This window comes from Hakea prostrata, chromosome 7, assembly GCF_041222555.1.
Source record: "Hakea prostrata isolate BN-2017 chromosome 7, UWA_Hpros_2, whole genome shotgun sequence".
Taxonomy (NCBI): domain Eukaryota; kingdom Viridiplantae; phylum Streptophyta; class Magnoliopsida; order Proteales; family Proteaceae; genus Hakea; species Hakea prostrata.
In genome coordinates, this window is record NC_142606.1 from 38,004,378 (window position 1) to 38,076,466 (window position 72,089).

At 38.0% G+C, this 72,089-nt stretch overlaps 3 protein-coding genes across 9 annotated transcripts in view; 2 read left to right on the forward strand and 1 right to left on the reverse strand.

Moving 5' to 3' along the window:
* The first annotated feature begins 1,427 nt into the window (after nucleotides 1–1,427).
* FTA (farnesyltransferase A) lies at nucleotides 1,428–21,619 on the forward strand. The gene is made up of 5 exons (XM_089163425.1): nucleotides 1,428–1,730; nucleotides 14,215–14,324; nucleotides 15,230–15,350; nucleotides 19,405–19,500; nucleotides 20,215–21,619. Exons 1-5 carry the CDS (start codon nucleotides 1,500–1,502, stop codon nucleotides 20,650–20,652), a joined length of 996 nt encoding a protein of 331 aa, XP_089019551.1. The 5' UTR covers nucleotides 1,428–1,499; the 3' UTR covers nucleotides 20,653–21,619.
* Nucleotides 21,620–21,838: 219 nt separating this feature from the next.
* Nucleotides 21,839–49,299, reverse strand: LOC149011048 (membrane protein of ER body-like protein). 7 transcript variants are annotated; one of them, XR_016174630.1, is made up of 11 exons: nucleotides 47,725–48,289; nucleotides 42,792–43,466; nucleotides 40,776–40,880; nucleotides 37,313–37,435; nucleotides 37,042–37,224; nucleotides 36,181–36,393; nucleotides 33,511–33,678; nucleotides 32,630–32,809; nucleotides 25,592–25,653; nucleotides 22,321–23,104; nucleotides 21,844–22,209 (listed from the first exon to the last, which is right to left on the reverse strand). XR_016174630.1 is itself a non-coding variant. In XM_089163422.1 (10 exons), exons 1-10 carry the CDS (start codon nucleotides 49,115–49,117, stop codon nucleotides 22,634–22,636), a joined length of 2,415 nt encoding a protein of 804 aa, XP_089019548.1. In that variant the 5' UTR covers nucleotides 49,118–49,299; the 3' UTR covers nucleotides 21,839–22,633. The 7 variants fall into 7 exon arrangements, 6 of the variants coding, with proteins under 6 accessions (XP_089019548.1, XP_089019546.1, XP_089019549.1 ...); XM_089163422.1 differs by lacking the exon at nucleotides 47,725–48,289 and adding an exon at nucleotides 48,883–49,299 and having other exon boundaries at nucleotides 21,839–23,104; XM_089163420.1 differs by having other exon boundaries at nucleotides 21,842–23,104; nucleotides 36,181–36,384; nucleotides 47,725–48,290.
* Nucleotides 49,300–69,124: 19,825 nt separating this feature from the next.
* The window catches only part of LOC149011049 (cation/H(+) antiporter 15-like), a 4,651-nt gene continuing 1,686 nt past the window's right edge, over nucleotides 69,125–72,089 (forward strand). The window contains exons 1-2 of the mRNA XM_089162557.1: nucleotides 69,125–69,322; nucleotides 69,541–70,542. Of these exons, the coding sequence (XP_089018683.1) occupies nucleotides 69,125–69,322; nucleotides 69,541–70,542 (1,200 nt within the window). The remainder of the gene's footprint in view (nucleotides 69,323–69,540; nucleotides 70,543–72,089) is intronic.

Here is a 72,089-nt window from a genome sequence, read left to right on the forward strand (position 1 = left end):
AGAGCATGACCAAATAGTTAATCCATTTCAAAGCCACTTCCAACACATTTACAAACCTAGCAATCCCCACATTCAAGATTCATACTTCAAGTTATTCAAGAAATGTTATCAAAACTAATAGAACCATTCTCCTTCTACCATTCTCAAAGCTTTAAATACAAGCTGCAATATTAATGCAAATGGACTTTAGTCCCCAAGACTTGATGGATTCCTTGGACTTCTCTATCAACACTCATAGGAGGTAATCAAGTAGGATGTCTTTTGAATGGTCCAAGCCTTCTTTACCACATGTACTTTTCTATGGCCCTAAATTAAACCTTTATTCCTCTTATGCTTAAAGTTGATTATCCAACCTCAGCTGGTGATTTTAGGTCTATTAGCTTATGCAAGAGGAATTATAAAATCATATCTAAGTTATTAGTGAATAGAGTAAAGCTTATTGTCCCTCAACTCATATCTTTTCTATAAAATGGATTTGCTAAAGGTATACATATACATGATAAAATGTTGATTGCACATGAGCTTTACACATAAGATTCATTTGCACAAGAACAGAAAAAGGGTTTGATGACTATCAAGTTGGATATGAGTAAGGCATATGATAGCCTTGAACGGTCTTTTGTTGTCTGCACTTTGACTCATTATGATTTTCCGCAACAGTGGGTTGATTGGATTTTGTCATACATCTCCTCTCTACAATATTGAATTTTGTTAAATGGATTTCCTTTACCTTATTTCTCACTAGCATGAGTTTTACGTCAAGGTGATAACTTTCTTCTTAAATATTTGTGTGTTGTGTAACTTGTGTTGAGGTTCTTTTGTCCCATTTAGAAAAGGCTCTTGCAGATGGAATTATAAAAGGTATTCAACATTCTAGAGGAGGACAAAGTTATCTCATTTAGCTTTTGCAGATAACTTGATTTTATTTGGCCAAGCTACCGAATACAATTTATGAAATTAACTGTCTGGTTAATTGAACATGTAGATGAAATCTGTAGATTCATTTGTAATTTTTTTGAATACAAAAATGCTTAGCATTTTTATAGTAAGGATGCAATATCTGGATTTCACTTCACACCCATAAATCTACAGATTCATGTTTTTAGTATAAAAATATGAATCTCTAGATTTTATGAATCCAGAGATTTTCATAGCCAAACAGATATAAATTTTGCATTCATGAATCCAGAGATTTCAAATATCTAGATTCATGTAACTAAACAGGCGTAAATATTTTATTTCGTTGGACGTTAATATGGGACATACCATACTATGTGGCATATGCACCCTAATGCATTGCTAAATCCTTCCACAGCGGATAAATAAGTAATCCTTAATATTTTTATTTTTATTTTTATCTATTTTTTGTTTGTTGTTGTTGTTGGTGGTGGGGAGTGGGGGTTGTATATAAAAGCTAATGGTAGATTAAGTTTGAGATTTCCATCTCAAGAAAATCTTAATTAAGCCCCTAGGAGGAGTTGTGCCTGTGATCGTCTCCTATGGATTCAGATGAAGATGAGAGGATCTCGTTCAGCGAGAGGCCAGAATGGTCCGATATCACGCCAGTTCCTCAGGACGACGGCCCCAATCCAGTTGTCCCCATCGCTTACCATGAAGATTTCAGGGAAATCATGGATTACTTTCGAGCTGTTTATCTTGCTGACGAGAGGACCCCCCGATCTCTGGCTCTCACTCGGGAGGCCATTTCCATGAACGCTGGAAATTACACGGTAACTCACTGGATTAACTTCATAACTGATCCTGTAGAAGAGCAATTGTTTTTTCCCCTCCCCTTCAGTTCACCTGTTCTTGATTTATACTACCCTGAAGCTATTTTCCCCCCTCTTAAATCTGGTACGAAAAGTGGGCTATTGGAAGGCTGGAATTTTCATTATTTGTTTATTGCTCTAGTGAAATAAGTGGCTCATATGCAATTACGAAGTGAAAATTTTACTAATTGGAAGCTTTGCAGGTTGGATTGATTTTTGATTCTGGAGTGTTATTCCTTGCTTGGGGCTTGGGTAGGTCTAGATAGTAATAGTTGGTTAGTAGACTGGTGGGACTAGGCTAAACAGCAAGGTTACCACCCAAATTCTATGGTAGGAGCCAATGCACCGAAGTACAGCAGGTCATCCTTGATTAACAGCAGCAATGAGAGTTATGATCAGGTTAGGAACTGGGTCAACAGCAGGGAAGGTACTGGTTATTTCGGCCAGATACTATAAACACAATCTAGGTTGGTGCCCAAAATGGAGTTACTGAGTATGGCCACTTTCTGCTAGAATCAGGAAATAATTGAGAATTTCTTATGCTTAGGTCATAGCGCTATAAATTAACAGCTACAGAACCATCAAGCTTAAATCACATTTACTTTACGATTGATGGCCAGAATAAAAATTACAGAACCATCAAGCTTAACCAATAGGATCAGCCAACTGCCATCTCAGATGGTGCTAAAATTATTGTCAATGGTAGGATGATAAGATCTCTTGAACACTTCAAAAGGTCAGCCACAGATTTGACTAGCCAATCTATGGACTTGAAAGTACCACCTAGATAAGAGCATGAGTATGCGACCCTTAAGCCAAAGTTTGAGCTGAAGTCGATGGATAGATCTTGAGTTGTAACAACTTGAATGTCACTGCTATTGAACTCCAAAAGAGGCTGCTGCATGGTTGATTTTGAATCACCAGGACCATTTTTTTTTTTGAGAATCAATGAAGTGGTCTTCTGTGAATTGATAGCAGCAATAATAAAATACAGAGATGGTCCTGGTATCTTGAGCTGAATCTTGTAGGTTCAGTAAGAAACTGGGAATGAAAGAAATTGGAGAACAGCGCTTTTTGGGGTTTTTTTTTTTTGGGGGGGGGGGGGGGGTTGGTGGAGGGAGATGCACATGACCAAGGCTTCCCATCTATGGACTTGGTCAGCACCTCACTAATCCAGTCCTTAACTATTAAGGTTAAACAAACTGACCAGAGAACTTGAGTAATGAAAAAAAACTAACTCAAAACAGGACTCTAATTGAAGTAATGAAATAAATCCATGTTGCTACCTTCTACCATATTTTAGTTGCATTAATGTGGCCCATTTCAAAGAAAACTCATGGATCAGAGGCCCAATACCTACATATCCTAATTTAATGGTTATTTTCATTAAAATAAGTTCTTTAGGTGACTTATATGCCATAGCTGTCAAGGAGGCCATGGTGTTGGAGAGGGTCCAAAAGCAACCATCAAGGTCCGACAACCAATGAGCTAGGACATCAAAGCATTGCCACTGATGACTTTATTATTTCAATTAATTCTCACCTAAAAAATTCACTATGAATATGGTGGAGATGTCAACTCAAACTAACATGATCATCCCTTAAGGAGAAGTGAAATTCGATAACCATTGAGGTGCATGTTAACCTTAAGCAAAGGCTATGACATTTATTTATTAGCTTTTAAGGTATGTCATGTAATACTTAAAGTTAAACTCGAGTTATTAATAAATGAGATATAGGTTCGTTGGAATCATAAATTATATTCTCTGGTGGCCTAGAGTTACATAAAGTAAGAGAATTCGATTTACATAAGGAATGACACATAAAGTTTATCTACAAAGTGTTATTTAGCTCTAGATTGCCATGTTGCATCCATTTTACTATTTCAGTAGAGTTAAAGAGTATTTGTGACCATGGATGGTCCTGTGTTGCTTAGAAAGATGCAATTATTGCTATTATTCGATATTTAAGACTCTATATGAAGTGATTGAATTTTGGTATAATCACCAAACCAATAAAAAGTTGTGCATATAACGTTCAAAATGTTTTCTATGTGCTTTTGATTGTTTTCTTAAAAACAAAGAGAGTTTGTTTTATTTGACTTTGGTTACAATCAATGTAGTCCAAATGGGAGAATGCTGGAATATTTAAGAATATTCTACATTAAATGGACTATATTTGATTATATCTTACTCTTATTGGGTTTCCTAAATTGGTTTGATATAGGAGATCTACAACTAGTATAATTCTAATATGGGTTGGCTAGTGTGGGCAAAAAGAGATCGTTAGATTTTAATGGGATATCTATTGAGTTGCCTATATAAGGAGATGCTAGGTCCCTCCTCTAATCCTAATTAATCACTTATTATTCTTTACGCATAAGGAGAGTTTTTAGAGATAGTGGTTGTTCCATTGAGCCAATGCTAAAGAAGAGCTTAGAGAAGAAGACCCTAGCGTTGATAGAGAACTTTCATTTTAGGAGACTAAAGGATAAAAGATTCCAACATGTTCCTCATCATCTCTAGTGGATCCCAAAGAAGACATGCTCCTGTATTTGTTTTGTCATTGTTTAGGGTGTTTTGTCCGTTTATGTGATCCTGGTTAGATTTTATCTTATATATGGTATCTGAGCTAGCATAGAATTTATTAAGGACCCATATGGAGGTTGGTGTGACGAATTTTTGGGCTCTAAAATCGAACCCATGAATTTTTGGATTTTTCTTCCTTAGGTTGGTGTGACGAATTTTCGTGCAGAGTCTTGGGCTGTTAAAAAGAATCATATAGATAAACTCAGTGTAGCAGAAATGAGGATGCTAATATGGATGAGTGGCAAAACTAGGATGGATAAGATAAGAAATGATCATATTAGAGTTGGTCTGGGAGTTGCTCCCATAAGTGATAAGCTTAGAGAAAGTCGTTTGAGGTGGCACGGCCACGTTCAACAGAGACCTTTAAATGCTCCTGTGCGGAGAAGTGATATAATCCATATTGAAGGAACTAGAAGAGCTAGGGGTAGACCTAAGATAACCTTAGGAGAAGTGGTGAGAAAGGATATGTATAGCTTAGGCCTTGTATCTAGCATGGCCTCGAACAGAACTGATTGGAGGGCAAGAATCCATGTAGCTGACCCCATTTAGTTGGGACAAGGCTTATTGTTGTTATTGTTGTTGTTGTAATATGGTAGTGTGACAACTGAATAACAATTTGTAGAAAATCCTTATATGTTCTTTATGTTAGTGCAAATCTCTCACTTTATGTGACTCTAGGGCACCAAAGAATATAGTATATGGTTCAAATGGACTGGTTTGTCATTATTTGATAACTTGAGTTTAACTTTATATGTCACATGACATACCTTAAGGCTAATAAATAAATGCGCTAGCCTTTGCTTAAGGTTAACGCACACCTTAAAACTCACACAACATATAACATGTAAACACCCGTGTGTCACAAAAGAACTTTGTTGAATAAAAATTCAAACAATAGATAATCAGTGCATATGTAAATAAAAAAAAATGTTAAAAGACAAGTACTAATGAAATTTTTTGTTACACAGTAGAGCAAAATACAAGAAATAACACTAAACAACGTGATCTAAGGATGCTCCCAAGCCCATATTCATGATATATGAATCTCTCAAAAGACATTAGGTTGGAGGCCCTTAGTCAAGGGATCCATTACCATATCGTTTGTACCAATGTGCTCCACTGTGATGTCAACATCTTTAACCTTTTCCCTAATGGTCAAATACTTGACCTCCTTTAGAGTCTTTAGACCTTGTGATGCTCGCATTGGTGTTAATAAACAACACAACAAAATGGTTATTATAGTACAATTGGATAGGTCTATCCACAAAATACAACACTGCCAACTGCCTGATGAGATTCCTCAGCCAAACTGCCTGAGTAACTGCTCCATGGCACGCTACAAACTCTGCCTGCATAGTGGAAGAAGTAATCATATCTTGCTTAGTGCTTTTCATGATATTGCCCCTCTTACCATCAAGAAAATATAACTTGACGTGGTGCCAAACTGCCAATTGAGCTGCGTGGCTCCATTTTTGCGTTGGACCTGTTGCCTTTTGATTTGGGCAACGTTGACGTGAATTTGGGCTTAGAGTAGCTCTCCTCATTAGGGGAAATGTAAAGCACTAGAGGAGGCAAACTATGAGCTTTGAATGGAATGGGGAGCATGTCAGACTGCAAGGTGACCTCTTTGTTGTACAACGAGATTACTGCCCACGGATTGGGGAGAATGATGTAATCTAGGAGTGTTGGATTTAAGCTTTGACCTTTGGTTTGCTAAGGCAGTGGTTTTGGCTTCAACCATCGGCTTCAACCACAGACTAATACTTCCAATTTTTTATGATATTTTGGTGTTCAATAGGATAAAGGAAGAGCATGTGAGCCATGTGCGAATTGCTTTCTCATTGTTAGCACAACATAGGTGGTGGTGAATAGAAAGAATGCTCTTTTGTAGTACCAGAATTGGATTACTTAGGCCATATAATTTTGGGTGATATCATCCCTGCAGATCCTCAGAAAATAAGAAGCATGTTAGAGTGGTCAATGCCTAATAATCTGATAGGGCTGACTGGTTAATACATGAAGTTTGTGAAAGGCTATGGCAAGATCGTGCTCCACTCACCCAATTGTTGAAGGATGCTTTCCTTTGGAGTGAGAAGCCTTCCAAACTCTTAAGTAGGCGATGACAATAGTACCAATTCTTGCAATTGGATTTCACCAAGGACTTTTTGGTGGAGACAAATGCTTTGGGACTAGGGTTGTGGATGGTGCTTGTGTAAGATAGCCGCTGATAGCATTGGAGTCGAGCTTTATCCCCAAAAGCACAAGCCAAATCAGTCTATGAGAAGGAGTCAATGGCAATTGTTCTAGCAGTAACAAAGTGGAGAGCTTCAAGGTTGGGACAGACCAGCGTGGCCTCAATCTCTTGGAACAAAAAGTGTTGGCCACCAATCAGCAGAAATGGGTAATTAAATTACTAGGTTACGACTTTGAGATCATCTACAAACCGGGAGTTGAAAACAAAATTGCCGATGCCCTGACATGGTCGTCTGTAGGTGAATCTTAGCTAAGTGCAGTTACTACTTAACACCCACATATGGCAAGAAGGAGAACAGCTAATTGAGGAAGTTAGTAGCCATCCACAATACTGGACCATTATCCAGGAGTTACTGTTGGAACAGTTGAGCATCCCAAGTACCAGTTGCAGAATGGGGTTCTGTACTATAAGGATAGGATGGTAGCAGCAGCAGATCTGCCCTTGATCCCCAAGTTGCTGTCCGAATTCTGTCCCACTCCATACGGAGGACATTCAAGTTTTCTATGGACCTATAAGGTCATTGTAGGGGTTGTGCATTGGGTTGGTATGAAGAAGAGCCATTTGAGATTTTGTGGCAGCTTGTGATCCATGAGTCCTGTGGAACTTATCCAGCCATTGTCCATTCTGGAGTGTGTATGGAAAGACATTAGCATGTATTTCATCGGTGTGCTGCCAAAGACGAGGGGAGGAAATATCATACTGGTAGTAATTGATAGGTTGACCAAATATGCTCACTTTGTAGCACTTCGCCACCCCTACACAGCTTGTGATGTGGCTATAATATTCAGCATGGAAGTTGTCAAGTTACATGGATTGCTATGATCTATCTTCTCCTATTGTGACTGACTTTTCCTAAGTAGTTTCTGGTCTGAGTTGTTCAAGATCATAGGAACTCACCTCACGTTTAGCAGTGGCATATCAACCTCAGATTGATGGCCAAAGGAGGTGGTATATAGGTGCTTGGAGGTTTATCTGCATTGTTTTTGTGCTAGGCAACCCAGGGGCTGGCCTGACTGGCTTGCTTGGGTTGAATATTGTGCGATACTACCTATCATGCTCTACCAAGATGACTCCTTTCCAGGCAGTTTATGGGTGTCCACCATCTACACTCCATCGAGATGGGCAGCCAACTAGGGTCAATGAAGTCGATTCTTAACTACAGTAATGAGACACGTTTTAGATGATCTCAAAGCAAATTTGTTGGTAGCCCAGGACTGAATGAGAGATTGAGCAAATCAACCCTGTCAAGAAGCACTTTTGATGTGGGGGATGCAAGACCTTCTTTGTGACCTATTTGATATGAAATCTAGATGACCCTTGGAGTTAATAACGTGCAGGACATTCGTGACCTCTTTGATAAAGCCCTAGGGGCTGAAACTTTGTTAGCCAAGAGAAAGCAAAGTAAGCAAGAGTACAGGAAGGATCCACCCCTCTTGAAAGCCCCCTCTTCTACCACCACTCCAACAGTTCCCCAACGAGGAGCTAACCCATCCAAAGCCGAATTCAAAGGTAGAGGTACCTTCAACAACAACCTTGGTGAGTTCTTCTACTGTCATGAGAAAGGTCACTTTGCTAGAGATTGCCCTCAAAGAAGGGGAGTTGCTTTATTTGACTCTAGTTTGCAAGCCCCTGAAGAAGTAGTTCACCCTCGACTGGAAACAAACCCTGATGGTGAGTATGATGAAGAGCACATTGACCAAGACCTACACTTGAACGTTATGTCTAAAATTCTAGTGATAGAGAATTAGAGATTGAAGGTGAAGACTGGAGGAGCAGCAGCATCTTCTACACAAGTAAAAAGTAGGTAAATATCAGGCCTAAACAATAGTGGATGTGGCAGCACCGCAGCAGTGTCAATGTGGTGTCAGAGGACTTTGTCCGAAAAGCAGGACTCAAGAGGGAAAAACACCCCAATCCTACAAGGTGTCTCTTCTTAGAAGTGTCAGACTTGAGGTGACTTCCTAGTGCCTTGTACCAGTAAGCCTGCATCCCTACTTTGAAGAAATCTGGTGTGCTATCCCCATAAAGCTAACAGACATCATCCTTGGAAGACTGTGGTTGTACAACAACAATGTCACCATCACTAGTAGGGACTAGGGGGAACAAGTGTGTGTTTGAGTAGAGGTCAGAAGATTGCCTTTCTATCACTCAACCTTCCAGAAGAAGTTACGAAGAAGCAAGCCCCTCAGGGCAAACTAGAAGACTGCAAACCAAGAGTAGGAGCTCCTGGTGGTCCCACCTGAGGAAACAAGAGGAAAAGCCATTGAAGACTCCAGAAGCATCAAGTCAGGGCAAAAGAATTCCACCCATTCATTGGGGATGAATTATTTAAAGAAGGGGGGAGCTGATGTAACTAGAAGAGTTGAAGGACCCCCCTCAAGAGAAGCCCCAAGATCCTAAGCAAAGGAGAGGACAGCTGCCTAAAATCTTGCGTCCCTACAGGAAGGTCGAACCACATGGGGGAGGGCAATTTGGTGATTTTGCCACCCCCTTTTGAGCTCCTTTTGGTTTGATCAGATGCAGCATACTTTTAGGAGTCAAATCTACTTTTACTTTGCCGCTTGTGTCCTTGTTTAGAGTCCCAGTCCAAGTAGGAGAGTCAAGTTCGAATCTATTTCAAATTGGATTCCTTCTTAAGTTAGGAGTTTGAAAAGGAGGCAGGAAGAGCCTGAGAAGAAGGGAAAAAGCAAGAAGGAAAGAAAGAACTCCTTTCCCAAGCCTTTTCACTAAGGTTGACAGCCTCCCCACGTCTCGTACCTGTAATTAGTCTTCTTATAAACGTATTTTAAACGTGCAATTCTTATTTAACAGTATTCTTTAATTTGTTTCCTTGTGAGTCCTAGTGTGACTATGAGTTTTATTCCAAATAGAAATCCTTGTTTGCTGTGTCCTGTTAGGAAATCCTTCAGTCTGAAGGCTATAAATAAAGCTATTCACTTGTAAAGAAGGCAGTTGATGATCAATAAAATTTGTGATTGAAGGATTTTGGGAGGTGTTGGTGGATTTTCAGAGAGGAGAGCGGCACTTTGGTGTTTTCATATTGTTCTGCAAATTGCCATTACCCCCCCCCCCCCTTGCCCGCAAGTAAGCATTAAACCCCCACCCCAGCCCTACCTTCCCCTTCTTCTTTCTTCCACTCGCAGTCTTCCCCCATTCCCAAACCCTAATTTCCTCAAATCCCAACCCCAATCCCTATTGCATGTCCCCTCCCACTTCCCCTAAATCCTACAGCAGCACTCCCCTCCCCTCCTTACTCCATTCCCTCCATTCACCAGCTCCTCTATTTCATGGTTCTTCTTCTTCTTTTCTTCTCGCGGCAGCCTAGGAATTTCCAGATTTTCTAGACCCTAAGTTCCTGGATCTCCCAAACCCTTGACTCAATACCTACCCCCTTTAGGAACCAAACTCCCCTTCACCTTCCCTGCCTTCAATCCCCCATCTTAGCCCTTTCTCTTCCCCCTAAATCCTAGTAAAACCTAATTTCTTTTCTTCTCTTGAACCCTAGTGACCGTAACCTTACTTTCAAGCATACCTTTCAAACCCTTTATCCCAACTCCATTCCACTTTAGGATCATCTCCCCCTCCCTGTACCTACCTTCAATCCAACCCTAACCCTGGCCTCTCTTTGAAAACCCTAAAATTGAGAAAACCATAGTTGTCTAGACCCTAGGATTCTCAAATTAAGTTTGAACATTATCACAGCGGAACTCATATTTAATATTATCAAAATCCTGACATAAACCTTCTTGCCAAACTCTATTCTCCTTCCTCATCAACCCTAGATCCCCATAGACATCTGAAAACCCTAACAACAGAGTATAGAAGTCAAAATCCCCTAACTGCAGGGTGTAATTAGCCCTAATCAATTTCTGTTCACCCTGAAGTGCTTTAGAAAACCTAATTGCATGGTGTTTTGAGCCCTAATTTACTGCTGGATTCAACCTAAGTGATCCTCAAGATTGGCCCTCAATTTGGGTGTTACATCAGGATGACACTGAGATGAATCACCAGTGTCCTGATTTCCACCTTGAGGATGAGGTGAAACTCAAGGGGAGGGGGTGGAGTTGATACTTGATAGGCCTCTGGTTTCATGAGTCTACCCTTGTGGTGCCAGGCCTGCTGCTAGTTGGTTAGACCAGCAGTTATGATAAGATAAATAAAGGAGAATAAAGGAAATAAAGAGGTAGTTAAATATATGCAAATATGTAGAATAAGTGGGACAGGTGGAGGGCAATGAGTGGACAGGCCAATGGGGTTCTGTTATGCAATTCAGATTTGAGGATAAGCCGAGAGTGGGACGAACAAGGAGAACTACGATTGTGTGTGGTAGCAGGCTACCGCTGGGGAGCACTGGACACTCAGTAATCCAGTTTAATTGTTACTGCATTTTGCATTTTAATTCCTCACTGCCGTGTGTGAACAGGAGTTTATCATACTCTTTCATAGAGCAATGCTTGAAGCTATGTATTTCCCCTAATCTCATTAATCAAATATGTGACAAGGTTTGTATACCCTTGCAACTTTGTATGTTAGACTCAAAAACTCTAAGATGAAAAGCTTAACCAATCCCTAACTATTAAGGTTAAATAAATGGACTGGAAAACTAAATAATGGAAGAATGTGACTCAAAACAGGACTATAGCAAAACTAATGAAGTAAATTCTGTTTGCTACCTTCTGCTACCCATATTTTAGGCCCATTTAATTGGCACATTACAGAGTGAATCTATGGGAGGAAAGTGATGTAACCACGATTCTAGGGCTAGGGGATATGTGATTGTTTCCCTAGAATTAGGGTTAGCCCAGAATCCTTTCCTTTGTGAACCAGCAAAGTAATTAACAAACCCTGGGAATGGGAGATTATAACAAACCTAGGTGGGATGATTAAGTTTGGGAAAATTAGGGTTTTGAGAAAAAGATTTGAATTAACAAATTTAAATGGGTTGCAGGAATTGAGATGGTAATGAGTTTAGGGTTTAACAATGGGACGATGGGATGTTTTAGGGTCTTGGGAAGAGAGAAGTTAGGATTTGGCTAATTTGATGCATTGGTTTTGAGATGGTTGGGTTTTAACAAAATCCCTATGGGATGGTTTTGGGGTACCCAGAATTACCCTAGAGCTGAAAAGAAAGGTTGTAGTTAGGTATGGAGGGTTTTGGGATGCTATGCTTTGGTTCTTAGGTGTAGATCTGAATCTTGGATTGGTTTCTTGGAATCTTAGTAAGTTCTTGGGCTCCTTGATCTCTCTCTTTTCTTTCTCTTTTTTCTTATTTTCCATCTTCTTTCTTTTTGCTTTCTTTTCTTGTTCTTTTCTGTTCTGAAATGTTCAGAACTTGCCTCAAGAACAAGAAGGGGGGAAAGAGGAGGGAAGGATGCCTCAGGGTACAGGGAAGGGTTGGAGTGAGTCCTAGGGTTGCCACAGGGGGGGAGAGGGGTTCTTGGGTTGTCGCAGGGTGGGGGAGCCCTGGGGATGCTTGCACAAGAAAGAAGAAGGGTGGGGGAGGATTTCAAGTGAGGAAGGAGGGGATGGGGGCTGACTTACTGGTTTAGTGCTTTGGAGCTGCTGTTTGTCGTTGAACTGCTGCGAGAACTTTGAAGAAGATGATCTCTGAACCCACTGTGGCCCTCCCAAGAAGACCATGACTCATTCAAATTCAGATTCTTATGTTCAATTCAACTTGTTTTGCAATGGAGCAGGGTGGGCTATCTATAGCCTTACAATCGGAGGGAAAGACTTATACTTTAACTAGAAAGCAAAACTTTATTCAATTGGGGAATTCTTTATGGGCTAGGATCCCCTTTAGGACTCAATTAAATAACAACCGCAAGAAAACAACTTGAAAATAAAAGCTAATTATTCAAAAGGAATCTTAATTTAAAATAGATTCCACTTGGGACTTCCACTCTAATTGGGACTCTCTTAACTTACTCAAATAAAGAAGGAAAATCAGACTTGGATTCACAAAAATACAACAAAATTACTGGACTAATTAATTAACAAAAGAAGTGGGAAAATGACCATTATGCCCCTAGTAGGGTGCAGCCAGCCGAGTAGGTGTGCCAGTTTGGTTGGGCTTTAGTGCCCAAGTGATGGGTTCGGCAAGGGGGAGGATTCTTGCTTACATCAGAAAGGCTCAACATCTACATAACCCAACCAAAGTTGGGTTCTTTCTGATAAAATGAGCCCTTTAGGTGACTTAATTGCATCATGTTTCAGCCTTTACATTAAGGAACTTAATTAAAAGGAAAGTATCTAAGATCTAAGTAGTATCTAGTTAAAACTGGAACTAGAATTTCATCCCTATTTTGTTTAGGCTCCGTTACCTGTTTTGGGCCTCTAGAATGGGCCCATTTTGATTTAAAAACTCATAAGTATTGAGTCCATGCCCCATATAACACAATGGGGACTTAAAATTGAACTGCATTTGACCAAAAAAAACATAGCCATGTTCAAATCCAAAGATTATTCTGCTTTTTCCACTCTACATCAGGAATTTGATACTATGTTGATTTCATATTCCCTCTTTGGTTGTGGAAAGATTGGAGAGGTTGAAATTTTCCGAGTAGCCATGTGAACTGAGACTTTTTGTTTGCATTGTTTCTGATCGGTTTTTCCTGCAAAAATCAATAGAAATCTTAACTTTTGCTCCTTGGATTTGATTGACTCTCATAGTTATGGTAAAATTTTATGTCAAACCTGAGTCTTAAGAAATTCTGGAAGAATGTCCTGGAAATTTAGTTGATCCTTCAAAATTTATTGACTAGAGTACGCTAGCCAAGTAGGACTATGCTTTCTTATGCACTTTGATTTGATCATGTGCAACAAAGCTGGAGTCGGACAGTCATTCACCATTCAGATTATTATAGACTTAATATGGGGAGCAGATGTTCTGTCATCCTATTCTTTTTGTTTTACCATGAGACCCCTTCTAGCGATGTCTATACAAGTGTGTGGCATAATCGATTACATGTGTGCAACAATTAGACATGAACAAAAGAGAAGTATGCAAAGGAAGTATCTAATTCACCCTCCCTCTCATATAGTTATTATGAGGGGGAGGTTTCTGCCTTGTATTCTTTTTGTTTTACCATTAGATCCTTTCCATTTATGTCCACACAAATATGCGACATTGTTTATGGACAAAATAGAAATCTGTGAGGAAAGTCTCTTAACTTACCCTTTCTATCTTAACTGGCATGTTGTAATTAAATAATGTTTACTTAACACTCAGAAGATAAAAAATACTGCCATCACTTAAGCGGCAGGATACTGAGCTTGGGGATAGGTAGAATGAATCTTCTCTTAAGCTTTCTTATTGGTGCACAGAACATGAATTTATTTGAGTGAAAAAAAAATGGAAAATTGATTATATGGTTAAATTCCAAGAAATGATTGCATATACTGTTAGTGAAGAAGTTCAATTCTGGATAGCTTCAACAAAGTTAAAAAGTACTGGTGAGATACTCTATGTGTAATGATGTACTCTTTTGAGAGTGATTTTATAGCAGATTCTTTCTGGCCCTTCAAAGTGATTGCTACAGTATTGTCATGCATTTCCTGCTTCTTAGTGCTGACTGGTACAAGCGTTTCTTTCTTTTCTCTAGGTGTGGCATTTCAGGCGCCTTATACTTGAGACACTTAATGCCGACCTTCATCAGGAACTGGATTTCATTGAAACCATTGCCAAGAGTAACTCCAAGAACTATCAAATATGGTGAGTCATTGTAACTGCATATGCCATCCATGAGACACAGTTTAAGGGAGAGAGAGAGAGAGAGAGTAACAAAGTTTTATAGGAAGCAGGTAATATTGCTGCTCTATCTATGACATCATGCATGGGCAATTTCTTCTCTTGGTGAAATCCCAAAAAAGGTATAGTGCCTAATTTTAAGCTCACTCATGAGTCATGACACATGCATCCCCATAGTCTTGGACTTCCCCTGGACTATTCATAGTATTTGCAGCGGCGTGTGTAGAAAATTTTCCCCCTCTGGATGCCGTATTCTGGGTCATTGGATTTTGTGCACATAAATGACCCATGGAGAAACAGCCAGGACCCAGTTTAATGACTACCTATCAATAATTACTTTATTGTGTGGTTCAGTTGGTTTACTTGTTTATCCTATGGACACTTTGAAACCTGATTACTAACAGACCACATGCTGGACAATGATAAAACTCTGGTTGTGTTTGAGAAACCAATTACTTTTTAACCCCCCCCCCCCAAAAAAAAAAAAAAAAAAAAAAAAAAGAAAAAGAAAAAGAAAAAGAGTAAAGAGAAAAAGAAACCAGTTACTTTGAAACTTGATTATTTATAGACTCCATGCTGGAATACACACATGCTCCTATATTCCTTGTCAATAGATATCATTCAGATATCAAGTGACTCCTGAATGTTGGGTATGGTGCAGACTCATTCTGGACAATCCAATAATTTCTTTACCCCTCTACGTTGACATCTTTTGCATCATTAAGCAACTTTTTGCCTGTAGTAAATTTTACTCTTCTGAGCTGGTTAGTTGGACAGTAGTCAGTATGCAATAAATTACAAAGTAATATCTTTAGCAAAAGAAACAGCATTTAATAGATGTGTTAATCTTTTATGATAGATTTCTGTAGGCATCATAGGCGGTGGGTTGCTGAGAAATTGGGAACAGAAGCTAGCAGCGCTGAGCTCACGTTCACCAGGAAAATTCTTTCACTTGATGCTAAAAATTATCATGCCTGGTCTCATAGGCAGGTACGTATGTTAAAATGATCCCTTTGTATATGTAATACAGCAACCTCATTAATCTAAAGTCATTATTTTTTATTTAATGACTTAATCTCATTATTTCAAGAAGCCTTCTATTTTTCGTCCCTTAATCTTCTTCTTGAGTCAAAGAACATTCTTTGTTTAGATTATTGAAACTGATCTTCTCTCATCGTTATCACTGTATTCTCTGTCCAGCCTTCTCGATTTTGCTATAAAATCTGTTAATTATCATGCCGAGGTTTCTATTTGTTGGAGACTTGGAGACATTGAAAGGGGTTGATCATTTTGGCTTATTTCAGGCCTTGAATCTTATTTTCCAAGTTTAACATTTGGGTTCTGTTGGATAGTATATAAGCCCTGTAATGGGTGACTTTGTTTTCTTTGTTGGGTTGTTTTCCAATTTACAATTTTTTTTAGTTTGTATGACCAACCTATTTGAGATTGAAGACACAGATTTGAGCATTAGGCAATGCAAGTTTGAAATGAAATGAAAAAGAACTTCCTTAGCCTTTCTACAGGGTCAGGAGAACTGCAATATTTCTTTGGGCAGACTTAGCGCTTAGATCGAAGAAGGGATACTCATCCCCAATGGGAGTTAAATACTACTTTAGAGATGCAAAACATAGGTTGGACTGGCCTTGATCAGCCTTGCCTCTTACCACTTGTGGAAGGAAGCAAGCCATGTTTTTATATACGACATTCCTTTAGTTTGGCTACATGTTCACCCTAAGCAAAACTTCCTAATTGAATGCAACAATCAACAAATTTACATTTTATAATCAAGAAATGAAATCAAATTCAGTCAACAAGTTCAATGATGATGATTGTGCAATGAATAAAATGGAATCTACATTCTGTAATCAAGAAATTCCTTGATGAATTGTTGTGTGTGCCCTCTTGGTTGAGCGCTTTACTTGGTCCTGAAATGCGTGCTGTGTACTCTTCTATGAATGGGTGGTCATAGATCAGGCTGAGCCTCCTCATTTGTGCCCAGCCCTCTCCTAAAGCAGGTTAGCAGACGGCCAATGTTTGATCGATGTCATCTGCCGAGTTTTGCGATATACAGAGCTTTCTTCTGTTAGGGCTAGGCAATAGAACTATTCCACCACACATTTTCTTTAGATGCTCTGTTGGTGGTTTTTGAGGGCTGCTGATGTGTTTTTGGAGTTTGGGGTTTCTGTGCTGAGCTAGTCATTCCCAGTCAGGTCTTCTTGTTGCTGAAAATTGAGGAGATGCGGATTGAATGGAATACTAGTGGCATTCACTGGTTTCATACTTGATTTTCTCTCAAGTGGAACTGTACTCTTAAAAAATGATCTCAGGCTGAGCATGGTGAAAAAAGAAAGAAAAGCAACAAGTCCATAGATATCAAGGCAGCAAGGCGACAAAGGCATCTGGGGGCCTTCCTAAGCAACATGGCTATTAGGCGGCTGCAAGGTGTTTACTTGGCGAACTGAGTGTTTTAGTGCACATTTTCTTAGTACGACTATTTAATGTGGCACAAATAGCATACCAAGAACTTGCATGTTCTACTATAAGCTAAACAAATATTAAAGAGTTATAAATATGCAAGATTATCATTAAAATAAATTCGTTTCATCATTATACAAATATTCAATAACAACATAATGTAATAGCATATGATTATGATCTATATAAAACATCCTCCTGCGAATTGAAGAACATTTGCAGATCTTTGGATGAGAAAACCACACTTGAATGTTGTGGACTTGAGGTCGACCAGATTAGGTTAATGTGAAGAAGTGCTCTTTCATTAGTGTAATAAGACTCAATTTATTCTAATCTTTTGTGATTAGATTTTCTTTTCATTTTGTACCCATTAATCTCTATATGATCCCATGCTTCTGGTGCATGGTATTGTTACATATACAACCAATCATATGGTTCTACGGAATAGATCTTGATGGTCCAAAAAGACCCCCCCCAAAAAAAAAAAAAAAAAAAAAAAAAAAAAAGGAAGAAGAAGAAAAGGAATCTTTGTACAAAATGTCAAAAAGCGATCACTTTGCCTAAGGAATTGATATGGTGCCCAAGTGTGAGATTTTTTGCATGTCCAAAAGGCGGCCCATTGCCTAGGATCCCAGGAGACACCTTGATGACACTTTGATAAAGTCATAGCCTGTTTTACAGAGGATCATAGACAGCAGTGTTGATGATGATGAAATTGGATGTAGCAGGTTTTTGGTGTTGTGAATTGGGGAAATCGATGGGAAATATTCCCCATCTGATTCTAGTTTTTTTAATTAAATATTAATTATAAATTAAATAAAAGAAGGGGAAAGGGATGGCAATGTGATCAGAAAAGAATAGAAGCTATTTTTTTTTTGGGTCCCAAGTCAGTGGTGTTGGTATTTTTGTTTAACATTTTGAAACTTCAGGGGGTATTTTAGTTTTTCATAACTGAAGTATCTTTTTCTGTATTTCAACAAACCTCAGGTGGTGTATATTAAAATAAGCCCCCTCCCCCTAATTCTTTAAATTGAATACGAGATTTACTTTATTAGTTCTGTTGAATCCTATTTCTTTATTTTTTTTATTGCTATTATAATGATTTAAACTGTTTTGTTTTTAGTCTAGTTTTTTTAGCACCACTATACTGCCCTCCAAAATTAGCTATTGGCTTAAGGAGTTTTAGGTCTAGTTTGGTTACTGTTTTGAATATTCTATTTAAGCATATGCAAGGGCTGGTCCTTGTTCAAACTTGATGAATAAAGTTTGGCTTTTGCCTTTGGTTCTGTTGATTCAGAATGCTGTTGTGGTAATTCCAAGGATGGGATACTGGTGGTGTTCCAGCTTCACAGATCAGATTGTGATTCCTCATTCAGAGTTTTCTAGGCGTCACTCCAGGCTCATTGGTCACCTTGCATAAGCACCCCCTCCAACACCTCGAGTCACCAAGATGCCATGAAAATTTTCTGTTCTGCTTTCAAATGAATTATAAATTCCTTCTTAATTCTGGAATCCTACTTGCAGTCAAATTCTTCAAGAATTTCTATCTGATTAGGTTTTATAGAAATGATTCAGAATACTGTTGTGGTTTCAGTTTTTGTTAAATCATTAATTCAGTTTCTGTTCAAATCAGTGCGCCATCGATTTTCATAATCATATTTTGAGTATTATCCTAATATTCTTCAAATCTTTGCTTTCTAAAATTGATATTTTGATTCTTGGTACTGGGTTTCTTCTTGCATATAAATCACTCACCATTGTTTTCCTAAAACCTGTTTTGAAACCCTAAGTCTGTTCTGTGATTTTCATCAGGATTCCATCAGTGAGCTCCTGATTGTCATTTCCTTATTTTGTATAACTGTTTTATCCTTGGAAGTATCTACTTGACCAGGATTTCAGCCAAATATGAGTTCTCTTTTTTCTATGTTTACTTTTTCTCCTAATCTTGTCCTTATTCCTTTACCTGCAATCCTGCCACAACTAATCTCCACTGGATCTTCACTGTCTTGGTGGGGTTGAACTTGCAGTTGTCTCTATAAATAGTTGGAGAACCTTCCACCATTCCAAGGGTGTTAGTCTGTATTTGGGAGCATTATCTTAAAAATATTTGATTTATTATTGGAACTGATGAATGGCTTGTCTCCAGGTTTGTCATGATACCATGGTTGCTCCAACTGGTGAATTGCCAAGTCAGTCACTTCGTATTACTTGGACCAAATTTGTTTGATTGAATTGTTCTAAACAAGCCAGTATATTGGAATTTTTTTAAACATCTACATAGAAATAGGAATAAAAATTAGAACCTACGGCACTGTTCAACTAATTTCATTAGTATGGAAATCTGAACACTTTTTTTGTACATGGCCATGTATTTTATTGTCAGCCTTGTCATTATTCTTGTTCTTGTTGTTACAGCCGTATTTTGATGTATAAAAAGGGTATTTTCATGTATATGACATTCATATGTAAAATATTTGATGGATGAGATGTGAGATGTGAAACAATTTCATGGATCTTGGCTTCTATTTTATTAAGGTGTAAATGCTAACAAAGAACATGTTGTATGCAGTGGGTTCTTCATGCCTTAGGTGGGTGGGAAGGTGAGCTTGATTATTGTCAACAGCTCCTTGAAGAAGACATTTATAACAATTCAGCATGGAATCAGGTAAGGCATCTGCTTGATAGATTGTGAGAAGTATAACAATGCAAAGTAGTATTTGTAGCTTATGCACAGTCAGATTACCTAGCGCCTGATTTGCACATTAGCTTCAGCTGTTAAAAGCATCTAATTTTCATCTGTTTGTTCTCTCACATGCTTAGTTGACAAAAGTAAAAACATTATCACAACCAGAGTAACATCATCCCATCATATCCATTTTTAGCATGAAACTTCTAGGCTCTATACCGAGAAGGGTTCACTTATTAGCAGACTGCTACATGTCAGCTGCTTTATTGTATATCTTGGTGTCTACTGGACACAGATGTTCTGTTTAATTTCCTTGGTTATTTTGGAAGCCCTGTTAAAAATAAAATCATCTCATCCCCCTTTTTGTCATTTCTGGAAAAACAACCAATCATGAATTTTCCAACTGCCAAATTTTTTATCAATTAGTTCTATTATGTGCTAATTCATTTAGATTGATGACATATTGTTTGATTATAAATTATTAGAATCATCAAAAACCAAGGAGTAGAAGATATAATTAGAATCATTAAACACCAAGGAGTAGAAGATATAATTAGAATCATTAAAAACCAAGGAGTAGAAGATATAATCCTATATGTTTTGGAAATCCTTTTGTCTACTAGTAAACAAAATCAGTTTTACACATTTGAACACAATTTGTGATGAGCATAGACTAAATACTGTTTTTAACAGAGATATTTTGTCATAACAAGATCTCCTCTCTTGGGAGGCTTGCCAGCCATGAGAGAATCTGAAGTAAGTTATACTGTTGAAGTCATTCTATCCATCCCTGATAATGAAAGTCCATGGAGATACCTTCGAGGCTTATACAAAGGTGACAACGAATCATTGGTCAATGACCCTCAAGTACCTTCTGTCTGTCTGAAGGTTCTAAGTGTTGGAGGCAATGTTTTTGCTTTGAGCCTGCTGTTGGACATACTCTGCCATGGTCTCTCGCCAAATGAAGAGTTAAAAGGTGTAGTTGAAGGTTTGACGAACTCAAATTCGGATTCAACTGATTCTAACTTGGCAATTAAAGTTTGCTCGGTGTTGGAAAGTCTAGATCCAATGAGATCAAACTATTGGGCCTGGCGTAAGGCTAATATTCCTTCCCATGCCATAGCTATCTGAAATTGTGAGAATTGAGACGCAAGCTCATGGCCTTTGAATTGTCCATCAAGATTTCTGCTATTCAGTATTAGTCACTTTGTCAACTGGGGTTTTTTGCTGACAGTTTCTTCCTTTCCAGTGAAGAATATTCAATGGAAACTTTTCTTTAGTGGATTTCATTGTATCCTGATCTGATTTCACTGCAGTTTGAGTTCTGGTTACTTTCCAGACTTATGTCATACTTTACATGGTTATCACTCGATGTAATAGTTTTTCTTCTTTTGGTGTTAAATCACTCTTACGTAATAGTGACAAGATGAAATATTGTTACCCTTTCATGTGTTTGATCTAATTCCCATATCGTAACATGTTGGATGCAATGTGTCAAAATTATAACTGGGTGTGGGCAGTTGGGTTTCGTTCTTCAGGTATTAAAGCTGTTTGATCTGAATGATGTGAGCTGATCAATACCATTTCGAAGAAAGGTTAGGTCTCCTACCCCAAAGTGGCACCTGCTATTGGATAATCAACCTCTGTAGCCATCCTCAAGTTGTAAGGCATTAACAATGAAATTGTTGCTTGTTCTCCTTCCGACCTCTATCGAAAGGTTAATTTCATTTCCTTGTTGACCATAGCTGCAGTGCTGGTTGTTATTGGCTCCGGTTGGATGTGTTTATCACTACTTGTATCACCTACATGGATGGTTTGGTCCTGAGAAACTGGTTTCATATCAAACCAATTAACACCCATAGGGACAGCTCAAAGAGGCCCAATTTACATGACTCCTTGGTTCTTAAATCATTTGGAAGGTCTTGAGATTTGGGACCTGACGATAGGAAGATGAGCCACAAGTTTGTTGGTTACATAACAGAATCTATGCAATCTTGAAGGGTTGTTCAGTTGGTAAAAGACCAATTCATCATGGTATAAGGTCAAGAGTTTGGCTAAGGGCAAAACCCCATGTTATGTTTTAATTTTATGGAAAACTACCCCTGAGATGCAATCAAGTGTGTAAGCTGGCTTGGCAAACTTCAGTTACAAAAATAATAAAATTAATAAAAAATCAAAAATCAAAACAATGCTTGAATTGGCAGTTTTGTATAACAATATCAAGCGAACTACAGCTTGGAACAGAAGTCGCATGAAGGCATGTTGGTTATTTTCTTCCAATAAAACTTAATTTCCCACTCATCACAGGGCATACTCATGAGCTCCAAAAGCAACCCTATAATATAATTGGATATTGTTGAACGTAGATGATCCGAAAAAAAAATAAAATGACGAAGGAAAAAGGGGCAGCTTATTTTGGATTCATTTCAAAACCAAATAACATTTCTGTGCTAGAAGTACCTCAGGAGTTTCATTTTTCCAAATCCATCCCCACTCACATCTGACCAGATGCAATAACTATTTCTTTCACTATAAGCCATGCATGCTGCCCTCTACATCACTCCCATAAAATCACTTGGTTTGACAATGACTGGGAGAGGTTTACATTTCATGTCACTTCCATATTCTGAAAAACTAATTGCATCACTTCCCCAGTGTAGACTGTTCTGGCTGAATCTAATCAACAATCTGTCACATATTCAGGTGATAGAATTCAGGGTTATGCCAAAAATTCACTATTAAACTGCACTTTGTGATGTTGGGCAATTAAATTGGAATACAGAGGAATTTGTAAAGTACCTACTCTCCAGAATGTTAAGAAACCTTTTCAGTATAGGAATCTCCAGCCTGGTGTCACTAACAAACCACCATCAAAATGAGTTAACATTCACCAACAATACCGAAAACAAGAGAAGTTACGGAGGAAAAATTGTAGCATAGCTATTAAGTTGGATATCCATCTGAATTAGATGGGCATGCAATGCCATAAAATGGGAGACGTCTACACGAAACCACTGGCGTTGATCACACTGATTGCCACAATCTGTCATCTCTGGTTCATTATATGATAATTCTGATGTTCCAACTCCTTGTATGCCATATACGTGTTTCATCAATAAGACGCCCTTGTCCATCCTGATCTCATTGATTTGAACTCCAGAAATGCAGTGGAAGGAGCTGAAAGGCTTTCAAACCAACCCAAATTTTCTAGGACTCTCTTGATCAGCAAACCAACTGCATAACAAAGGCCTGAAGCTGTCAACCCTATGAGCAAATAGTACAGTACAGTCTTGACATAAGAGCTTCGTGGCCTCCTAACATGTGCCTTCCCTGTAGCAAGTAGAGTAATGCACACAAGAGATGTAGCACCACATGTAATCAGCTTGTATAGCTTATCATCACTCTTACGGAAAGAAAAGCTGTATGTCACAGGTGGTAATAATCCAAATATAATGAATGATAGAACAGCAACTATTGCATGCAACCGGAAGTTCTCCCTACATCCAAGTGTTTGTTGGTATCGATCATTAGTCAAATTTTCTTGACCAGTGGCTCCATGGTAATCATTCTTCAGTTCCTTGAGCTGGAATCAAATTTAGAAATAAATGTGCAGTAAGATGGAACCATATCAAACCTTTTGTTAGAGACAACTAATACAAAAATAAGGAAAGGAACATCATGTTGATTTATGTTATTGATGATGGACATGTATACAGTTAATTTCCGTAATCAGGGCTACCAAAAGAATTTCTGTTCTTCAGCTCCTGTGCACCCCATTTCCCTGATTCAGTTAAGATAGCTCAATTGGTTAACTAGGCTGCAGAAGACCTTATTGGACATGGTTCACTGATATTTTTTGGTTCATTTATGTAATGGGCCTGATTTGTAAGGCCAACAGTTGGAAAAAGGAGAGGCGCGCACGTGCAGGGGCATATAATGTTAATACACAGGATTAGTATTTAAATTTGTTTGAGTTAAACGATGTTACATAAAAGCTAGATAGCAATTGGTTTTGAGTTTTTTGAACTTTATTGGGCCTTACAGTGACAGGGAGTCCTTCAATCCCCAAGAGATGACTTGAGTAAAGAATGAGTGTTAACCACTCATTTTGGGGTTGTTTAGCCATGCATACAGGATCGATATCCCAAATCTGATTCCTTCCCTTCTCTCTTCTGCCTCCAAAAATATTGATCTTCCTTCCTTCTCTCTTCTGCCTCCAAGAATATTGATTGCAGCTCCCCTCCCTCTTCCATCAATCTGATTTCTTCCTTGACAATGCAGAAGCAGTCTGAGAGGGCCCTGGGATCACAGTATAATGCTACATTAAGGGGAGAGAGAGAGAGAGAGAGAGAGAGAGAGAGAGAGAGAGAGAGAGAGAGAGAGAATTAGGGTTATAAATAGGGGTAAGATGTTAGGAGGAGTTGAAGATTATTTATGTGAGTGTTTGGGCAGCCATAGGCTGAAGGGCAGCAATGTGCTGTGGGTGACTGGCACCATTGTAACCAGTTTATTTCGTCATTTATCAATGAAATAATATTAGTTTTGCATTCGATTCGTGGGTTCTTAACACAATCTTTTCTGATCATTAGAAACCTTGGACTCTTTCATCCTCTTCTTTCCAGAAACTCGGGTATGAAATCCTAGCGCTGTTTTGTTAATTTTGGCTTTTCTTCTACATCAAAACATCATCAATCCTTCCTCTATACTCACCTCATCATCCAACCCTAGGTCTCACCAAATCCTGACCCTAAATTTGACCCTGCACAGTCAGATCTCATCAGTGGATCCTTTCCAATTTAGGTTCATTGATGTAACAGGCCTTATTTGTAAACCCAAAAGTTGGAAAAAGGAGAGATACCCACGTGGGGGGAGAGGGGAGGGGGAATAATGTTAATACATGGGATTAGTATTAACTTTGTTTGAGTTGGATGATGATACATAATAGCTAAATAGCAATTGATTTCGAGTTTTTTTAACTTTATCTAGTCTTACAGGATCCCCTAGAGATGATTTGAGTAAAGAATATGAGTGTTTGACTAATAGTTTTGGGAGATCGAGTCGATTGACATCCCAAATCTGATTCCTTCATTTATCTCTTCTGCCTTCCAAGAATACTGATCTACAGCTCTCTTCCCTCGCCTTCTATCAATCTGATTTCTTCCTTGACAATGCAGAAGCAATCTTTTCTGATCATTGGAAATTTTGTATTCTTCCATTTTCTTCTTTCCAGAAACTCAGGTTCGAAACCCTAGCACTGTTTTGTCAATTTTGGCTTTATTTCTCAATCAAAACGTATCAAACCTTCATCTACACTCACCCCATCATCCAACTGAGGTCTCACCAATCTTGACCCTAAATTTGACAAACTTAAATGTAATAGTTCACCTCAGTCAGATTCTCATCATTGGATCCTTTCCAAATTAGAACTACATCAAAAATATTTTTTTTATTATAAAAAGTTATTGCACTTTTCTTTCTTTTTCATCTTTTTAAAACGCCATTCCTTGATGCTTTGATCAAGGATATAAATCTTGGATCTAGTCAAGCATATTGGCTGATCCACCTCAGGACCAACCAGGACTAATCCACCCAATACTGGCCAAACCTACTGGAGTTTTGATAAATATTGACAAGGTTCTGGGCTACACCAATCAAGCTGTTTTGAATCTGCAGTATCTCAGACTTTGTGGCCAACCCCAGTGTCTAAGACTTTATTGCTGCCAGGAACCTAGACTAAGCGACCAAAATATGTTTTCTTAATACCTACGTTCCATGGTATTTATTCAGTTTCATTAAAATATATTTTAGAAGTGACACGAGAGACACAGGCAGGTTTCTTGTGGAGACACATCATTAGGTCGTAAATTCCTTCATGCAGATATATCTTATATGCTCCATCTGTTCCTTCATAACTCCTATATTGTTGCTTCTCAGGGCTATGCAGCCTGTTTAGTTCCTATTCAATGCATATTGGGTTGCCATAACATGCTGCATCTTATATATGGCTTTATTCCTATGTAATGCATTTCCGGTAACTCATAAATATTGTTGACATTGAAGATGTACTTACATTGTGAATAATGATGACAAGTCCACTCATCAGATTTGCCAATCCCAGAATTACAATATTCACTGTGAATAAAAAAAATGAGGACATTTTAGGAAAAGGTAGGATTTTAAAATTGGAGAAATAAAATTTGCAATTGGAAAAATACAGAATTGTCATTAAGGGAACAAAATACTGATCTTATGAAACATGTGGAACAGCAGTTAATATAAATATAGCTGATACAACACAAACAGAATATCCATAAACAAGAAACAGTTATTGGACAATTTGTTCTACCGGTGTTGCAGAAAATATTTGTGATGTATAGACATCTGGACTTCAGTTTCCTTAGACGGTTACATGACCTTGTGGAAACATAATATCAAGCAATTAAATGGTAAGAAGAAAAGAAAAAGCATAATGTTTCTAAAAGACCAAGAATTTTGGAACGATAAGCTTTTGCAGAGAATGCTCAATTGATAAGTTTTGCTATTCAGTTTGATATATCTTCTTACTCCATAGTTTTTAATACTTATGTTCTTCATTTAGCCAGATGTTATATTGGTGTGGTTATATAAACGAATCACATAAATTGCAACATATAACAAGAAGAAGCCTTGTCCCAACTAAATGGAGTCGGCTACATGGATTCTTTTTTTTTTTAGATGAATAAATAATATATTAAAAAAACATAAGCACATTGATGAAATAGGAATTGAAATGTTTGATTCTTCTATATATTATTCAGAACTTTACAATCAATATATACACAGCTTCTATCTATGAAATAGGAAAGAAGCTATATAGTTACCATCTACAGAATAGGAAGATATCCTATATAGCTACTATCTACAGAATAGGAAAAAATATCCTACCTAGAAGATTAGAATAAATGAGAAATCTACCTAGAATAGAAGATTACAATAAATGAGAAATCTACCTAAAATAGAAGATTACAAAAAACCAATGAGAAATCTACCTAGAATAGAATATTGCAATATAAGAAAAATACCTATAATAGAATATTACAATCTGATCTACTTAGATTAAAGATACTAATAAAATATTATGATATGATTCTAAGATTTTCCACACTCCCCCTCAAGCTGGTGAATAGGCATTCTCCATTCCCAGCTTGGATATGCATTTTTGAAAGGATGAGCTGCTCAATCCTTTAGTAAGTACATCAGCAAGTTGACTATGTGTCGATACATACGGCGTACAAATCAGTCTGCTATCCAGCTTCTCTTTGATGAAGTGTCTATCAATCTCAATGTGTTTGGTTCGGTCATGTTGAACAGGGTTATGTGCTATACTGATTGCTGATTTGTTGTCACAAGTAGAGTCTCATTGGTCCACCCCATTCAACCTTTAGGTCTTCTAAGATAATCTTCAACCAAAGTAATTCACATATTCCTTGAGCCATTGCACGAAATTCGGCTTCTGCACTTAACCGGGCCACAACATTCTGCTTCTTGCTCCTCCATGTCACAAGATTGCCACCAAGAAATGTGCAATATCCTGTGGTCGACCTTCTATCTACTGCTGACCCTGCATAATCAGCATCAGTGTATGCTTCTAGCATCATTCCTATATTCCTTCTAAATAAAAGGCCTCTCCCTGGCGTCCCTTTTAAATATTGTAGCACACGGTGAGCTGCATGCAAGTGAATTTCCTTTGGACTGTGCATGAATTGGCTGATTACACTAACTACATATGCTATGTCTGGCCTTGTGTGAGACAAGTAGATTAGTCTTCCTACTAGTCTTTGATACATCTCTCGGTCCACAACAACATCTTCTGCATTCCCAAGTTTACTGTTGGGATCTATTGGAGTGCTTGCAGGTTTACACGCGGCCATTCCTGTTTCTTTAAGGAGATCAGTGATATACTTTTTTTGAGAGATGAAAATGCCTTGTTGAGAGTGAGCAACTTCAATGCCAAGGAAGTATTTTAATCTTCCTAAAGCCTTGATCTCAAATTCCTTAGCCAAGCATTGAGTCAAATTTTGTTTCTCTTTTTCTTCATTTCCTGTCACTATTATGTCATCAACATACACAAGTAGTGCCGTGACTCCCCCAGATGATGAGTGTTTGATGAACAATGTATGGTCTCCTTGACTTTGCTTGTAACCCATACTAATCATGACTTTAGAAAATCTGCCAATCCATGCCCGCGGTGACTGTTTGAGTCCATATAAGGCCTTTTTTAACTTGCATACAATATTAGCAGCTAAATCCTTCTCATAACCGGTGGAACCTCCATGTAAATTTCTTCCTTTAGTTCACCATGCAAGAATGCATTTTTAACATCAAACTGTTGCAAGTCCCAACCATAATTTGCCACCAAGGATAGTAAGATTCTGACAGTATTCATTTTTGCAACTGGAGCAAATGTTTCAAGGTAGTCAATCCCGTAAGTTTGGGTGTAGCCCTTGGCTACCAACCTTGCTTTGTACCTTTCTAAAGATCCATTTGCTCGATACTTCAATGTATATACCCATTTGCACCCCACAAGTTTCTTCCCTTCTGGTAATCTTACAAGTTCCCATGTTCCATTGCTTTCTAATGCTTCCATCTCCACATTCATAGCTTGCTTCCACTCCTTATTGGATAAAGCCTCAGATAAGGTGTTAGGAATGGCAATGGTGTTTAAACTTACCAAAAAGGCTCTATGAGATGGGGAAAAATGTTTAAAGGACAAGAATTGGGCAAGAGGGTACATGGGTTTCGTTGTGCATTCTCTAGTGCCTTTCCTAATGGCAATAGGAAGGTCTAGTTCATTACTATCTGTGGGCACATCAGATTCGGTTTGTAGTGAAGGATTAGTCATTTGTACCTCATTTCCAGAATTTGGATTGGAGTCTTGAACTTGCACTGATTCTGGAACAAGATTCTTCTTCCTTGAGAACACCTTTCCTTTGCCAAATCTCACATGCTCAATATCATAAATAGGCTCATTCATTTCAAAGTTTGACATATGTTCATGTTGTTCACAGTTTGACACAGGCGAGTTTGACACAAGTTTAGGTTGTTCATAGTTTGACTCAGGTGACATAGTGAAGTATTTGGGAGTGAACTCTAAGTCAAGTAAGGAATTCCCATTCTTATCTTCCATTATTGAATGCTCCCCCTGAAGATGAGGTGTGGAAAAATAAGACTTATGTTCATGAAATGTGACATCAATGGAAACATAGAACCTTTTTGAAGGAGGGTGATAGCACTTATAGCCCTTTTGAGTGGAGGAATATCCTATAAATAAACATTTGAGTGCTCTAGGATCTAATTTACCCCGATGTGGTCCATGAATATGAACAAATGAGACACCTAAAAATTCGAGGAACAAGGTTATTTGTCGTTTGTAGGTTCGGGTAGAACTGGGAAAGGACATCCATTGGACTCTTGAATCCTAAGACTCTCGAAGGCAGCCGATTTATGAGATGAGTTGCTGTGAGGACTGCTTCCCCCCAAAATGACTTAGGCACATTGTATTGGAATAGGGAGGCTCTAGTTACATCAAGAAGGTGGCCATTTTTCTGTTCAGCTACTCCGTTTTGTTGTGGGGTATCAACGCATGATGACTCATGAATAATTCCCTCCCTTTGAAAGAATGAAGTTAGAATTTGATTGAAATAGTCTTTAGCATTATCAGATCTAAATCTTTTTATACTAACTCCAAATTGGGTTTTAACCATGGAATGGAAGTTGGGAAGAACACAACTAACGTCGGATTTGTTTTTGAGTAGAAAAATCCATGAGACACGAGTGCAATCATCAATGAATGACACGAACCACCTAGCCCCAGACACATTAGGAACTCTAGAAGGACCCCAAATATCATTATGAATGAGATAAAAGGGGATGGAACTTCTTTTCTTGCTTAAAGGAAGTGGTACACGCTTGTGTTTAGCAAGCTCACACACATCACAATGAAACTCATCGACATGTATGCCTTGAAACAAAGAAGGAAACAAAAGACTGATTACCCTAAAGGAAGGATGTCCAAGTCTGTGAGGGTAAAGCCATATTTCTTTCTTTATTGGTTTGAGAAGGACTACCATTAGTAGCATGTGATTGGCTTGGTGCCTCAAGGTAGTAGAGTCCATCCCTTTCTTTAGTATGTCCAATCGTCCTCCCCGAATCCTTGTCCTGAAATATACAATGACTATGGTGAAAGACTACATTATAATGTAAATCTTGCGTGAGTTTCTTCACAAAAACGAGATTTGTAGATAGTCTAGGAACATGTAGGACATTTTTCAAGGTGAGGGATGAGTTGAGCTCAATATTTTCAGTTCCAGCCACAATAGTTAACGAGCCATCAGCAATAGCTATCTTCCTACTACTTGGACAGGGAGAATATGTGATGAAAAGATTTGGTGAGTGTGTCATGTGGTCAGTTGCACCTGAATCTATGATCCAGGGGCTTGGAAGAGAATTACTGGAGACATTTAATCCAATAAAAAGTGGAAACTCACCTGAATATGCCAAAGAACATGTACTTGGTTTTTTGTTAAGGTTGCTCAAAAGAGTTTTTACACGTTTTATGTCCTCCTGATTAAGGCTAGCAACCGCTTTATTAATGGCTTCAGGTTGCTATGCAGATGTAACATACGCCTGACCATTATTTCCAAATTGCTCTCCTTTGTGCCGCCACTCTTGGCTAGGAGGTTTACCATGAAGTTTCCAGCATCTTTCCCGTGTGTGACGAGCTTTCTTGCAATAGGTACACCATAGATTGTCTCTGTTTTGCAATTCTCCATTCTGCAGATTTTTGATTGTCTAATAAAATGCAGTCCCGAAAGTAACCTCTCTTGGTTTTGACATACTCTTTGTAGGTGCTTAAAAATAGTATGTGAAACAGTAACCAAAGATGAAATAGAACGACAGATAAGGTAGAGAAAGAAAAAATCTGTTTTTCAGGTAAGGAAAAATAAACAGAACAGAGCTGAATAAAAAATGGCGATAAAGGCCAAAGGAAGAATAATCTCTGTGTGGCGGAAACACCGAGATTAAAGGCAATGAAGGCTTGAAAGCTGGACAGCAATCCCAAGATTGGTTGGCTCTGATGCCATGACGAAATAGGAATTGAAATGTTTGATTCTTTTATATATTATTCAGAACTTTACAATCAATATATACACAATTGCTATCTATGAAATAGGAAAGAAGCTATACAGCTTCCATCTATAGAAGAGGAAGATATCCTATATAGCTACTATCTACCAGAATAGGAAAAAATATCCTACCTAGAAGATTAGAATAAATGAGAAATCTACCTAGAATAGAAGATTACAATAAATGAAAAATCTACCTAGAATCGAAGATTACAATCAATGAGAAATCTACCTAGAATAGAAGATTGCAATAATAAGAAAAATACCTGTAATAGAATATTACAATCTGATCTACTTAGATTAAAGATACTAATAAAATATTATGATATTGATTCTAAGATTTTCCACACACATACATCAAGCCCGAAAATTCGCAAAGCTAAAGAGCAAGGACAAAGCAAAATGGGATAGGACCCAATGAAAATGGGCTGAACAAAGGCCAAAAGAAACTATTTTGCAGAAATTTTCTCTTCTTCTTCCTCTTGGAGGATTTGAGACCAACCAGGAAGTCATCACCAAACGGGTTGTGCCCTTTAATAGGACGATTACTCCTTCTACACTCGACACGATCAAGATCATACATAGGATGGGAGAGCGGAGAGTTAGGAGCAGGCTCAATAGGGGTTAAATCACAAATCAGAGGTTTGGTAATGTGAGTGTCGGCTGAAGACAGGGAAGAGGGGCTGGAGGAGGAAGGGAGGGAGGTGGAGAGAGGGTCAATGGATGCACTAGAGGAAGGGGAAACAGGATCAGAAGAGTCTAGGAGCATAAGGTGAATGCCTCGAGGGGAAGGTTCGGGGGGAGAGATAGGGTTAAAGCATTAGAAATAGGGCTAAACTGGCCTCCATTGAACGTGGTCGTGCTACCTCAAACGATAGTAAAATGATCAACAACTGGGAACTCAATGCATCAACTAAATTCCATGATATTCTTCAAATCAGGGTTACCAGATTCAAGGAGGGTGTACCAAGTAAAATTAAATCGCTAGAACACTGAACAACAAAGAACACTGAACAACAAAAGATAAAAAAATTTGGGGCATATATTGCAAATTCCTATTGGAGAGGTATAACTAGTCTAAAGTTCATAGGTAGCACAGAGAAAAGTTTTTAATATTTACTTTTCTATAGATTGCCAGACTGTGATAAGATTCTTATAATATCTTGAAAAATTAATACAAAGTTGCAAGAATTAACAAGATAAACTCTGGTTTCTATGGTGCCAGTCACCCCCACACCTCACAGCGGTGTCCCTCAGCCTACGGCTGCCTAAGAAAGCTCTCATAAAATATTCGATACCTCTCCACTCAATTGTCCCTCTATTTATTACCTTCAACCAACCCTAATTCTCTCTCTCTCTCTCTCCTCCATATGGCCTCATCCTAGGGCCCTAACAGACTGCAACCCATGCCAAAAAGAACAGAAAATTTGCATCTTCTTTTCGTTTCATTTTTTTACTACTAGTTGAGGAAGGAGCCACTCACCTGCTTTACCTTCTCATCCCAAGACCGATGTGGACCATTTGAAAAATAATGCAGTTACAGAGCAACTCTACTATTTCATAAAAACATAAAATTATCCAAGACATTTCTCACATAACACAGTCTCCTCACAATACCAGAAACACCTAATGTGTATTGGAAATATTATTCCTTTGGCAATTGTGTTCTGCTCAAGAATGGTGTCATCATATAGCAGGTTAGCTCTTTAAGCTGATTCCCTCACAGAAAACTGCTGCTGTACTACTATGTTGTTCTCTTTTGTAAGTTTTGATGGCAAAGAAGAAGTAGATAATGACAATAATGATAACAATCAATATAGTAACAACAGCAGCAAATACAATCAAGTAAACCCTATACACATCTCAAAACTCTTTGACTTGAAGCTTTAATGAAATCAATCAAATTTTATTTGAAGTTGAATAAATTCTTCTGAGATACTTACAGGTGGTAGCATCACTAGCAGCTGCAGAAGATACAACACCCAAGCTTGTAATTGATTCAATTAAACCACCATATATAATGCTTTTTAAGACATCCCATTCATGTGCTCTTCCAGGTTCTACTGAATCAATGGCATCATGTGTTTCCTGGCCACCGTGAATACGTACTGCAACATCATCTCCTGCATCATTATATAAGACATCAATATTTTTAACTTTTCAGGGACGCATATAAATATATATAGATCCGTAACACCATGCATACAGCAACATCATTTACTGCATCAGGATTTACTGAGGATCAATCTTTTGTTTCCTTTTGGAGTTGGGAGGTAAATCAAGACATATAAATCATACAGATTATGAACATAGCTGCCACCAAACAAAAGTTGCGTTTATTTTTAGTTTGTGAAATAGAATAATGAACGTGGCAAGAAAAATATAAGTTGTTCAACTACAAATACGAGACTAAGCATGCATACAAAATTTCTCCCCTTCGGTAGTTCCCATCGGTCAATTGACATAAGATAGTAACATACTCTCCCAGACTCTCTCCCTCAAAAGTCCTTTTTTATTTTCAAAGGGAATACCATGACAACTGTTAGAGATAATGAGAGAACATAATCCCAACAAAAAGTAAATGTACTATTCTATGCATGGGTATTATGCATGTGTATTACAGATTGAGAAAAAGGATCCATGCAGCTGATCACAATTAGCTGGGACAAGGCTGAGTTAATGTTTTTTTGGGGTTACCGTAATCAATATTACAAAAGGCTTCTTAATAGTTAGTTGAAACTTGAAACTCAATGTCGATAAAATAAATAAATAAACACATATCATCATTGGAAAATTTAACTTGCTAGGGAGTCACACTAAATACCTCTCTCAGATTGGTTTCCTGCAAATCTCACTGCTCCTTGTGCAGATGTAGTAGTAATTTGGTGCACATCTTTCTCAAATTCCACACCTGATACCTGAACTCTCTCATTCACATGAAGTTCCTCAACTGACAAAATTCTTGGAGGTAGCACTGACATATTGTTCCCATCTGTAATTACATCTCAAAATATTTAATTAAATGAATTAAGTAAAACTAGAAGTTTCAATTCACAAATCAAGGGTGCAAAGGAGTTTTATTAAGAAAATAAAATGATTTGAGAAGTAGTGAAACTATTTCCAGTTGAAAAGAAGACCTAGTTGCTAAAAGAGAAGATGAAAATGAGGAAGATAGAGTGCCATGATTGTGATAAGAGTTCCATGACTGATGATCAACATGCCTGCCTCCACATCAACACTAAAATTGATGAAGGCTAAACCCAGATCCTTAAGCAGATCAAACATTTTCACTATATCTAACACAAAACATCAACTTCAAATCCTCAAAACCAACTTATTGATCATACAGGCCTCTACTCTCTGAGAGCATACTTGAAGGGTCTTCTTTGGAGGGGGAAAAAACTGCAACTGCATATTGAAGGAAAAGAAGAAGAAAAAAAGCCTTCTTTTTGGCTTGAACTTCAAGGAAATTTTAGATCCCAACAAGCTGAAGATGGACCATCACACCCAATGTACTCATCACAACAGAAAAAGGCAAACCTAGTGCCAAAGGGTTCCACACAAGTAGAGTTTGTGGGGCAATTCCCCTATGCAGCCTTACCCCAGAAATTTTTGCTGAGCAGCTGTTTTGGTAATCTCATCACAACAATGGTAGAAAAATTCAACCAAATGAGTCAAAATTCCAGAAATGTATCAGTTTCCCAGATAGTCCTTTAGTATGCCAAAAAGAAGACAAGTGATAGACACTGTAGAAAAAAAGTTTTAGTGACATTTGTACTCTCTTTGTCAAGACAGATGATCAAGTAGCAGATATCTCCACTAAAAGTCTCCTTAATCAGTTCAACACTCTTTTGTGCAAGCTGGGGATGTACGACATTTTCTCCCCAGCTTGAGGGGACACAAGTGGTGTTTTAGGGTTATTTCTAAATCACATGTGTATTATAAGGATGGTCCAAATTTGGTTGAAACTTAAGTTTTCACCGTGTGAAAAAACCAAAATTTCGGAGAAACTTGGTATTTTTTCCAGGATATTAAGACAATAAGGTTTGACAGGATTTAGAGGATTTTTTTTTGGGGGGGGGGGGGGGGATTCTGCATATAAGCTAGTTAAAGCATAGAAGAACACACTGTCACATGCGTTTTGCTAAAAATATCGATGTTGATATATCATTCAAAATCATTGTATACATAGAGAGGCTTCCGACAAATACAGTATAAACTCTAAACATAACTTTCATTTTATAACTTCATGAAATGCAGCCCTTAAAAACAACTAAAATCACCTAAGAAATGTTGAAATCCAAGGGAAATTTTCCATCAAAATGGTGGTTTTCCGCCTTCCTTTCAATTGAAACTTTGCGAAATGCATTTGAAGTTTTGAACTTTGAAGTTATAATGAAAGTTATGGTAATAGTTTACACTGTATTTTTCAGAAACCACTCCATGTATACTATAACTTTGAATGACATATCTACATTTATTTAAAAACAAAAAGAAGCAAAATGCATGTGTTAATGTGTTCTTTATGCTTTAATTAGCTTATATGCAAAGTCTCACTCCAAAATACCCCTTAAAACCCTCTGAAACTTGTAGGAAAAAGTTTCAAGTTTTCACAAAATTTCAACCATTTGGAGTTGATTGACTTGGGTCTTGACATGTTTCGGACATTTTGTGGGTTTCGACTTGTTTCGGCCAAAATTTCGGAAATTTTGGTCGATATAGGATTTTGTTTCGAATTTTGCGAAATGTTGCAAATTTCGGTCAAATTTTTTTACTATGATTATAAGTTATATTAAGTTGTACTTTCTTTTCCCTCTTTTTTCTTCTTTTTCTTCTTCTTCTTCCTTCTTTTCTTTTCTTATCTTTTCTTCTCCTTCTTCTTCTCTTTTTTTTTATTTTTTTTTATTATTATTATTATTTTTTAACCTGTCTATGGAAGTCATCTGTAGTTCCAAAGAATACTTCTTTAAATCAAGATGTGAATGACAGAGCTAAACTCATTCAACATTTCCCTTGTTTTTCTTCTGTTCTCCCTCTGCCTTCAGCTACTATTCCTTCTTTGGTTGAATCCACTCAGTCTACTTCCAACTTCATTTGCATAGTTGAAAGATGGGCAGAGTGCGAGAAACTGATACCTTCATTAATTGCAGATCAAATTGACGGATCTGCCGGTGGTGAGCAAGTTAAAAGTTAGAAGCAAAGCAATCACATCTAGGGTGTACAGAAGAAGCAATTTGTAATAAGAACACTTCCAGAGTGGAGTCAAAGAGCGGCAGGTATGCATTGACTGTCATTTACTTGCCTAATAAAATTTCAGGCCATGTTCTTCAACAGCCAAGATATTACTTTAAGAACCTTTAAGCCTGCCACAACAACCAAAGCCAGAATAGAAGAAACACTCATCTAAACAATGAAGAACTGGAAGGAGAACACACAATCCCTTCAGTGTCTGGGACATCCAACTGAAGACTTCTTAAGGAGTTTCAGTGCATACCTCCATTGGTCCTTTTAGTCACACCAATCTCTGGGGTAGTGTCGGACTGAGGTGCTGCCGAAAGCTCTGTTCCTTGTACAACCACCAGATTGGCATTCTGCATATCTTTATGAAATTCCCCAGCTGAAACCTTATTTTTCTCATTCTCATGAGATTCTTTGTTGGTTATGAAGTTTGAAGATGGATCTGAAATATTTTTACCGTCTGCAAATGCTTCTCAAATAACACAAAAAGAAAAGTTAGGTTTAGTAGATTAGCTATCAGCATTTTATCAAGAAAAGTTGCGGACTTGAGAAGTGAAGGTTAACAGAAAAAGAAAAGAGGACCTGATACCCTTATGACAGGTGAAAAGAATGACAAACATCACTAACAATAGCTGATTAGCATTGGTCCCGATCAATGTATTGATCACAACCTCAGTATTAAAATTGATGACAGAAACAATCCAGGATCTTAAGCTGATCAAGCATCTTTATTATGGTCCAAATCTCAGTATCACATGTCACGCACATCATAATCTGAGAAAGTTATGGTAAGATTATATCCAATTCAGCATCCCAAAACCTACTTTATGATGCTGTGGTCCTCTCCTAAATAAAAATATTTTAGAGGATTTCCTCGGGGAAAGAATCCAATATAATACTGGCTGTAGGTGTGAAAAGCCATTTATTTTGGCCAGAACTCTGAAACAACATATGATACGTCTCTAGATTCCAAAGAGCAATTGATGATCCAAGATAGCCTCTGGCCGCATCACAAAACCAGAAGTAACTACTGAGAGAGAACAATCCCAAAGGTGATCTATATAAAGGCAAGCTATATTACAATTATTCTATCTACAAAACTCGGAATCTTTGCTACCTTTGCTGATCTGTTCCATTGTAACATCTTGTTTCTCTCCAAAATCAGTTTTCACTTCTTCGTTGGATACAAACGTTGACTTTTTATTCCAAAAGGTGCAAGAAATACCCTCAACCTGCTCAATTCCTGTGCCTGCACCATTCGCAAGCTTGGAACAGTCTGTGGATGCTGAAATACAATACACTTTATTTCAACATGTCATGACTAAGAACAAAACTAAATTACTTTCAGAAAAGAAAGTAGAAAGAAAAGTAACGCAAAAGAGATATACTAGGCAAGGAAACAGCTTGATTTGAAAGACACTCCATTTGTTGGCTTGGTACTGTTTTAGGCAAACCTTCTGTCACTCTTGGTGTTTCAGCAGCTTGTTCAACATGATGAGTTGTCACATCCACTGAATCAACATATGCAACAACAGAATAATCAAGGAACATAAGCATGACATCAGCCAAAAGCATGTGAATGTTAACCATGTAAGATTAAAGTATTAAACCATCAAATAGAGACACTGATACCTAATAATGCAGCACAAAAGCAATTTACATTATTTCCAGCAGATCACTCTCCAAAAGAAAATGAAAATTATGAATTAGATACTTTTATTTGGATCTTGCATCCAAATCTGATACTCAACTGCTTAAATGCAGGAAAACAGAAGTCCTAGAAAACTCATCCATAGTTGACATGAGACCAGGATCAGGTGGTAATGGTAAGTTTCTTTTCTTCTTCTTTTTTTTAGTTTAAGGATATTATAAGAAGTGTTTCAGTACGGGACCTTACATAGACTATAACTGTGAAAGCTTTTCATCCAGTTAGTTCCATGAGAAGGAAGAAGAGGTGCTCACAATGGAACCATCTGAGTATATGTTTGAAATCTCAAGAGAAATCTGTCAAAAATAATGGACATATTTTGTTACTAAGTCTTGAAATCTGCCAAAAAATTTATCCAAATATGTCAAAATAGCTGAAATCTATGTATCCCCAGGTTTGAAATCACTGCACCTGTCAATACTTCAAACTATATAATGCTTCACTACAGATGCAATTTTCTTTCATTGCTCAGATACATTTGAGGGGCAGCTAATCTCAGTAGATCTTTGTTTTCTATCTTTTATACTTTTTCTCTTTTCTTCTGTCTGAGTAACCAAGCCCAAGACAACTGCAACTCTGCTAGATTTACCCCACCTTGGCCCAAAACTCAAGCATGATATTATGTAGCCTGCATTTTCAAGTGTAAGCCCACATATGAACTTAAAAAAAGGAGCATACCCAGTGCACAAGGCAGCAGAACCTGAGCGTTTTGGGCAAGTGAATAAGGAGCAAATGTTAGATTCCAAGAAATTCTAATTTTCTATGTGACAAATGTAAGAGATACAGATTTTTTGTCATGGTAGGAGATCTCGCTCTCGAGTGAGATCTCGCTACCATGAAAAACCAAGATCTCGACCATCTCGGCGAGATCTCGGTCGAGATATGCCATTTTTTGGGCGTCAACTTGGTAGCCCATCTTGGTGGGTTTTAGGGTCCCAATTGGGCTAAAACTTGGTATTTAGCCTATTTAAAGCCTTTTGAACACACTAGTGGCCTTGGATTTGTGAGAAAACAGCCTAAGTATGATTTCTAAGTCTACCCATAGTGTGAAACCGAAATGCTATAGGATTAGAGAATGCAAGGTTATATAACATGTAATATAAAACCATTAAGGCATATAAAAGAAAATCAAGTGTATCAAATACATCAAATAACTTAAATGTCATCAAGATAACATTCATATGAGTATTACAATCTTGACTTCTAGAATAGAATGATAAAAGTATACAACCGTTAGAAGTTATATATAAGTCATTAACACATAAGTTCATAAGACAAGTAGAGGATAATTGAGCTTCCTTTGATGTCGTAGATGTGCTAAGAGTAGTTGCAAGTGAAACTTTGGCTGAAATCCGCAAAAAATGGGGCAAAAATTGAGAGTTCCAACGAGATATGGCGAGATTTGGAGGCGAGATATGGCGAGATCTCGAGCGAGATATCCCATTTCGCAGATCTCGCCCTTGATCTCGTCTCGGTTTATGAAAAAACCGAGATATCTCGCGAGATCTCCCACCATGCTTTTTACTTCCCAAAATAAATGAGGCTTTAACCCACATGTGCTTCATAAACTCATGTCACCGATATACAGCATGATTAACCATTCCAGAGATTGATAAGAAAAATTCATGATGGGAATCAAGTTCCCTGAATAAATCTACATGTAAAAAGCATTTAGTTTAGAGCAAATTGCACTAGCTCCCCAAAATGGAGGCTTTAAAGCACCGATACCCCACTTTATGTTTAAAAAGCACAGAGACCCCAAAATTGGATTTTCATTGGATATATTTGTTCAATTTGTCACTAAAAACCTTTCAGACACTATTTATTATAAGGATATTTTTGAAAATAAACAGTGATTTAACTGTTTTAAGTGATAAATTTGACAAATATATCCAATAAAAATCCAATTTTAGGGTCTCTGTGCTTTTTAAATATAAAGTGGGGAGTTAGTGCTTTAAGGCCTCCATTTTGGGGTGCCACCATGCCAGTGCATTTGATTTTTTTTATTTATAACCACATGCACTCTTTATTTTGTGACCACGAAGTAGATGAAGAAATCTAATATACAAAGGCTTAGTCCTAACAGTTTTTAGTGCTTTGACACCAGTTACTTATCTAATTTTCTCGTTGTGGGCAGTTGTTGTTTCATAATCCAATAACAGCAAGATTTCTTCTACGAAAAGACCCTAGATATGGATTGGGCTATTACTAGTTCAGAAGAACTACTGCTGATACATGAAATTCATTAGGATTGAATAGCATCTAGGGGAATCTTGTAGTCAACTAGGTTTTTTGTGATTTCCGATACTATGTATGCATATCACTTAGATCCACTAAACAGAACGCACTAGTGCTTTTCTTTATTATCTTGGCATAGAATTCAAATTATAGGGATCATGTGCTGCACAAAAAGAACATATTTGCTGGGTTTCCGCCTAACCAATTTCCTGAATATCTTGCTTGGTTTTAGTGCTAGGAATCATTATTTACTTTTTATTCTTTCACATTGTGCTGGTGCTGGATATTGGGCCAATATCCTTTACAGCTTTTCTGCATCATTTTGCTTGAAATTGGATGCCCATTTTATATTAAAATCAAACCATGACCTCGACCATCCAAAATTTCCAGTCATGACCTGTTCCCCCCACTCCTAATGCTTCACATTGTTTTAATTCTTTTCCTTCTTATCTCAATTTTCTATAGTTTCATATTTTTAATTTGTTATAATCAGCAGGAAAAGAGAAAAAAATCTAACATACAATAATCAGATGAGTTAACAGAGAAAGATAATGGTTTAGTATGCTAATTTTTATTTAGCAGACATCAGTCTTGCATGATAAGAAACTAACATTTCATATTAGTTTATAATGTGAAACCAATAATTGTCAACTTTATGTATATTTTATTCATCCAAAGAAAACACTTTATGTATATTTTGATTATTTTCATAACCCTTACTTATTAAAAAAAAAAAATGGGAAAACTGCCTTTGTAAGTTTAATATAAAAAGGAAGGTATACCTGCAAGCATGGCTACAACTCAAAACACTTAGAAGAAGTAACAGAAAAAACATGTTACTTGTTTGCAAGTCTTTTTTCCAACTTTGTTTAATGGTTTGAAAATCCCAAAGTGGATATATTCACCTTGCTCAGCAGTACCCTTCCTTCCGATTGACTCAAGAAAAGAAGTAAACCAATTTGTGGTCCTCACAGGCATCTGTTCAGGGCTTTGTGTGTTTTCACCCTTGCCTGTGAATTTGAAGAAAATGGTCAAACCTTTGCAGTCCATGTAAAGAGGATTAAACTGCTATCAGCAATAAATCTTCGAGGAGATGAACAAAGTTATTAATTACAAAGCAGAGTCAAAGAAGTCATCTATCGTTATCTAACCATACTAGCAAATATGATATTAATAGAAGGAAATAAAATTTATTCCCATGGATCTGCAATAAATTACTCAAAAATAGCCGACGACCACTAATTCCTTGCCTATTATGGTCCCATAAGGTAACACACTACTCAACACCCTTAACTGCTTCCTTCTGACTAAGAGCATATGAACATGCGACAATGTTAGTTATTTATGCCCTTCTATGATTTTTATTTATTAATAGAACTAAGATCATGCCTAATGTAGTATTCAGAGTATTCAATTAATCACATGGAGGGGGAAAGGGTAATCTAATCTACAACAAGCAAAACACCTCCAAGGGAATAAGCAGCTCTTTGTCCAGGCCAGCAGAACAAGGGGTTATGCAATGATCTTCATAGAAACTCTTGTGCTCATGGATAGATGCCCTAGTTGAGACTTCAGAGAAAGAGAGAAAAGACAGAATGACTTGGCCTATCAATGAGATAAAGGCTGCCACTTTATTTTTAATCTTGGAAATATTACAAATATGGTATCTATGATTGCACATTCACATAACTAAAACATTAAACCTGTGTCTAATAATCTAGACACTATGATGTACCTAGATATGTCAGTCATTTTGCCTAGAAAACCAAACCAGAAAACAACTGAACCAAACCAATCTTTAACACTTGAACAGCTGTTCCCTACACGGAGGGTTCAAAAACCCAAACTTAGAGGGAGAGACTACTTGAGCCTCCAAGGAGAAGAAATCATACCTAGAGAGAGAGAGAGGCTACATGCTTGTGTCATATATAAAGTGAAAGCTACTACATCCTACTCTGCTCTGACTGGTTAGAGAAAGTATACCAATGGATAATCCACCTACATCTGGAATAATTATATCTCTCATTCTGAACTTCAGATATTCAAATTCATTAACACTAAAAAGTGGATACAAGACATATGTCCCCAAAGAAGTAGATTGATTATACCCAAGCCCCCCACCCTGCAATATCCATAATGGACCTACAGGATATTGGCATAGAAACAGTTAATATTAGCCCTCTTGTCCAATCTGAACTGGACACCAAAATTATTTTCTTTCCAGGACAGTTAAAAAGTAACTACTAAGATATAAAAAATTTCAGATTATTTAGTAAAATACATTATAAAGATGCCACAAATACTGGAATTTCATCTAATCATATGAACAAACATTCTCTCTTGATATTCACCCTGTATAGGAAGTGAGTTCCATGTGGAGCATCTCTACCATTCATAGATAAATATTGGGAATTCAATGTAATGATACAATCCCGGGGGTATCAACCAACAAGTACACCAAAACACACGATAGTGTGACACCCAACTGTAAGGATAAGGACCCCTCAGGTCAGGGGACCAAAGGCAATCATAATGAAAATTATGCATACTTGCATTTGTGCCTGAAGTTTCCATTCCTGTGAACATATAGCGTACAGATATACAGACAGGATCTCAGTTTTGTCCTTAGCTGTGAACAATGTTTAGATTAAAACCAATGAATGATGACTACTTATTACAATCATGCAAATAAGTCAATCTTAAACAATTCATATATCAATTTGATGGACAAACTTCAGACAAATACAAATGCAAATATATTAGTTCCTTGAAAACTTAATATGTGTATAGAGTTCCAAAATCACAAGACTAAACGATTATTTTATCACCTTCACAATCAGACATTGGCTAAAATACAGAACTATCAGAGAATCTGGTAGAAAATAAAGAGTCCATTTATGTAGTTTAGGTTATTGGTATACCTGTTGGGATGAAAAAAGTGAAACATGACAAACATCTGAATACATCTGGTCTTATATCATGATCATGATCGTCAACTGGAGTTGTGGGACTACCATCTGGAACATATTCAGCTACCTCAGAACTTTCACCATGGGTTGCAGGTTGAGAACTGCTCCCATCCAAATTTACTGTTTCAAATTTCTCTCGCTTTACATCATAATTAATACCTTGAACTTTCCTTTTTCTTTTACGCAAAATAACCCTTCTAGTAATACAAGAATTACAATTAGGACAGTAAAAATCATGAGAATCCTGCTCCTCTATCACCCTCTCCACATCCAGTTCAGTTATTCCCTGTCGTAGTTCAGCCAATGTTGTACCAGCTGCATGTTCCTCTAATTCACTGTTAATGGATTCAAAACTTGAAGTTCCACTTGGCTTTGACTTTTCAGAAGGTAGATGATGCAAATTGTAGAGATTGACATCCTTTAGATTCCTATCTCTTCTGAGGCCTTCTGTAGTAATGAGATGCTTCTGATTGTCAGATTCTATTATATTGGGTGGTGTACACTGTGCACTGGGCTCCTGCAACTGTGGGATGTGCAAGGTCTGGGCATGCTCAGATTCTGTTATATTGAAACATGAATTTCCATTTTGTGGCTTACCACTAGCAATCATATCATTGGATTCAATACCTGTTGCAATCATCAAAGAAATTTCACTCTTTTGCAATTATGATTTAAAAAAATAAATAGATATAAAAAAAATAGATCTAAAAGTGAAAGGATAGAAATGGCCAAAGAAAAAATCACCATACTAAGTTTGTGTCCTCACAAGGCAAAAAGAACATTGGCCATAGAATTGTTAGGATCCAGGAATACTCCCAACAATACATAGAATACAACACAAATGAAGGACCAAAAGGACCATGTGGGGTAGACTAGAAAGTCCCTGGTATTCATTACTAGTCTTCATTAGATGTTCACCTTATCATCTCTTCATGGTTTGATTTGGAACACAAAATCGACAATGTTTATGATTGAACAGAGAGAATATACTGGCACGGTGGCACCATCTTTGAAAGGTCACGAGAAACGTTGTTCTGGTTACATGTTTACATGAAGGAGTGAAAAATAGTATATGCCAATATGAATCCACCCTTGGTTTGCTAAGAATTCACCTCCCACATATAACACTCAAAGTAGCAGTGGAGTCAGATTTCTGTCAACAACATTCTCAAATGACATGGTGAATGGTGTTATATCTTCACCTTTGAGGCCCCCCATGCACAACTACATACCTCCACAGATGTACCAACAAAACTATTGATAAAATACTAATTTTTTCCCCATGAAATAGAAATCCAATTAATGGTGAACCTAATTAAAAACTAGAATAAAATAAGTTCCCCACAAAAAAAATTTTAAACAACAAACCAAGACAACCAACCCAAAAATAATGATAACAATAATAATTGTGAACTACTCAGACCATCAATTTTTCTTAAAAGAAACTCAAATAATTTTAGATGCATAACGCCAACGAGTCACACAATGAAACTTCGGGGTTATTACCAATGAGAAGAGAGACTCATTATCCCAGTGAACCGATTTGCTTTATGCCAAGAAGATCCAAGAAAGAAGCTTTATACTTATTGAGGTTCATGGAAGGATACACAGATAGGAAGGAGGATCTCCAAATGGTCTTTATTGACATGGAAAAAGCCTAAGACTGAGTTTTTAGAGAGTTAATCCAACATACTATAGTGAGGAGAGGAGTGCCCAGGACATATGGGGATGTTCTTAAAAATATGCATTACAATGGGTGACCAGTATAAGGTCTATGGGAGATTAATGTAAGGGACTCCCCACTATGATTGGGTTACATCAGGAATCTGCCTTAAGCCCTTATCTAATTGCTTTTATCATGGACAACCTAACTACAGGCACTCTAGATGAGGTCCCGAGTTGTATACTCTTTCCTAATGATGTGTCTTAGGGAGTGAGAACCAAAAAAAACAAAAAAAGGAACAACACTAAGTTAGACCTTTGGTGATCAACCTTTGATGAACAACACTAAGTTAGACCTTTGGTGATCAACCTTTGAACCTAAAGGCTTAAAGACTAGTAGAAGAAGGCAGAATATATGATGTGCTTTGATAACCGCAAAGGGACTATTTAGATGGGTGGGATCAATTATAAATAAAAAGATGACACATAGATGATGTTTCACAGAGGATTAAAGTGGGATGGATGAAGTGGAGAGGTGCATTTGGAGTATTGTGTGACTAATGTATTCCTTTAAAACTTAATTGGAAGTTCTATAGGACCGTTTTATGACCCAAAAAAATTACGCTGAATGTGGGGTACTGAAGTTTCACATTGAGAAGATATGTGTTGCAGAGGTGAGGATGTTAAGATGGATGTACAAAAAATTTAAGAAGGATAAAGTAGCAAATGATTGTACTAGGGCAGGTTTGTGAGTTACCCTGATCAATGACAAGCTCCAAGAGAATCATTTGAGATGGTATCTCATCTTCAGTAGAGGCACAAGGATGCCCCAAGTAAGGAGGAGTCAATTGAAAGAGCTAAAAGAGCCCCAAAATGACCACAAGAGAAGTGGTGAAGTCAGACATGAACCATCTGGGTCTTCTACTGAGTATGGCCTCAGATAGAGCCTGCTGGAGAGCAAGAATCCATGTGGCAGACCCCACTTAGCTTAGATTCTCCTGAACTGCCAGGCTGTGCCTTCCTCTACAAACTTCTTTTTTTCTGCCTCCCTCAACAAAATTCTTTTTTTCATTTCATCTTTCGTGTTGTTTTCCTTTTCATGTCTCATCTCATTCCCAATCCTTTTCCTTGGATAGACCTTAGTATTCCCACACTAGTTTTTATTCAGTCCATTTAGCTGATGCCATTAAGTTTGGAAAAGGCTAAGTTTTTTGTTGTTGTCGTAAAAGAAACACAAATCATCAAAGTAGTAGAAAAAATCTTGATATCTAAAACTCCTGGAATAACTTGACAGTTCAAAATTATGGAGTGACTTGATTATACTTGAACAAAAAATATTTAAAGACGCTGGTGTACTAAAATTAAGGCTTGAAATGCCTGCATGCAAAATCTTCAGGCAAATAGGAGTTTCCATTATTTGTTTTTTGAAAGATGCAAATATAATAGAAAAATAGAAAAACAAAACGTTGCATTCAAAATATAGGAAAAAAATCATACAAGGATGGTAAAATTATAACAACACCACAAACCTTTTCCCAACTAAATGGGCCCAGCTACATGGATCCTTGCCTTTCCAATCAGATCAATTCAAGGCCAGACTAGATACAAGGCCTAAGGCAGGCATGAAAATTTTGTAACTAAACAAATAGGACCTCAAGGAAAACAGGCAATCACAATGGCAGTAGGGACTCAAGCTCTCCCATAGTGTTCAGCTTCACTGTGCTTTCAGCTTGCCAGTGGCCATTTGTGGCTTCATTTATGTTCCACATAGGAAAGGATCTCTACTTTGTCTCCAAATACACATCTAAGAGTGTCCAAAAATGAATCTATGACACATCTAAGAATCTCCCAAAACGAAGTGTGTGAAGACTATTAGCTAGTAAGATAAAGAGGAGACACATCAAAAGCAAGCTCTGAAGAAGGATAGAGACCAACCCTGCAATTAAGGTTCTATAGAACAGGGAAATAGAGAACATGGGATGGAAAAACAACAACAGTAGTAATAAAGCAATATTCCCTAGCATGAGTCATAAAATCACACGCTTTCTGAAGTGCATCTTGTGTTGGTTTTCACTTAAATGATGAAAGATGAGCATTCATGTAGAAATGTCAGAAGGTAGATGCTACAATCCTGCAGCCTTCATATGTCAACTGTATAAAGAGAAAGCAAGATAAGGAACATCCTTCGAAAATACCACTGCATTATCAAGGACAGAAATTAGTTATCCAATTGTTTAAACTTTAAATTAAATGTTTTCCTTGCTAAAGTCCTTTGTTCAATTAAACATTTGATGACCTCTAATTAAAGGAAAAGAGGAGGGTATGCTTTTCTTTACCCCCACTTATTTAGGTAAAAGTAAGCATGAAAGGAAGATACAAACACAACTTGAAAAAGTACAATATAGGGGCCTCATTGATCCAGCTTGCAGCTGGAAGGAGAAAAAGTTCTGAAGAGTCACCAAAACTGCCAGTTTTTAGCTAATACCCAACATAGAGCTTAATATGGACACTAAAAATTCAATTAATTAAGCCAATAAGAATCTTATCTCTACAATGTCAATGCAGTCTGCCGTCGTTACCTGCTACAAGAGGTCTTTTTCTAGTTAGTGCAGCAACAACAGAGGCAAAAAAGGGAGATCATCAAGAGAGCTTCTTCTTTTTTTTAATATACTTTCTCCCTACTTCTCCTGAGTTTGGTACTTTATTGGAAGGAGGAGAAGATAAAAACAACGCGATATCACTAAGACGAAAGAGGTTGCAATGAATGGTTTGACATATTAATGTGAACACCTCTCAGATGAGAAATGAGAATTTATCACCTTCAATTACTTCCCATTAGAAACAGAGAGGGAATAAATCTGGGGGTAAAAAGAAAAAGAAAATGACTGAGATCTTATAAATGAAAAGAATTTCTTTGGACTCCTCGGGGATACAGAAGAGAACAGAAAAAAGAAAGCAGGACTAACACTGTCAGTAACTTGGCAGGACAGGAGCATTTACGACATTGTGAGTAAGCAAATGCCTCCTCCATGAGTTCTATGCTACTGTAGAACAAGGCAAAACCAAGCAAAACAAAGCAAGTATGGAAAACCCATCTATCCATTAAAAGAAAAATAAAAACTAGCAGCAACCCACAACAGCATTTTCCATTTGGAAACCAAAACTGGTAGTAGCAGAAGAAGCGATTCCGAATGTGGGTCTCTCAGTTAACAAGATATATTACCTCCATTTCCATTACCCTCATTGAAAACACTAAGCTCAGCTTTTCCTATCTCTTGTTGAGACCGATTACCCTCCATTTCAGGCTTCCGGGGTTCAACAACAGTGTCAACAGTGACATCAATGGTGGAAGTAGTAGTAGTAGCAGCAGCAGTAGTAGCAGTAGACTCTTGAACTCGAGACCTTAAACGAGGCCTCGTTATCAAATCAGCTCCATCATCAATTAACCCCTCATCTGCCTCCATCTCCACCGCGGCCGCTGCTGCTTCTTCCATGGACATAAAGAAGACAATGGACCCAACGGCCGTTGCAGAGATGAGAGCTGTTCAGTGAAGTCCGATTCCGGTTCTCAAGTCTGTGAACCATTCTTTGGCACTCAATTGTCGTTGTCTTTAATGCGCAACCGTGACCAACTGGTGCATTTATCTATGTTCCTTTTCTTTAATCCAAAAAAGGATCAAAATGATTATGCAGTAGTTCAACATTTGAGGCTGGGTTCTTCTACCAAAAAAACAAAAATGGGTTCTTCCCAAAAAAAAGCTGGGTTCAGACTTTTATTACTAAATTAAACGGGGCAAGCTAGAGTATTCTACTAACTATACTGCACCAATTAAATCCTCCATACCCACCGCCATAATTTGATGTTTATTCAAAGCAAGAAGGTCAGATTAATGAATAAAACAAAACGATTTGAAAGGGACTGTTTAAGCACAAACAAACAATTAAGAGGTCTAATTCCCTGAAAATCTTCCAAGCAATGGGGTTAGATAAGTGAGCTAGACCTTAAAAGTTCAAATACAGCAAGAGTCGCTTTCAATAATAAAAAAAGAAGAAATCGAAATGGAAATGAAAAAATGCGAGCTTCTGCAAGTGCACGTGAATTCAACATTCAGCGACATCAATCATTATTAAAACCTACCCACTTTTATTAATTTTGTAATCACCATCAACTCATCACACATGAAACCTACCTGCTTTCTCAGCATCCCCAACATCTAGGGATTTGAGCCATCCATGTTTAATTTGGTGATCCAAGTGAGTAGGTGCGAATGGAAATAGGAAATTATAGTGTGGTGATTTAGGGTTTTGGGTCTATGATTCTATGGAAATTTTGAATTGTGATTTTCAGGAGATTGAGACTGGTTTATAGCAATGTAGCTACCTTTTTTCCTGCTTTGGTTCTGAATCTGCCTCCCATGCTCCCTTTCAAGGTTGTAGCTTGGAAACTGGTCCAATAATTCTAACACTGAGTCAAGACTACAAAATTTTGCCCTAATGTCAGGATTCTGCTTGATAGAAGATTTGCTAATGCTGATTGGATTCGGCCGTTTAGATTTGAAGATATGTGGTTTTCTCACTTGGGTTGGATGATTACTACCTCGGGTTCTCCCTCTCATGACCAAATTGGAAGAAAGCTTGGGAACACAAAGAGGATTTTCAGGAACTGGAATCAAGAGTGCTTCGGTAATATCCACTTGAAGATAAAAAAAAAAATTAAGAGAGGAAATGGAGAATATTCAGAGTCAATCAGCTTCTGATTACTCAATGAAGAGAGAGAAGTAGAGATTACTCAATGGAGGAAATACATAGTTGTTCATGCCAAATTAGCCATTATTCTATGAAGAAGTATTTTCGATAATATCTTAATATCCCATGAAATTTTCATTTTATCAAGAGGACAAAGAAGAATAGTAAATCCACCTCATGCCTAATAAATTGGATAGGCAGAAAGCTTATGACAAAGTCAACTGGTAATTTTTAGTATCACTTCTAGTTGTGAAATTAGATTGGGAGACCCCATGTCTCTAACACTCTTCATTCTGGATTCAACTTTAAAAGTGTTTTGCTAATGGATTAGCAGTGGTGAATGAGTTTGCTAAGAGAAATATCCAGATGACTCTATCGTTCATAACTTCCTTGGCTGCCCATCTGGTAAAGCTATATGGTTTGGTTCCGCATTAGCTTTCAGTATTCCTTAACATGAAACCCCTTCTTTAATTCAATTGATAAATAATTAGGATCTCTTCTTTAAAAATCAGAGAAATGTTGCACAACCAGTGATTTGGTATTCAAACATCCTGAGCGGTCTCCTTTGAAGGTAATTAATATTGCCTTCCAAGCTTACAAAGAATTTTCTGAAGTGGCGATTCATTCAAGCAGGAGCACATTTCCATTGTCAATCTTTCTCAATAATGGTAATAGAATGCCATGAAATCCTCCTCCGATCCGAGAGACTTTGTCAAACTTTATTGTGATGCTACATGTGAATTTTGGCGTGAAATAAGGGAGGTATTGGAATGATCGCTGGAGCTGATAAAGGTAATCATATCTCAGTTTTTTGTGTGGTATTCAGTGCATTTGGACTCTTCATGCAGAAGCCTCAGTCAACCATTAGATTGTATATGCTGCATCCAGCTAAATGATACAACATAACACTAACAACAAGGATTCGGCAGTGGAAGTAAATTCTAGGGGTGTCTAAAAAACCATGTTGACCCGGTTTGAGCCTAGCCCGAACTTAGCTCAATTTTTTCAAACTGAAGGGCAGACTTGGGTTACAAAATCAATCCTGACAAGGTCAAGTTAGGTTCGGGTATAGCCCTCAGGCCAACCCAGCCCAACCCCAACGCAACCTTGTGTTGGCGTAATTTAGCTAAAGTTATTTTTATCACTTAAATTTAATATAAGCGCTGAGGCAAAATGAGTTCACCACTAGTCTGTTGAAAGAGAAGGTTGTTCCACTAGGTGGCACCTTGATCTTATCTAAGATTGCCTCTTTGGTTGAATTTTGAAAGTTTGGCAAACATTCAACTCTTACCTTTGTAACCCACATGAAAATTTATTGAGAAGAACAACTATTACAAGCACTGACATCTAATTTATATAAGTTATTGTTTTTCAGTGAATTGTACTAATGGTCCCCCATGTAGAATTCAACCTAATAGGTCTCCTCCACTATGAGTGTTGTCTTCTCCAACAGAGTGTATACCTAAGTAACCATTATTCTCGTCTCCTCTAACAGAGTGTATATGTCACACCCCACCCGCCGGTCTCGGTTACCCGCCCGACAACCCGTGGGAGTGATCTGTCACAGGATCCACGGTTTTAGTTTATCAACAATAATAAATACAAATATAGATAATCAAGAGTAAAAACTGTTCAATAAATGAATTAAAGAATTACAAGAGTCCAAATACTCCAATAACAACAATAAATGAGAGAATAATGAATAAAAATGAATACGAGTTCAGCGGAAGTAAACAAAAGAGTTATATTATCTTCTTTCCGGTTTCTTTTTCTAAAGTTATAAACTTAGGCTCAAGTTTATCAAGATGAGGAGTCTTCCAGTTCTTCTCTAATCTCTGAGCGAACTGCCTGGCTACTAGTCGCCTCTGACCATCAATAGGTGCAATAAGCGCACTCCATGCACCCGCAGGAGCTCCCGCACAAGCTATCTTCATTTCCCACTAACGGTGCCACATCCTCTTCATACGGGATGGTTCCTTCATAGGAAACTAGTCCATCTTCCTGTACAATTCCTTCTTCTGGTGAGGCTAATAAACATATACAAAACAAAAGAGTGAGTTCTAGAGAACTTAGTAAGAAACAATCATAATTCCTATCAATTATCCAACAATGCCAAAATGCACAAATAATATGAATGAATGCAAAGTATGAATGGTACTATGATTTCTAACTATGCAGGTCTCTAACAGTTGACATGCTTTAAGATATACACCAGCCCTCCTCTGGGTAGGTCTAATCACTCTGATCCTGCAAGGACTGGTTACCTCTGTAGGGATCCTGGGAAAAAGGGAAAGTCCACACCTGGCTCTCATTTCCATGGCTGGGGTTAAGTTAACAATCTCTTACCACGACCATTGGTAATGAGTACTGGCGCATGTCGGGGTTTCTAATCCAATGCAAGGTCATACTGGTTACATGTCTACATGAAGTTCAGATACATCCCCTATGGCACCAACCAACTATGTTCAGTATCCTTCGCAACCTAAGAGAGAGAATCCTCACGGACTGGCTACCGGTGTTGGACTCCACTCCTTAACCCTATGGTCATCCACATATTATTGGGGCGGATGCTCTCATGACTCCTATCGACACCCGGTCCATTCCTTGGACGTCCATGAGCCCAACCCTAACATATGCAACACTACCATTTATATGACTAACAGTGGACCAACGTCACATCATTGTCATCACGGGTTACTCGGTTTCAATCCCCCTACCGAAAGGGTAGTAGCATGTGGGGTACCTAGCCATGCACTTCTAGACTCTTCCTAAGAATGTCATCAAACAATCATGACAGTGCTGGAGACATCAGCAGGCATGTGTCCCATTCCACAGTCTTCTGATATCCCAAAGGAATACCTCAACTATCAGAACCATATACTAATCATTAACAATACATAACATTCATAATCAACAAAGTATATATGTAATAAAGACAAACAGCAGTAGTACAACAAGATCAGTATATAAAATATGACTACAACAATATACATAATGAAAGGCTATTGCTAACAGACACTGGACTAGCATGTTCAAGTCTATTCATAAGGATAGGATTGAATGTCCTTACCTGCATATAAGTAAACTGTCCGTAAAAAGAGATCCGTTAACTATTACAAGACTTTCTTTTCAAACAGAGTATACCTAAACACAATGTTACAATATTATATAAGTTAATTGAATCAAAGTGAATCAGAACCAAAAATCATTTGGTCACTGTTTACCAGCCGGTCGATCGCTCGTGCCGGTCGCTTAGGTTGAGCGACCGCCACTAGTGACCGCCCCAAAAACAGAGAGTTTCAATCCGAAACTCAGGCTTCTGATCACCCGTTTTCAATCCGGATTTCGAGTGATCATGACCTAAATCTCGAATCTAATGCTCCTAAAGGCAAAGGGTGAAGGAAATCCTAACAATTACCATCATTGGGTTACCCAGAACTCTCCCCTTGACTGGATTATCCTTTTCACGAAAACAGGGTTTCGTTTTCGGATGAATCACATCAAGAAGATTGGAAAGAGAGTCACAAAGATCAAAAAGGGTAACCACCATGATGAGGGGATGGGTTAACACCAAAATAAAAGACAAAGGAGGTAAAGGGTGAAGGGTGAATCCATTACCTCACTTCAGAAAGCCAGAAAAAGGGAAGGACTGATCTCCAGATCACTGCCAGCACTTCAGATCCACTTTCGGAACTTCCCTGCAGCCGTCTAACCTCCAAATTTAGCAACCACGAATAAAATATTCTTTACTTGGACGAGGGTTACCTTTTATAGAAGTCAGGGGGCAAAATATGGCAAAAACTCCGAAAACAGACCGGGCGGTCACTCCAGGCGGTCGCTTGGTTTGATAAACCGCCACTAGCAACCGCCCCCATGTAATTTGCCATACAAGGGTGCTTTTGCTAGGGGGTTGATATCCAAGTACAATCTAGCCATAAAGAAGAGATGGGGGAGATCTTACCTTCATTCCGGACATCTCCGAACAACACTTGTCTTCTAGAAGACCAACTACCAAGCAAGGCAGACTCTTCAGACAAAGGATCCAGATCCATGGGTTCAGGGTATGGATCATGGACTTCTATCCGGACACTCCATAAACTTACCCGATTAGACCTTCGGGTTCTCGGACCTGAAATACGGATCTCGGGTTAGAAATACGGGGGTTGTTACAATATACCTGAGTAACCATTATTCTACATACCTTTCCAGTTTTACCCTTTCCCACCTTCTGAAAACACCTCCCGTCCACATTCTCCGACTCCTCATGGCATGCTCTTCAAACCCACCAACCCCGACAGATAACGCCACCACATACCCTGTCTGCAAAACACTTATACTTGATGAAGAAACCGAACAACAAGTTCTGTTCACCCCCCACAAAATACCCTGATTGGTCACATTTTAGAAAGAAAACGCTATTGAACACAGGCGGTAACTGAAGGACTCATGAAAGGCTAGAACACAAATCACTCTGTTGATGTTATTCCACACTCTGAGGACACCTACCTGTTCTATTTCCATTATGAACTTGACTTGAAGAATGTCCTTGAGGATAGCCCCTAGACAGTAGCAGGTAACCTTATTGTTTTGAAACACTGGAATACAGCACAAAAATGGAGTTTCAACACTACAAATATCTGGATACAGATCCAGGGGGTGCCTCTAGAACTCACCACACCAACGCTTGGTCTGAAACTAGGCTGAATGTTAGGTGAAAGTTATGGTTATAAAACAATGTCCAGTTCGGAGAACAACTAAGATACAATAGGGTGTGAGTTATGATTGCCATTGAAGAACAACTCACATCTCAACTCCAAATCCAAAGAAAACATGGCAAACCGATCACAGTTCAACTGAGGTATGAAAAGGTTACCCATCTACTGCAACTTTTGTGGTTTTATTGGGCATGATGATACACGTTGTGATAAATTATTTCAACCTTTACTCACTCACGGTGAATCATGCGGCTGTTATCCTGATGAGATGTGTGAAGATTTCACATCAGTATACTTTGGTGCAAACATCAAAGGAAATCCACCTCCCATTCGACTAGCCGAACAAGCCATACCCATCTTTTAGGCCACCGGAGCCGGAGAAGGTAACCTGAACCATCAACATCATTTTTCAAACCCTTTACCACATGGCAACACCTAGTCTCAAGCCTTGCTTTCCCAGAGTATGGACACATCCTGCCTTGTCCCTGCACGCCAACCTTTACAACAACTACCCACTTCTCTCATATCAATACCCGACAACCAAATCATCAACCCCAGCTTTATTCCCCAACAGGTGGCAATGACCGTTACAAACCGTCTTACCAACCCAACCTTAACCAATCAACTTTCTCCACTAAACCAAATACCTTACCCCTTCTGTTACCCAAATTTACCATTATGCCATCCCACCACTTACCCTAACTTTTCCTCACCTTCCCCATACCAGTTCCCATTTAATACTTCAGTAGATAACGACAACTCCTTCTCCCAAAACCCTAATTTCACCAATACTCATATCTCAAATCCATTATTTTCAAATTCCCCTTTCTTCTACCCGCACCTGTTCCAAAATCATATCTCAAACTCTACTCTCATATCTATCCTCCCACAACTCACCAACGTCTCAATCAACCAGCAGCAAGGCACCCTACCACCCACACACATCCCACCCCACCCCAATGCCCCACAAATCTCTACCAACTTAGCTTTCGCTACCACCCTTCACAGTTCAACAAACACTACCTATCACACCCCACCCGACGGTATCGGTTCCAACCGTCACAGGATCCACGGTTTTATCATCAATAATAATAAATGCAGGCAATAATAATCAAAAGCAAGAATAAATTTAAATAATTAAAAGAAAGGTATTATAGGAGTTCAAATACTCCAAGTATGAATCAAAGAAAAGAATCAAAGTACTAAGTTCCAAAATTTATCAAGTTCAGCGAAAGCAAAAATTAAACTCGTTGAGTTTTATTCTTTTAGCTCGCTCTTGGGCTAAAGTCTTTTCTTCGGTTTTAGCAATGATGGGAGCTATCCGGCTTTGCTCCAAAGACTTTTCAAAATGTTGAGCGATCTGTCTCCTTCTGCTGTCAATGGGTGCTATAAGCACACTCCATGCATCCGTAGGAAGGTTCATGACACACATCTCTATCACCCACTAACGTCTTGACATCCTCTTCACAGAAGTTGCTCCAGTCATACGGAACTTTTCCTGGTCCAGTATACCCATCTGTATAATATAATGAAACATACAAAGAAATGAGTGAGTTCTAACGAACTCAGTAAGGAAAACACATCTCACATACATATTGATAGTGTATCAAAGTAAGCCCATATACAAAGAATGATATGCAAATATATGGATGTGTCTATGAATCTAACTATGCAAGTCTCTATATGACGGACATGCTTTAAGATATATCACCAGCCCTTCTCTGGGTAGGTTTAGTCACTCTTATCCCTCACGGACTAGTTACCTCTATTAGGATCCCGAGCAAAGGGGTTCAGTCCTCATCAATCATCAATGGCTAGGGTTTAGGTCCAAATTCTCTCAGCATGACCATTGGCATGAGTATTGGCGCATGTCGGGGTTTCTAATTCAATGCAAGGTCATATGGCGACATACTACAAGTCCAAATACTTCCGCTATGGCACCAACCAATTCAATTTAGTATCCTTCTCTACCTAGGAATAGGAGTCCTCACGAACTGGCTCCCGCTATTGGACTTCATTCCCTAACCCGATGGTCATCCACATATTGTTGGGGAGGATGCTCTCATGACCCCTCACGACTCCCGGCCGTTCCTTGGATGTCCATGAGCCCAAACCAAACATATGCAACCCTACCAATGCATGATCAACAGTGGACCACTGAATCCTGCATGGACTGGTTATCGCTGTAGGATGAAATAGAATCATGTCACTATTATCACGGGTCATTCGGCTTCAATTCCCATACCGAAAAGGTAGTAGCATGTATGGGTACCTAGCCATGCAATCTAGACTCCCTAGGTATGTCATCCAAGAATCATGATAGTGTTGGGGGCATCAGTAGGCAGTGTCCTATACCACAACCTTCTGATATCACAAGCAATGAATACCCAATTGGACACCTATTCCATCACAATTACATCACATCACCAACCATTATTACATTACCATTCATTCTATATTATAAAGTAACAAAGTACATATAAACATCATTTACAACATATATTTGGCTACTAATCATTGAATTATACAATTACAGCAAGTTATAAGAGCAAAGATATATATAAGAAATCAAACAGTTTATCATAGAGCATATCATCACACACACACACACACACACACACACACACACACACACACACACACACACACACACACACACACACACACATATATATATATATATATATATATAAATAGAGTGTGTCATTACCTATAGATATGTAAAAGCTTACTAAATTGTAGTTAGACCTCACTCACAACAGTCTCAGTATACCTCAGAGATCACCTAAAGATAGGTTACAAAGTTAAATTAAGAACAAGAGTCAAATCAAAGCAACAACCAACTTCACAGGGCTACTGTGACCAGCCGGTTACTTGGGGTGGTTGGTTGGCCAAGCGACCGCCCTAAGCGACCTCCACTATTCCAAACTACTTCTAAGTCCGAAATTGTGACTTTTGATCTCCCAACTTTTATCCGATTTTTGGATGATCTAGATCTAAATTTCTTCCTTAAGGAGCCTACAACACAAACACGAACCTAGACCTAAGAATTCTAATAATTCAATATTCACATCATCTCCTTCAATCAGATCTATCATTTATTTGGACGCAAGGATCCATTTTCGGACATGATCTAATCAAGATCAGTGATGGGGAATAGAATCATCACATAAAAACTCACAACCAATCTAAGGAGGATGAATCTATACCAATAAAAGAGATGAGGAAAGAATATAGAGGTTGTGAGATCACTAACCTCCACTAGATTCGTAAAATTGACAAAGGATTAGATCTTCTTCATTAATCATGTTTTTCTCACTTTCTAGCATGTGTTCTTTGCTTCCTAACCGTCCACAGCAGAAATCCTGAATAAAATAATGAGTAGAAAGGTCGAGATTTGCTATATATAGTAGATTGTGGCAAAATAGGGTTTAAAAACTGCAAGCAGATCTGGGCGGTTGATTGGTCAATGAACCGCCTTAAGCAACTGTCTCATAGTATTTTACAGTACTTGGGTGCTTTGCTCAAGGGGTTGATCTCTAACTCAAACCTAACTCTATACAACATGTGGGGGAGTTCTCACCTTGTTTCTGAACATCTTAAAAAACATCTTGACTTGACTGGTGATCCACTTTCCTAGTCCGTTAGGGTTTCTACAGGTTCTTCTTCGAATTCCTCTTCATCAACAGAATCCAGATCCATGGACTCAAGGTATGAATCATGGACTTCAATCCGGATACTCCACAACTTATTTCGGCTAGATCTTCGAGTATTTGGACCTGCAATACGAATCCCGGTTTAGAAATACATGGGTTGTTACACTACCCCCACCCCAACTCCACAACAACAACATGAACAACTACACTCCACCTTAGCACCCGAACCCACCACCCTCGATAAACCGAAAAAAATAAGAGGCCCCGCCCACCAAACCTTGATCCTAATATCACCCTTGCTAAAGATTCCATCTCATCACTCCACTCTTAGGATTCTGTCTCACCCCAACCTTCCTCACCTATGGACCATGACCACACTCAACATTTTTTAACCATGGAGCCCATGGAGAATCTTTAAACCCAACTCCATGGGCAGCAACAAATTTATGAAGTTGGAACCTTCAAGGCTTGGGAAATCCAACTACCAAGCAATACCTACAAAAATTGAATAGGTTGGAAAAGCCAGACCTTATCTTTCTCATGGAAACTAAGAATGGCTCTCAAAAGGTTTAGAAATTGGGGAAATTGCTGAACATGGAAAGCTCTTACCATGTTGCTCCATTTGTCATTGCTAATGGATTATCTTTATTTTGGAAATCCCATTTGAAAGTGAGAATTTTAAGTGCTGATCTCAAAGTTGTTGACACAAAGATATCCATTCAAGATGATAAACCCTGTTATGCCTCTTTTGTTTATGGAGACCCTATCAAAGCAGAGAGACACTGGGTTTGGGAAAAGCTGGAATATCTGGGTAAACAAAGACAAGGTGGTTGGGTTTGTATTGGAGATTTCAATGCTCACTTAAGCTGGAAAGAAAAAATAGGAGGAGCAATCTCAAATTCACATGACTGTGCTAGATTTAAAGATGTTTTGAATACATGTGGTTTACTAGACTTGGGTTTCAATGGCCTCCCTACACATGGTGTAACAAAAGGACTTGATACAATTCGGATTAGACTGGATAGGGCTTTATGCACACAACATTAGAGACTTGACTTTCCTGAGGCATTTGTTTTCATCAAAATGGTTGTGGGTTCTGATCATGCTCCACTCATACTGGGTTTTGAAGAAGGAACCACATAAGGACTTCGGCTTTTTCGATTTGAAGGAGCGTGGCTGCAACATCCTGATGCAAAAGGCATTGCCAAAACCATTTGGGAACAGACTATAGAAGGTGCAGCTGCTGACCAACTTCAAAAAAAAAAAATGGGTGCAACTCAGGCCAAGTTTAAAAAGTGGAATAAGGAGGTTTTTGGGAAAGTTGAAGACAACATCAATCTATCTCTGCCAAGTTAGAACTGATGCAACTCCAAAATGGTTCAAAATATTCACAAGCTGAAATTAATAATTTGGAGAATATGCATGCTGAAGAACTCTCTAGAGAAGAACTCATCTGGATGTAGAAATCAAGGATCTCTTGATTAAAAGAAGGAGAAAACAACATAGCCTTCTTTCATGTCACAATCATTCAAAGAAGACTATCAAATAAGATTCTTAAATTGAAGAATAAATGGGGTATGGCCAACAAATAAGAAGCAAATCATTGGTATCCTCACAAATCACTTCTCCAAACCTTTCCAATCTAAACCAATTGACCATCATGCTCTTCATCAAGTCCTAGATGGCATACACCCTTTACAACTGAAATGAACACTAAGCTATTGGCACTGCCCACAGTGGATGAGATTAAAAGCACCATTTTCTCCATGGCTTCTCTAAAGGCACTAGGCCCTAATGGATTGCCCCCTCTTTTCTTTCAATGACTGTACTCAATCCAGTCTCATCACTTAATGAATACTTTACCTTTTTTTTTTTTGGTAGGAATGAATACTTTACTTCAAGGTATATGGAGCCTGACCTTAATGTCTCTTATATTTGTCTTATACCTAAGATCCCTTCCCCAGATTCTATAGATAAATTCTTGCCAATCAGTCTAGGTGGTGTGGCGGCCAAGGTGGTTTCCAAGATAATGGTCCTTAGACTACAAGATGCGCTCCCTCAATTGGTAGATCTGGTACAATCTGCTTTCATCCCTTCCAGGCTGATCTCAAATAACATCTTCATGGCGCATGAGCTTTTTCATTACATCAAAAAGAGGAAGAAAAGCAAAAAAAAAAAAAAAAAAAATTCTTGGGGCTCAAGCTTGACATGAAGAAAGCTTATGATAGGTTAGAATGGCCTTATATTCAAGCTATTTTATTAAAATTTGGCTTTGATCATCGTTGGGTCTCTATGGTCATGAATAGCATTTCATCAGTGTCTTATAAGCTTCTAGTAAATGGGAACATTAGCAACTCTATTATCTCTACAAAGGGAATCAAACAAAGTGGCCCTCTTTCACAAGCTATATTCATTATATGTGCTCAAGGTCTGACTACTCTTATCAAAAAGGAAGAAGACATGGGGAAAATCAAAGGCATTTGGACTAAAAATAGAGCCCTTCCCATCTCCCACTTACTCTTTGCTGATGATACTTTGCTTTTCTTTGAGCTAAACCTTAGATCTGTTCATAACCTAAAGGATGCACTCACTCAATACTGCAAGAGTAGTGGTCAAGACATAAACCTAGACAAATCCAGTGTTATCTTCAGCCCAAATACCCAGCCTAAGTCCAAGAGATGGTTCTTTAGAATTTTCAAGGTATCTTACAAGAAAGAACCATCCAAATACCTGGGATTACCACCTGAGATAGGGGGCTTCAAGATCAAAACCTTTTCATATTTAAAAGAAAGAGTACAAGCTAAGATAGAAAGTTGGAAGTTGAGACTCCTGTCACCTGCTGGGAAAGATGTTATGCTCAAATCTTTGGCTTTTGCATTGCCTCAATTTGTGGGTGCACACTTCAAAATCCCTAGAGCTATCCATGATGAAGTAAAGAAAAATTCAGCCAATTTTTATTGGGGGAAGATAGTGGTGAAGCAAAAATACATTAGGTATCATGGGATAGATTATGTCGATCTAAAGAAGAGGGTGGCTTGGGCTTTTGGGGTCCAAGTAAACAAAACTTGGCACTCCTAACCAAAGTGGCTTATAAGTTATGGTCAAATTCGGATTCTTTACGGGCAAGATTCATAAAAGCTACCTACTTTCCACATGTACGCTTTCTTGAAACTTCAATGGGACAACAACCTTCATGGGGATGGCGTAGTATAATAGAAGGTAAAAAAGTTCTAGCAAACAACCTCATGTGGAGAGTGGAAGGAGGTGATCAAATAAGGATTTGGGATGATAAATGGGTCCCCTCCTCAAGGCCGTATACAACATCAAAAGCCACCAAATTGTCACATTTCATAGGTTGCGGACCTAGTTGATCCAATCAACCAAACTTGGAAGCAAGAATGTCTTACAAATTACTTTCACCCCACAGATATGGAAGCTATATTGAAGATCAAGTTGAGCATCTTTCCTAGAGAAGCCAAGCAAGTTTGAGAAGCATAAAAAAAATGGAGTTTTCTCAGTCAAATCCGCATATCATTCTCTATCAAATGAGCGCAGGGATAGATACCAATAGCAACTTCCCAACACTTCTATCCCAAGATGGCAAACAGTTCCAAAATCGGTTTGGAAAAGTCTTTGGAGTCTCCACACCCTCCCCAAAATCAAACATTTCTTATGGAAAGTATGTGCAGATGGCCTTCCTACTGCTGCTGGACTTCATCACAGGAAAATTTAGATTGACCCCGTATGTTGCCGTGGATGTGAGGAACTTGAGGATGCAACACATTGCCTCTTGGGTTGTGAGTTTGCTAAGGCTCCTTGGTTCGCTTCAGAGCTTCACCGCACCCCTCCCAATGACCCGAACCTATGTTTTGCAAAGTGGTACACCAACCTACACAATCTTAGCTCGGGTGACAAAAATGAAGTCCGAAAATTTTTCGGCCTTTACTCATTTATTTGCTACTATTTTTGGCTAGCAAGAAATGATTTTGTGTTTAAAAGACGACTTTGGACCCCTATTGATGTAGCCCAGAGAGCCTTTGAAGCTGACATGGAATATTGGTCATTTAAAAACCCACAGCCCAACAATCAAGCCCTACTCATCAAGGTCACATATCAAATACTTTGGAGCCTAGCCAGACACCACCGAGCCAAGGTATCTTCAAGATTAATTGTGACGTGGCCTATTCAAAAGAAAAGAATACGTTGGGCTTGGGCTTAATCATTAGAGACTATATGGGAAACATCATCTCTGCTGTCTCGGAGCTCACAAATGGATTATCAGCACTTCAAGGGGATGCTCTTGCACTTAGAACTTCTCTCCTATATGGCCTCAGTGAAGACCTTCAACACATTATGGTGGAATCAGACTATCGAGAGCTCATAAACCTACTTCAACATCCTCAAAGAGCTTACCTTTGTCTATTGACACATAATTTCTGATATTCTACACTCGCAATCCCTATTTTCCCAATGTACTTTCTCTTTTATTTCTAGGAAGATCAACCTTGTAGCTGACTTCTTAGCCCAGAAGGCCCAGTCACTTATGGGTGTGACTGTTTGGCTCCTTTCCATTCTCTAGTTGATTGATCTTTGTTCTTCAACCTCGGTTTCGCCTATTCCTTAATAGAGAAGACTTTCTTACCCAAAAAAAAAAACCAACATCTAATTTATATAGGTTTTTTTTGTAAGAAATTTATATAGGGTTCAGCTCCTCCAAGGAGAATATCTCCCACTGAGAGGACTAAAAATAAAATATATATCTTTACCCAAAATGAAAACCGATTTGAAAAAAAAAAAAAAAAAAAAGAGAAAGAAAAAAATCTTCATCCTCCTTCCCTAGTTGCTGCAAAACCTGCAAAGCGGAGATGAAATCTGCATCAGAGACAGGAAGAGTGAAGAAAGAGCCACAAAAATGGGGGAAAAGTCTGACTTAAGCACTTTCTTACAGGTTGCAGGTTTGACTCGTTGAATAGTTGGCGTAAGAGTTTAGATGATGAGAAGAATTGAGATCTTCTACGAAAACTTGCAAAATGGATTTGTTGTTGGAAACCTTTAAACCGAAAAGGATTCAACTCTTTCGGCAATTTTCATGTCCAAAAGGGTGATTGGAATTATTTTCTTCTCACTTAAGTTTCTGGAAATTTCATCACGAGACTCTGTGCTTCTCTTGGCAATTACAGGATTCCAGTTTCTGCAACTCTTTCTACAAACTCGTGTAACCCCTTTCTTCATTTTTCTCTTCTAATCTTCTTCTTTTCTTTCACTCAAAAATATAATCTTCATTGACAGGAAGCACTGTAAGAAATCAAAAATACTTTTTGGTGTTTTTCTTCAAAGATGGATGGTTGGTGTTGAGGAAGAGGAAGACGGTGTGATGGTAAAAAATAAAGGGGAAAGCGGATTTTTATTTGTGGCAGCAGCTGCTGCCTGCTGCCAATGGCCAAGATTTGGCCATGTCGTTGAAAAAATCCAACGGTTGTAAGTAAAATTGTAGGGTATATTTGTAAATATAAAATTTTATCTTTACATCTAAAGGTTTAAAATTTTATATATTTACAAAACTAAGTCCCTAACTCTACCTGCCTCAGATCTCCAATTTTCCCAAACCCTATGTGCTCCCGAATCAATCTACCTGACTTCACCACTCAAATTTGGTCAAGGCAGTGAAGCTCAGCCTAGAAAATTCTCAAGCCGTGCAATGGAGAGATTTTTTGAAAATCGGTAGGACTAAAGGGAAAGTCGAAACAAATCCGTGAAGAAGAAGACAAACTTTTCTCTTTAAGCATAGACAGAAGCTTCCCCAATTGACTGCTGATGAGATATACCAAATCGAACACGGAAAGAAGATAGTAATCCAGTGAAAATGAAAATATTAAGAAACAGAAAAAAAAAAATTTGTGTAACGACTATGGAGTTTTGTTTTTTTTTTGGTGGAAGACTATGGAGTTTTGTTAGGTTAGATTTTTCTTCTAACGGAGGTAGTTGATTCATTTCTCTTTCCAGCTTTTAACAGAGAGAGAGAGAGAGAGAGATCATTTTGAGCAGAGGCGAGTTTTTCGTCCACTGCCGAATCAAGAGGAAAAACCCTAATTAGGGGGACTCAACAGATCAAAGACTAAAAATTTATGAACGAAAAAAAGCTTGAGAAGGGGATTTGAGGTGGGCGTAGAAATTTTCTCAGCCTTATGGACGGCTTCCTAGACAAAGTAGCTAATGTTGCCTCAATTTCTCGATTGCAGGCCACAGCTTTGCCATGGTAGAGTCATCGGCGCAGGAGAAAGAAGCAAGAGTTTTCTTTTGTAAATTTCTATAATAGCATACCTTTGAATGTGAAAAAAAAAATCATATTTACCTTTATATCCCAGGATTTTCCCTTCTAACCATTGGATTCTTTTCTATACGCGTGGCAAAAGTTTGACCCTTGGCTGCAGGCTACTGCGTTGCAGCAAATAAAAATCCAGAGAAAGCCGGATTTCCTAATGGGTTTTTTTTTTTTTTTTGGTTAAAGATTTCCTAATGGGTTTAAGGTACTCGGGTTTTGGGGTGTGGGTTACACTTGGGATAAAGGTAAATATTATTTAGTCATCCTGGATTGATATTGTCCATGTGGCACTTCCTCAGAGTTCACTAGCACTCCCTAAGACATATTCTTCAAAAGAGAAGTTGAAAACTCTATATAAATTACATTTTAATGCTTGTAATAGTTGTTCTTCTCAATAAATTTTCTTTTAAAATGACTGCATATTCAAAACATCGAAACTCAATAAAGAATAATTAGAGAAAACAACAAACTAAATAAGTAGTTAAAATTTTGTGTTTTTCCCACGATGATTTTGGATGATTGAGAAGGACCATTTGTTTTTTCAAAGTAGGATAATTTTACGTATAGGGGACAGAGGGTATTATTACATGGAAAAAAATCGTCTACTGTGCACATCAGTGCACTACCACAGTAGCCAGTAGAACATGTGAAACATACCATATAAAAGATTGGGATTAAATTACCCATTTTAAGTGGAAGACACCTAATTTTGCAACCCATTTAACCAATACCCACCCATTTAGCCAATTATACGCGAATCCTTTCTTCTTTTCTTCTTCTCTTCTTGAATTGAATCACAAACCAATCACAAATAACTGAATAAATCCCTAACAATGGAATAGATCATCACTTCCTCCTCTGAATTGAGTTTTTCTTTACAATGAGAAAATCAATGACATAAATTACCTTACCATTTCTGACTTGTATTCAAGTTAGAACAAACTAGAGAAGTACTGTGGCGTTGATTTCAGTTTATTAATATCGTCTAATGAGTGGAAGCTCTGTCATTAGAAATCATCTTCTTGAACTCTTCAAAGTTAACATTTCCATCACCATCAGCATCAACATAGCTAATCATCCTAGAACAATCACGGTGAGAACACTTCTCCCCCAAGTTCTTCATCACCATATGAAGCTCTGTAACTGATATCAAACCGTTCTTGTCCAAATCGTACATATTGAAAGCATCCTTCAGTTCTTTATCTCCGCTCTTATTTGCACCCATAGAGAAATAAAAACCAAATAAGGACACTGACTTACATGTTAATCGAAATACCAAACCAGAGAGGGCAGGGAGAGATTTGGTTCTGCAAACACAGAGTTACCGGTGTTTTATTTTCTGGGTTTTTAGAATCACCCGAGGAAATTGATATTTAGAGCACAAGATCATAGAGACGACAACAATAAGGCACAATTAAAGGATTCTTTGCAGGGAAGAGGAGCCCCTTAGAGAAGCTTATAAACTTGTGCTTCAGTTTAAGAAGAGAAGAAGAAAGAGGAAGAAATGATGCGAGTGCAATTGAGTAGCTAGAAATAGGGTTTCAAAACTGAATTCCTTTTGCTTAAAATGGGTAACTTAATTTCAACCTTTGATTTGGTATACTCCACATGCCCTATGATTTTTTTCCCATTATTACATATGCCGTGTGCAAGGGTCGAACCTATAATCTCTTCACTAAGAAGTAAGAGTCTTTACACTCTACCAACCCTGTTATTATAGCAACCTAAAGGCGGGGGTGACTATGTTACAACTAGTGGATTTGCTTAATTTTTTAGTTAATTACAAATACAAGATAAATTTAAATTTCAATGAAATTAAGGTAATGCAATCAACTACAAGACAAATATTTTATAGTAGTTCAACTTTTCAAGGAAGTAGCTCGTACTAGTGAAAAATATTTTCCAGATTGGATCTTTTAGCATATTAGACAAAATGAATATCTACAGTTAGATATTGTTATGAGGGAAGATGAAGAACATACAATCAGGAAGATGATATTGGTGGGTTTATGGTGTATACAGATGGATCCAACAAATCGACCATCAATCCGCAAAGTGGTGAAGATGTTAGAAGGAAACCTTGAATCTTTGCCAATGCCTCCCAATCCTTTCTTCTCTATCCAAGACAATTAGTTAAATCTTTTAGCATATCAATATCCTAATTGTATTATTTAAAGTTTTTATATATGATACTCGTAGTTAATTGAACACAAGAATCTGCAATCAAGAGTCAAGAAGTGGAATTTTTTTTCTATTTCTTCAAGGGTAATGGATATGATTTCGATATTAATGCTGAACTTGTTTCATGAAATAGTTCATAAACAGATTTTGGTCATGAATGGCAAAACAACAAATAGAATAATGGATTCTGAAAAATTAATTCACACTAATCTTTAGGATGGAACTTATATAATTCTGGATGCATTTCTATTTGTTAGCAGTCCACATAGTTTTAGCTTTTAGATGTTAGGCCAAATTTTGATCCATTACTCTTTTTTTTGGGTGCAAAGAAATACTTTATTAGAAAGAAAAACCACAATTACCGCCTAAAGATAAAAGGTCATGCAACATCAACCATCTAACATAATCAGGAGGGGTGTGTACATGTAAAAACGATTCCTGTGTTACTGCAGGCCCCTTCTTTGGCCAAAGCATCAACAACTAAATTAGCTTCCCTAAGCACATGAGTGATGGAAATATTTTCAAAAGTATCCACCATCCTTTGAATATCAAAAATAATAGGAAATACCTTCCATGGGACCTCCGATATATTTTTATGAAGGACGGAAATGAGTGCTTGGTTGTCACTTTCCATGGCTAGAGAATGCAATTTGAAATCTTTTGCCCACTGTAAAGCTTTGCGCATAGCTAGAGCTTCCAAAGTTAGTACATCATGGGCTAAAGAACCACTGCCAAAACTAAAGATCATCTTTCCCTGGCAATCTCGTGCAATGCCACCAAAACCAGCAAGTTTTCTCTCCTTAAAAAAGGAACCATCTACATTGATTTTGATAGTATTTGTGTTAGGACTTAACCATTTATAATGATTGGCAGTGGTATTGAGCCCTTCAAGGAAACCGCCTTTGTACTGTAGATCTGCAATCCCTTCCAAATCAGGAATCTAAGCTAAGAGTGTTGAGGGATGCGAGTGTCGGAAATCTTCGCCATATAAGCTTTCCATAATAGCCATAATGCAAGAAGAGACTGGAGGATCTTAGCATCGGAATCCTTGCTCGGTGGGGAATTTAGGAGCTGAACTATTGTGTCTCTAATGGTACTAGTAGAGAGCAACTCATGAAGATGCAATTCACCCCAAACTTGTCTTGCAAACTGACAATGAATGAAAATGTAATCAGGAGTTGATTCCTGTGCACCACAAAACAAACAATCTTCAGAGCATGAGCAACCCCTTAGCCGAAGTAAGTCAGCCGTAGGAAGTTTTTGGTGCAATAACTTCCATAAAAAGTGAATGGCCCTTGGGTGGAGCGGAAGTCTCCAAAGTTTCAGCCATGGGATAGCATTCGCAGATGGAAGTCTTTGAGAATTCAATTGAGTACAAGCAAGTCGATATGCCGATTTTACTATGAAGTTTCCTGATGTTGTCCACTACCAGATGATGCAATCAGGTAAATCTAACTGGGGAAGCTGAATGGATAGGATTTTGTCTATGATGGGATGAGACCACCATGTGCTAAGAATATCACGATTCCATGTATGGGTACGCTGATCAATTAACTGAGCAACTGTGGAGGGACCCGTGGAAGCAAATGGAAAACAACCCACATCCTGCATAGTATCAAGGGATCTAGTTTGAATTCCATGGATTGATGAGATTACCATTCCCTACTTGACAAAATAAGCCATTTTTAAGCAGATCTCTACCCATGAGAATAGATTTCCATCCCCAGGAATCTACAGGGTGCGGTTGAACATCCAGGAATGATCGGCGCCGACAATATTTGTGCATCATAAGACATCCCCAAAAGGGATGTAGGTTGTTGAAAAAGTTCCCATGCCTTCCGAGACAGAAGCGCTAGGTTGAAAGCTTGAAGGTTTCAAATATTGAGACCACCTTCAGATTTTAGAGCACAGACAGTTCTCCAATCCACAATGTGAATATGTTGTTTGTCTCCATTAGACCAATAGAAGTTACGCATAGATTTTTCAATATCCATCAATATAGGTTGGCAGTTTGAAATAGGACATAAAATGCGAAGGTAAAGCTGCAAGAGTAGACTGAATGAGAACCACTTTACTAGAAGAAGAAAGCAGCTTTGACTTCCATCTTGGGAGCCTTTGAGACACCTGCGCTATCAAAGGATCACAGTGTTTTTTCTTTAACTTCCCAAAAAATAGAGGAATACCCAGATAGATGTCCAATTCAGATGTAGGGGTGATGTTAAAATGTGAGGATAGTATCCTCTTCATGCTTGTTGAGGTACTTTTACTGTAATGTGCCATTATTTTTTGAACATTGAGTTATTGCCCTGATCCATTACATGTCTTTGTAGTTTCTATTTTTTAGTAGTCTCATAGTAATTCCTAAAATTCGAGTCCATTCAAGGTTAAAATCAAGGTTAAGATCAGAATTGAATTTAAGATTAGAAAGGCTTGGATCAAAGTAGGCCAACACTCAACCATAACCCTAATAAATGCCAAATATTTCAATCCTAACCCACATTCTTTGCTTAGATCTTTGAGCCCAAACTCATTCATGCTTAAGAGAGATTAGGCCATGAAGGTCAAATTTACACCCCTAGAAAGTACTACATCAAAGCCCCTATCTAGAAATTCTAACTCGTTTACCGTAAATAATCAAATCTAATGGATTTCTATAAAAGTGGGGATAAATAAAAATAATATATGTGGAAACCAACACAACACAGTCTCTCTCATGTCCATTTTCTTTGTGGTTTGAATTAAAAGGAAACGACCAACAACATTAACGGTTATATTTTGAGTCAAGGATATTGCCAAGACCTCCAATTTCGCTAGACCTTCCTTCACTCTCTCTCTCTCTCTCTCTCTTTCTCTTTCTCCTTCTCCAGAGAAAACCTCACCATTAACTTTGGTCTTGACTAACCATTCCCTATTTTCTACCTTCACTTACCCCCTCCCCCCCTCTCTCTCTTTCTTCTACATTCTCTTTCTCTGCATGAAGATTTCTCTAAACTCGCTTAGGCCATGCCATTCACTAATACCACGCTAGTTTGCGAAAGCTTACGCTCCATCCATACCAAGGGTATTTTCCATGGAGAGGATCCACTGGATTTTGCAGGACCACTTTTTATCCTTCAGCTCACCGTAATTTGCATCACCTTAAGAATCACGTATCTCATTTTCCGGCCTTTTGGTCAACCTGCGATCATCTCCCAGATCATTGTAATCTCTTTTTCTTCTTTCTTTCCTTTCTTGTACCTCAAAAGATAAAAAAAAAAAAAAAGGTTCTTTCAAATGTTACTAAAACGCCACCGGATCCGAGCATGGAAACAGCTTAAGGCTGACCCATTGATCCGCCTCTGACCCTGCAACAATGGCGAGAGCCTTGTGCACGAAATACATCCTTTTGTAATAACCCATGAATGCTTTCTTTGTTGCAGGGTGGTATATTGATAGGCCCTTCAGGTCTGTGTCGCGATAAGTACATCGCCAATAAGCTATTCCCTCAAGAGGCTAAATTGATATTTGATACAGTAGCATGGTTTGGCCTCATGATATTCATTTTTCTTTATGGTGTGAAGATGGATCTGATGACAGTAAAGCAAACGGGAAGAAGAGCCATGGTCTTCGGCTTCTCATCTGTTCTATTTCCAATGATTTTATGCTTAATAATCGCTTTCGTTATAAGAGGAAATATCCCTTCGGATTCACATTTGGTTCATTCACTACCTTATATAGCTATTTCACAGTCCCTATTACCATTCATTGTTATAACTTGTGTTCTCACTGAGATCAAAACACTTAACAGTGACCTCGGTCGCCTTGCTGTGTCTTCATCAGTTTATGCAGACCTAACTGGTATCGCAGCAGCAATGATAGCTTATAATCTTGCTACAACTGAAGGAGGGTCAGTATTGATAGCATTATGGACTTTTCTATCAGCAATAGTAATGGTTGTATTTACTTTTCTGGTTCTCAGGCCAGCAATGAATTGGCTAAGTAGACAATTTCCTGAAGGAAAACCACTTAAAGGGAATCATTTTGTTGCTGTTCTCTGGTTGATGCTAGTTCTTGGATTTATAAGTCTCATGAATGGCCAAAATGTTGTGGTGGGTCCATTGGCTTTTGGTTTGGTGGTGCCAAAAGGGCCACCATTAGGGTCAGCATTAGATGAGAAGCTTGATACAATGGTAACTACTGTGTTTCTTCCAGCCTTCTTTCTTATGTGTGGTTTGCATACAGATATCTCTACCATACACCCAATGGTTGCAGGAGTTGTAGGACTTATTGCACTGGTTGGTTTTTTGGGAAAGATGATACCTGTGTTATTTTCATCTGTCTACTACAATATTCCATTTCGAGATGCTGTGGTGGTGGGACTCATGCTCAACAGCAGAGGCATAGCAGAACTATTCAATTATAAGATCTTGAATGAAGCAAAGGTATAGACATATCCCACTCTAGCTAGTATTCCCTTTGTGTTGTTATCCTTCCCTTATGTTGCTACCTAAATTGCAAGAACACAAACCCTATCCATCAAATGTGACTCTTTTGACTTTTTCTTATTTTCTCATTGAGATTGATTATTTGTCATGCTCAGGACCATCCATGAACATTTTGTTTAGATATATTTTTAGCCAAATTTAACCTCTTAATTTCTTGGATTTATCCATTCAGGTCCTTCAGGTGACTTTTAGTTGGGTTTTTCGATTTTGTACTTGTCTTACAATAACGACATTGAGAGAGTCTAGATCTTTAGGAGTACAAGTTTAGCCCTGATGACTTCGACTCGACCTTCATCAAAACAGCCTTTAGAGTGGGTCAAGGTCGGAATATTCTAGTTTTGAACAAGGATTATGGTTGAGCGTTGAGCTGCATGGCCTAGTCCTGCTGCCAGAGCCTATCACCCTAAAGGATATTTTGGGAAAATATAAGGCAAAAGTATAAGATTATATATTCTTTTGTGCATAAGGTCAATGTCAACATTAGACTAGGATGTTTTTAGATAAGGAAGTTATTCCACCCTTTGAGTTCCCCTGAAATTGATGCCACCCTAAACTAAGGCTATAAAATCTATATACTCTCTTGTGCTTGTGATCAATCATCAATGTCAATATTAAAGTTGGGTGTTTCTAAATAGGGAAATCTTCAGATTCACCTTGAGTTATGAATCTAGATCATCTACCCTGATAGGGAGTACTTTGTGCTCCTCTTAAACTTTCAACAAATAAATCAGGTGGGGCCCACAAATAAAAATTAATAAAAAATTTAAAAGGTGGGACCCACAATGGTTCCTTATGCCCCCAGTATTCGTGGTCTTCAAGCGTCTAGAGAGCATAAAGTGCCCCGTTAGGGTCATTGATCTAGACCGATTTGTTAGTCAAACTTCCCATAAGATGAAAATATATCAAAATATATCAATGTCTCCTGCTTTTGAGAAGTCACAGTTAAATGCTAACATAGATAAATTTTCAAAACAACAAGAATAACCTTGAATGAAAAGCCCTATGCTCGTCTTATTTCTTCATTTTCCTTTGTTGTCTGTGATTTGTTCCTCTCTCAATTATAAATCCTCACAAAGTTTGGGAGATATGGTTTATGGATAGTGTTTTTATGCTTAGGATGTTGGGGTAATATTAAAAATATATAATAAAAATCTTACTGAGATTAATGGTGTTAATAATATGGGGTATGACTGATAAATTAGACAACTCAAGGAGTGAGACTGAAAATTTTCCCTCTAATTAGGGAAAATTTCCCAAATGGCCCGATTTTATAAAATATTTGCTCAATAAGATATTTTTTTGTAAAAAAATTTATTCAAATGGATTTTATTTTTGAAAATAAATACCAAATCTCAAAATTTGTGATACTTTCCTGGCCAACTTATTCTCATGAACTACCAAAATCATCCTTAAGTTTATTTTATGTATATATGTATAATTAGTTAGTATTTTTACCTTTTTCAAAAATTTCATATTTTCAAGAA

Excerpts from the sequence above, each read along its gene's own strand:
- FTA (XM_089163425.1), top strand. The coding sequence starts at position 1,500 with ATGGATTCAGATGAAGATGAGAGGATCTCGTTCAGCGAGAGGCCAGAA. Across the intron at positions 1,731-14,214 it reads TGAACGCTGGAAATTACACG|GTGTGGCATTTCAGGCGCCT; the intron begins GTAACTCACTGG and ends TCTTTTCTCTAG. Across the intron at positions 14,325-15,229 it reads TCCAAGAACTATCAAATATG|GCATCATAGGCGGTGGGTTG; the intron begins GTGAGTCATTGT and ends AGATTTCTGTAG.
- LOC149011048 (XM_089163419.1), bottom strand. The coding sequence starts at position 48,001 with ATGTCCATGGAAGAAGCAGCAGCGGCCGCGGTGGAGATGGAGGCAGAT. Across the intron at positions 37,436-40,775 it reads GAAGGGTACTGCTGAGCAAG|TGGATGTGACAACTCATCAT; the intron begins GTGAATATATCC and ends ATGTTGATTCAG. Across the intron at positions 36,394-37,041 it reads AATGGAACAGATCAGCAAAG|CATTTGCAGACGGTAAAAAT; the intron begins GTAGCAAAGATT and ends TTATTTGAGAAG.